This window comes from Chaetodon trifascialis, chromosome 4, assembly GCF_039877785.1.
Source record: "Chaetodon trifascialis isolate fChaTrf1 chromosome 4, fChaTrf1.hap1, whole genome shotgun sequence".
NCBI classification, from domain to species: domain Eukaryota; kingdom Metazoa; phylum Chordata; class Actinopteri; order Chaetodontiformes; family Chaetodontidae; genus Chaetodon; species Chaetodon trifascialis.
This window is the reverse complement of record NC_092059.1, coordinates 17,083,672-17,155,142: the sequence shown is the minus strand read 5'-3', so window position 1 is coordinate 17,155,142 and position 71,471 is coordinate 17,083,672. Positions and strand designations below refer to the sequence as shown.

Below are 71,471 nucleotides of genomic sequence, written 5' to 3'. Positions count from 1 at the left end.
GGTCGCTCCGGTAACGACTTCATTCACTAACCCGTCTGACAGCAGCAGCAGCAGCTCTTGCGTCATATTTCCGCGCCACATGCGATGCAGCCGTGGAGGACATCGAGCATGGGACACCTTGGCGGTTTCTTTCTGCTGGTCTTCCCTCTAACCTGCCGTCTTATCTGGGGTAACGTGCTTCAATTCCTTGTGCATGTGTGTGACATTAAAGAGCGATTTGTTTGTTAGTTAGTTAGTTTGTTTGTGTTTTAATGGCGGGACGAAGTGAGTGTCAGTCGGGCAGACCGCCTGTCGCTTTGAATGAGGTCTATTTACAATCAAGTCGATGCAGAAATGTTTTTTTGTGTTAGTAAGAGACCGCCAAGTTGTTTACAGTCTGAACCCCTGACAAGATCATTTTCAGATTTGGACAAAAATGTATTTAACGTTTGTTTCATTTTTAGTTTTTTTTTTTTTTCCGGTTTCGTAATCTAAAATGTGGTGGAGCACGAGTGATGAGCGCAAAACTGCAGAGAAAATGTTTATTTTGTCCATTTATGGAATAACTTCAGACTTAACCCAATAGACTTTATGCCACCACGTGACACATAAGGGTGTAGTTCTCAAAATAAGACTGAAAATATCAAAAAAATCTCATTATTTTGATGCTAATTTGTTTCTGTTGTTTAGCACATGCCCCCTTTTTAGGTTGTTTATTGACATTATTTGTTGTAAAGTACAAGCTGTGGTGATCTTTGCCTCAGATATGTAATTACTTTGTTGTCCTTTGCTTCAGGTGCTGCAGGTCACTCTCTGCCCGCCTGCCACGAGCAGCTGCAGTTCAGGTGCAGCGATGGCTCGTGCATCCCGAGACTGAGTGTGTGTGATGGACACACAGACTGTGAGGACAGATCAGATGAGCAGCGTTGTGGTGAGTGTATATTCAACAACGTGATGCCATCCCAAACCATGAACACACACAGGGACACCGGTTTGATGTTCTTGACAAGGAAAGGGAAGATTATTTAGGTAGCACATCAACAATAAGGCAAAGTGCTTTACATAAATACATTAAAAGGCAGGCAGGAGTGTATAGATAGGATTTAAAAGGAGTAAAATAAAACAGAAGCACTTTCCTCTTTAGTTAAGAGGTAGATGATAAACCGATGGTTGGATTGTTTTGACAATAATAAAGGTAAATGTTCTACTGACACCATTCATTCGTCATATACAGGTGAAGCTAGAACCAAGATGTCTGATAATATGGTGCAGTAACATGAGTACTAAACTCTCCAGAACACGCTCACGGCTAAGTTCACACTGGCTGCAGACTGGAGGTCAAAGGTGGTTATCTGGGATTTAGCAGTTAGTTTCTGCTTTATCGGTGGCATCACCAGCACAAATGGTATCAAGTCTAATAAAGTCTAACAGGTTCAGTCTAATTGTTGTGCTGTGCCCTTTTACCTGCACTTACCTGGAGTCTTAGCTGATAAGAAATTACTTTAAAGCAGGGTTATGTTTAGTCCTGCTGACTGTTTCAAAGCAGAACTTGACATATTTTGCCATAAACTCACAAAGCCTTGATTGTACACTAATGTCAATAAATCTTGATACACAGTAATGCAAATTTTTATCTTAACTCATTGACCTTGGGCATACAGCATGTTGATCTACTTTCTTTCATTTCTGTGTTGCAAAGATATCTAATTTTCTTGCACTGTGTGGGGAAAATACCGCTGCAGATTTCATTTTATAATCCCGTTTAAATCATTAGAGACGTTGATATTGTATAATCCCAATTCCTGTGGGATTGGTGTTGGATTTGGTGTTCAGTATGAACCTCATGCTCAACAGTGTTTGCAAAGAAAAACTCTGCAGGAGAAAGGCCTCAATGTGGCCGGCGGTGTTAAACACAAACATTGCTGTTGTGAGGAATGCCAGTAGGCATGAATAATGGCAGTGTTGCCTCGAGGTAGAGAGGCTTAGGCCTGAAAGTCAGTGGTTTGAATGCCGGCCAGGAAAATGTCGAACACAAGCAATGCCTCCTTTCTCCAACTCAGAAGAAAGACATACCAAAGCAATGTCAGTCATATTTATCTGTGTAGTCACACCATGTCTTACACAGGCGTGTCCCCCTGATGGAGTGGACACATTGGTGGCGTTGTAGACCTGAGGAAGCTGTGGGCAGCCAGTATGGTGATGTGTACTGTGATGCTGTAAATTTATCAGCCATGTCATGATACTGTGGCAGCTTTGGCTTCAGTAATTATGGGTTTAATAGGCAATTATGCAAAACAGTCCTGACAATATTGGATTTTTATATAATCTTGATTTTATCCATACATTTATCCATTGAGCTTCTAGAGCAGGGGTGGGCAAACTGTTCCACAAAGGGCCGCTGTGGCTGCAGGTTTTCTTTCCAACCAATCAAGAGCTCACAGTTTGACCGATCAGCTGTCTGAAGAGTGAGATCAATTGATTGAATGAGTCAAGTCTGGTGTGCTGCTGCTTGGTTGGAAAGAAGACCTGCAGCCACAGCGGCCCTTTGTGGAACAGTTTGCCCACCCCTGTTCTAGAGAGTATACCATAATCATATATATTCTATATATTACATGTAGTTTTCTTCTTGTTCCAACCGTTGAATGTAAGTGGAGGGTTGTTCCCAGATTCATTGCTGAATGTGTAAAGTTTCTCTGTGCTGATTTTAAGAGGTGGGCCTACAAGCACGATTTGTGACATCACAAATAGTTTGTAAGCCAATCCTGGTCCAGTATTCAACTTAGGCAAGTGTGATGTGGAGACCTGTTAATTTTAGTGGTGTGAAAAAACATGTCACCAACACCTGAAACACTCCTGTAGGAGCCATTCTTCATTAATGTTTTGTGCAAATACCTTATTTAACCACAAGGGTGTAGCATATTTCTGTTTCTGTTTAATTGGTAACTGCCCAGAAGCAGGTGAATGAAAGAAGGTATAAATCAGTAAAAGTTAGATGGTGGGAGGGAAGCACAACAGTTCCTACCAGCATCCAGAGGACAGCCAGTGTTTTTTAGCTTCAGTTCACATCAGCTTTCATGGTATTGTTCTGTTTTTGTGGTGTTTGTCTTTTTTTTGTTGCAATAAATGGGAACCAAAGGAGAACAGCTTTGCAAAGTACTTTGTTTTACCTGGAATCGAGTTAAGTTCAGTCCTCAACCCACCATTATAAGACTAATTAAGTTGATTTTTTTGGATAGTCACCATAGCTCTGTTTGTTCAAGCCATTCAGATCCAAAGTGAAGCATTTAGAGACTCTTAAAGGCTGCACACATTGTTTAACTGTGACTCTCACTCTTCACAGGCCACCTGTGGTGTAAGAAAGATGAATTTGCCTGCCGCAGCAGACGCTGCATATCTCGTCATTTCCTTTGCGATGGCGTGGACAACTGTGGAGACGGGAGTGACGAGGCTGCCTGCCAGAACTGCACCACCTTCTCCTGCGGGCCGCCTGACACCTGCCTGCCCGCGAAAAAGCTGTGCGATGGCCGAACTGACTGCGAAGACGGGCGGGACGAGTCGCGGGAGCTGTGCGGTTTGTCTCGGCCACATCCTCAGACTTCTCCCACGTGTACGGCGTCTGAGTTTCAGTGTGGAGACGGGCGATGCATCCGCCAGACCTGGAGGTGTGACAACTCAACAGACTGCTCTGATGGCAGCGACGAGGACAACTGTGGTGAGTGATAATGTCTTCAGAAGCAGAAGAGGATCAGCTGTGTAAGGATCGTACAAAAGCAGACGTCCCTGTCCACATACCTCTGTGTTAGTTCCATTCTGGGAAATATTACAGACATTTTAGATGACACTGTGCTTTCAACCATGTGGCAACAGTTCGGGGAATGCTTGCATTTAGTTTCATTTTGACAATGCTGCCGTGCACAAAACCAAGTCCATAATTACTTGGTTTTCTCATTTTTTTCCTATTCATATGGGCAACAATATACACAACAGTGTAATGACTTGACAATATGACCACACAATGAGAAAACAAGAAAAAAAAAAATTCAGAGTAATGTATAAGCGTTGCACTCGGTTGTACACATGAAAGTGAGTAGCTGTGCGACGAATGAGAAGAAGCTTTCGTACTGTCTCACCTCTGCAAACGCTGTGTGAAGTGGGTGTGAATGTCAGATTGTTGGTTCTGAAAAGTGTGAAAAATCATTAAGACACTGCCTCCGTAGCCCCTTTGTGATGTCTGTCAACGCATCCTGACACCTTCAGTGATGCCGAGGCTGACTGAGAACAAATACCTGCAGACAGGTTCTCAAATCCACTGAAGTTATAGCAGCGAAATAATGCCTGTTGTATGAAACAGCCACTGTTTTAGGGGTGCCCACATTTTGGACTTTGTTGCTGATGTTCTACCAGCCAGCCAGCAGAGGGCAGTATAGGACTGCTCCATACTGCAGGACTCTGCGTCCTCTCCTAGTGGCCTGCAGGAAATGCATCAATAACAGCAGTAAATGATGATGAACTGGTCATTGGTTGGAAGAAAATATTGCTCTGAAACACAGTCTGACTTAAAACTGAGCTCTGACAGCCAAAAGTCTCCACTGGTGACAAGTCATTCTTCATTGAGTCCAGAATTACTCATTCAAAGACAACTGTAGTTTGAGCATCGTTAGTGAAGATCGCCACAGACAGATTAGATGTGAGGATTTTTCTTAATAGTGACAAGGTAGCACAGCAGTCTTACAGCAGAATAATGAATAACGAAGAAAAATGCAGCTCTTGTTGCAGCTTCTAGGAGGTGATGATTTGCTGTTTTTTTTTTCTCTGTTTTACACCATTATAGATTATTTTTGTGTTAAACAAGAGATTTGCTGATGTCACCATTGACTCCATAACAGCCATCAGACTAATCAATAATGAAAATCAGTGCACAAGTGTCATATAGCTTTGCTTTGCTTTTCACTGTTTCTGTATGTCACCGTATGACATCCTTGTGAACAATCTGTACCGTGGTAATTCAGGGCTGGGAGGCCGATCGAAGCCCTGTGCCCTTTCACTGTGTCACCTGGCTCGGATGTCGTCCAGCATTAGTCTAATTTGTTACTCATCCTTATCAACAAAAGGAACTCAGTGTGTAAAAAGCATTAACAAACCACACACATATCCTTATTCAAAGTATGAATTAGCTTGTGGTGAAGCTCAACATTTTCAGTTTGTTTGGAAGCTGTGTTTTGAGTGTATCACATTTCCACAAGTGTTTTTATCCTGATTATTCACACATCTGATACTGAAAGGATGTCCTCATTTTATGGTATCGATGCTTTCTTAAATTTGAAATGTACTGTAGGTTGTTCTTTGGTTCCTTTCAGAAGTCTGCTGGTTAAACTAAATGTTCATGGTGGCTGAGCCCAAAACAGGACACTCTTAAACAAAACGTGACATTTTGACATTTCCCTGCTGGATGGATTGGCACAAAATTTGGTTCACACATTCACCTATCATGCATACTTAATGGGCTTATTTTCTTTTTAGCAAATTGAGTCTTTTCTTCTCCCTTGTGTTTGGCCATTGTTCTTTTGGCTGCAGTGGTCTAGAGCAAGGCATGTGAGTTGAAAGGGACAGCATTCAGCATCAATGATCAGTTCCCCAGAGAAATGAAACGCTGCACCCTGTTTTCCCCTTTCTAATTATGCCCATGGGGGTCCATCCCAAAGGACTGCTCAGGCAGCACTCATAGCGCAATTATTAAATTAAAATTAAACTGAGACTCCGGTCATCGGCTCACAAAAGTACCACACTGCTTAATCGTCTCAGCTTTAGCCTTCTGACATGTTAAATTCAGAGCTGAATGGATAAACCACATATTTTCTGCATTTTCATATAACTAAAGTGTTGCTATACTACTAAAAAAAATGTTCCAAAACAAACATACGGTCATAGATCCAGGTGGTTAATGTGTTGTTAATGGACTCGTAAAACCATAGCCAACCTTTATGGGCCCAGTGATGACGATCCACGTTTCTTTCACACGTGGAGCACGTACTGTATGCGTGATGGAGTTCTCTGACTCAACTCAAGTGGTTGTTCTGCACAGGTCACCAAACAAAGCAACTTGACATTTGTCATTCAAGCAAACAGCCGCGTACTTCCTTTTATGAAACTACTGATGATACAATGTTTGTTTTTTGCAGATCAGGACGAGTGTAAGGTCAATAATGGAGGCTGTTCTCACCGATGTGTGGACCAGCCGATGGGTTTTGTCTGCGCCTGCCCCGACAACATGAGGCTGGTCAGGGACAGCCAGTGTGAGGGTGAGCGGCTCCCTGACGGAGCAGCTTGGTTCCTGCTGACTGCTGCTCGGTTATTTGTGTCACCAGCTGTAAAGAATTGTCCTGTTGCATCGCTCAACATGGCCTTATTATATCTCATAGAGGATTGTAGGGTTAGTTTTGAAAGGGATAGTTCATTTTTGGGGGGAGAAAATGCTAAAACTTACACCATTTTTGCTATTGAGTAACATGAGTTGCGCTTTTTTTTTAACACGTGCCTGTGCTGTTTCCTTGAAACTCCTTTTCAAGTAGCTGTTCTTTCATCTAGAGGTGGACACGTGTCTGGAGAGAGACGTGTGCGATCAGTTGTGTGTCGACATGAATGGCAGCCTCAGCTGCGACTGCCACGAGGACTACCAGATGAATCCAACAACCAGAGAATGCACGGCCAAAGGTGAGGGATGATGATCAGTGCTCCTCCTAACCAGCCACTGACGACATAAAAGATCAAGATGGTTTTGTGCTCCACAACAATCCTGGGCTTTCCCATTCATATCATATCATTTCAGCCATATTGTCAATTTGGCCACAGACACAAATGAAATAAATAATGCTTAAGCTGCCCAAACACCAACCTCACATTAGCTTGACAGTCCAACTCCAATTTCTGCAAACTGCAAATTCTACTGGGTAAAACACCTGTCCAGCTAATGATTAACAAGCAAGCTAAATTTGGTCTGCAGTCAAACCATCAAAGTAGCTGTGAGTTTCTCATCATTAATCACCACCTAACTGTGACTGAATGAGTTAGTATTTCTCCCACCGAGCTCAGTCAGACAGATCCTGACATATCACATGTCATTATCAGTGTCGTTACTGCAGTCGATGACCACCACTCATTGACCTTTGTTTTGTGATGAGGTGCCTTGGTTTGTTTTCCCTGAAGCTTTTATTTAATAATAGTGTAATAATTTCCTTTCCCGCTGAAAGAAACCTTGCAAACTAGTGCCGTAACACAATGCTGTTTAGACCTAAAAATAATGGCATATTTTAACCATGTGTCTACATTCATCTAGTAATAAAATATGTCTGAACCCCACCATCAAAACGAAATAAGTACATGAAAAAGTAAGCCTAAACTGAGCTTAAATAAGAGCCGTTAGTGGTCCCAGTGGAACCTGAAGGTGGAAATGGAATGCATGAGGTTAGTGGAAAATATAAGTCAGAATTGCATTGAGCCGTATGACGTGTTTTTTTTTGAGAGTCTAGACGTTGTGTGTATAATGAGAGGAGGCCCAAATAAATTTAAAGTTGGTCTGAAGTGTGAAAAATGAGAAAGCTCACGGGGACACTTTTATGTTGCTCTGCTGTCAAAACTCTAATGAAGTCTGAATCTTCTCCAGAATGCACTGAACAGGAGGCGGAGTACAGCCTGGACAGGTCTCTTCTACCATTTACCTGTCCCAGACAGGTTTTTCAGGACAAGCATCCTTGAATTGGCACAGAATCTGTCCCCGCGCTCGCCAGGACGTGTCTACTTTGAGCTGTTCTGAGATCTTGACCGTGTTGCGAGCTGGCTCAGATGCAACAGTTACAACAGTTTTCAAACATATTTGATTCTGTTGGAACCAAAAACCAGATGACACACACAGTTATTGTTATTGTGTGTTTTTATTAGATATATGAGTATCAGTCCAGTCATGGATCTCTCACAATGGAGACGAACAAATAAAAAAAAATTGCATAAGAACTCACTAGAATGCATGCCTGCTAATGATATTTGTTCGGCAGTAGTGGCATGTGGCAATTTTTTTATACTTAGTCATGAAGTGCAGACTGGTCCCACCTTAATAAACTTTGACTTATTTGCACTGTGAAAGAGTGTGACTGTACAAGCAAATTAGCACAAGTTATTACAGTATGACGACCTTTGCATTGTATTAGTGAATATTTACAGCCGGGTTGGGTTGGGTTGTTTTTTTTTTTCTTTTGGATTCAGTGCTGATATGATGCCTGAGATTGGTGCAGATGCCAAAACATGGACCTTATCACAGCTTTAATTGAGTGTGATGCTGTATATTCACGTCCGTTGAAGTGTTAAAATAAACAGTGGTGATGACAGCTGCTTTTAGTTTCCAGTTGACAATGGTGTACCTTATTGCCACTCAGCATAGATGATGTTCCTCTTCTTGTAGAGAAAGAGCACAAAGTAAACAACTTTTAATTTCATTGGTGTGTCTGTGTATTTTCAGGGGAGGAGGCTAGGCTGGTTTTCACCTCTTCAAAAGGAATGAGGTGGATAAGCACCACTGGCACTGAATACAGGGAGCCAGCTCCACATTTACCAGGACCGGGGCCAGTGGCGGCCTTGGCCTCTAACCGAACACTGTACTGGGCCCGGCAAGGACGAGGCTCCATATACAGGTAACAGAGTGGAGCTGGAGCTGCTTCGACCACCACACACTGCTCTGTATTAGCTTCCAAAGCTGAGGCTGAGACAACTCCTGTCAAAAGCACAACCTGTGATCCATATTTAAGCAAATGGATAACCCCATCCATCCATTTCCTACATTTATCTGGCTCTGTGACAGCAGGGATAAGCAAAATAACCCAGACATCCCCTTCCCTGCTTTCACACAGCTTTTTATCACGTACAATACCTGACACCAAAATTACCCACAATGCAACCTGACTACCATCAGTTCAGTTGGAGAGTCGGGTTCATTGTGCTAATAGAGTGCTAACAGTGGAGTGGCCTGCAGAGGTCTCTCACTCAGGTCTTCAGATGACTTGATTTCATGCTGCTCCATCTGGAGCGGCAAAAGATCTTCTGTGACTTTTTCCACATATGCAGTCAAACTCCCCAAGACCCGTAAACAGACTTATGTGCAAAATTGGTGGAGTTCCCCAATGAGGGTGAGCGCAGCCACTGTGAAAAACTCAAAGAGTGACTGTAAGAAGTTTGCAGTTTTCGTAGTGCAGCATGGTGGCTGTGGTCAGTTTGTATGCGTGCTACTTACGGTGGGTTCCAGTAGCGTGATGTTTGTCATGCATCAAAATAATCATAGAAACGTCTTGAACCACACGCGCTTCTTACCTGTTCATCTGTAAGCTCAGTATGTTGCAAGTCCCTTTCATTTTGACAGCTTTTGTTTCAGTCATTACGAATAACCCAGTTGAGCTCATTAGCAGTGTGTCACTTTGTACACATTAAGCAATGTTCTATCATTATTACAATTATTTATACGGCTACAAATTCAAGACTTAGAATTTCCCGTTGTTTTAAATTTCACTTCAAACTAAACAGTAGAAGATCAAACATTTCACTCCTCCCTCTTTTATTCCTGGCAATGTTCTCAGTGTATAAAAAGCTTTCAGAAAGTGTATCTATCTGATCTTTTAATCTGTTTGAGCCCGTACACACAAAGAAACGGAAACTTCTTGTTCTTTGTACCTTATTGTACCACTTATGTGTAGCTGCTAATTGTTCAACAATAAGAATTTATATGGTGGATGGTGATATTTAATCCTGTACGTGAAACCCCATCCTCACTGAATCTGCACACAATGTTTCTTGTGAACATGAAGGCTTTTAACACTTTAACCAACAAGTTCATCTTACAAAAGTACCCGACAGGAAGTTGAGGTTGAGCTTGTACACATCAAGATGAGAAAAGAAGGCTGTTGTTTGCCTGTCGTGAGAAGCGAAGTGAACGTCATACTGTAGATGAATGCAAAGCAACAGAAGATGAATCACTGACAGCAGTGTCATGTCGGGATCTCGTTTGTCCTGATTTTGAATTTGTGACATTTTACAAACTAAAAAAAAGCCCCACACTGTTCTACCAAAGACAAAAACAGAGGCTCATTCATGCAAGTGTTGGACAAGTTTGAATTTTGACCTGATCATGCTGCAGGATGAAAAGTCAGAGGATTACCCAAATTACTACAATTCATGCTTAGAGACTCATGAATGTATGAAGCAAATTTCATGGCAATCCATCTAACAGTTGAGATATTTCACTCAAATCCCAAAATGTGAAAGTCAAGGTGACACTAGAGGAAAAATCTGAGGATTACCAAAGTCTTTGGGCTTCATCCTCTGTGGACCATGAATATCTTTACATAATATGTCAGACCGATCCAGCAAGTAAGTGCTGAGTCATTTCAGTCTGGACCGAAGTGGTGGACTGACCACGTGCCACGAACATGGCTAATAACAAACATGGAGGACTGTAGTTTATTGGGTCGCTTTCTGCTTGAGTCTACAGTCACAATTAGAGGCGATGAATGAACCCACTGAAGGACGTGGTTGTGCCTGTCACGGTGAGGATGTGGATGGATTGGGTAGAACAGAACTTTGAATAAATGCCATATTTGTTTCATTTATTATGTATGTTCTTTTCGCCCCTGGATGTTTATCAGGGTCTCCATGGATGGAAAGCAGCAGGGTTCAGTGTTGCTGCTGAAAGTTCAAGGTTCAGTGTCAGGCCTGGCTGTGGACTGGATCCACCAGCTCCTCTACTGGACCAGTATGGAGAGTGGTTCTATCAATATTGGCCTGCTGGACGGTTCGGCTCAGCGTCCGCTTATCACAGGACTGGACAGACCTTCTGCAGTGGCTGTGGATCCTCTCCAAGGGTAGGAGGGCCGCAGCATTTACTATTCATTTAAGTTAATACTTAAAAGCATGAAGGATGTTTACTGTACTCAAGTCAGAAGAATTATTAAAAGCTTTATCTGTGATGACATGTTCTTCAAATTCCAGATGATGTTTGTCTGCAGGTTCTTTTGAACTAACACAACATCACTTACGGTGCAGTGAGAGGTGGTTAAACACAAGATTTTAATCATGTATTTACCCAGGGATGGGAAATGTAGCACATAGCAATTCATTCGTACATTAACAGATGGCAGATAAACGATAAAGGGAGCTGTGTTGGGTTCCTTCATATATATTGCTTGATAAAAATGTGTCCAGTGACGTGGGTTTAGGTTAGCTTAGGCGCACCTTACTCTTTATATGCCTGTTTTTTCAGTCTTAAAACAGTATTTGTTTGCCAACTCGGAGGGAAAAGCAGTCTGAATAACTTTTCCCTTAGATTTTTAAAGCATAGAGCCTCTGCCAGCCAATAAAAATGATAAGGTATATGTAGTGCGTTTTGTAGAAACAGGTGCAATACGGTCTGCTTCACAAAAACGAAAAATAGACACAAAAAGACATTCAAGAAATCTGAACTTTAAAAAAAACCTTTAGATAGATTTTTCATGAGCTTCTTCTTTTTTCTCAGGCTGCTCTTCTGGGCTCAGTGTGGCAGCACCGCAAACATTGAGAGAGCTAGCTTGGACGGTGAGGACAGGATGAAACTGGTCACGCACTTAATACGCCACCCCGTCGCCCTCTCTCTGGGTATGCTCTGAAATTTTACTGAAACTTTTATTTGTTCACTGAGTTTTGGGTTGGGATTGGGATTTTCATAGTCAAATCTATGTAAATTGCATAGAGAAGTTCAAAGAAGGGTAAAGCCCCACAGCTTCCCCATCAGCACAGGAGCAATATATGTGTGTGTTTCTATATGCACTTCCAGGGCTGATTGCCACCGCAGTTCAGTTGAATATGTCTACAAGTTCCTCAGTGCTGCAGGTCATGGTGCGAGTCTTGTTTTTCTAGATATGCCTCGCCAGCTGCTGTACTGGGTTGACCAGGGAATGAAAAGCATCTCCAGAGTAACTCTAGAGGGACGTCACCGTAAAACCGTGGTGGAGTCTAACGGTTATCTGGACCGGCCCTTTGGACTGGCTGTGTTTGAGGTAAAACAAGCATATTACAGACCCATGATGGCTTTCGCCCAGTGCATCTTGGGACAGGCTGGAGAATTAACGTAACTGCATGTGTGGTCCATGCAAGTGTTAAAGCACAAAAAGAGGATGCTGAAACATTTAAAGATGGGATGAATCTCACCTGCCGCAAGCCAGGCCTGCAAGTGATGGTGAATGAAACTACTGTTTACCTTAAAGATTATCTTCTTATATTAAATGAAAGGGGACGATATGACATCCCTTGTGGTGGTAAAATCTGTCTGATGAAGATCCTTGTAACAAAGCGTCATTAATACATTTTCTTGATTCTAAGTGGAAAGCAGAGTGTTCTGTTGTGGTGACCCGTGGTCTTCATCTATGCACCTGTCCATCAACAGGGGTGCAAAAGTGGTGCTCCTTTTAAAATATAGAATATAAAAACTGGTTTCCACACAGCACCTTTTACTCAGCCTTCAACTGATAATAAACATAATTAAACAGTTCTGCTAAGTCTGTCCTTTCTGTTTCAGGGTTTTGTATATTGGAGTGAAGAAGTGACACACTCCATCTGCCGAGCCAACAAACACAACGGCAGGAACCTCCAGGTGCTGCTGTCAAACGCCACCTCGGTGGGTGGCGTGGCCATCATTCAGCCTGTTCTTCAGCCAAACGGTATGACCGGTCAGAGGAATTAAACATATACTGTATGTCTCAGATTTTATGGTGATTTTGCTAAAGGGTGAAAAGTTCTGTTTTTGTACAACCCTGATTCCAAGCAAGCTTGGACGCCATGTTAAAAAATAAAAAACAGAACTGTGTTTACTGACAATAGTTTTACAAAGTGTCCCTGAGCTCATGTCGTAATATCCTTTATACAGTCATGTGTTCACAAAGCGGTGAACCTCGCTCCATCCTTGCTTGTGAACGACTGAGTCTTTCCAGGATGCCCCTTTCATACCCAATCATGATACTCTCACGTGTTACCATTGAACCTGTTTACCTGTTGAATGTTCCAAACAGGTGTTTCTGGACCATTCCACATCTTTCCCAGCCTTTAGCTGCTCCTGTCCCAACTTGCTTGAAATGTGTTGCATTAAGTTCAGTATAAGCAGATATTTAGAAAAATCGATGAAGCTCAGGTAAAACATCAAATATATTGTCTTGATACTGTATATGGCAAGAAAAGTTTAGCAAATGATCAGATTCTGTTTTATTGATGCTTTACACAGCATCCCAACTTTTTTTGGAATCAGGGTTGTTGAGTCTATATCCTTTGACTCACAGTAATGTCACCTCATGCTCATGCTGATTCCTTTCAAATGATGGTACATCTGCCTGGTTCTTAGGGCCATCTGTGTGCGGACATTCCAGGACGGTGTGCCAGCACGAGTGCGTTGTTGACCTGCTGTCTGCGAGTCCAGAGTTTAGCTGTGCTCCTGCAGAAACAGGACAAAACAAATCTCAAGAAATTCCGACCATATCTCGCACAGTCCCTGCATCAAATTTATCTGATCCTACATTTGCTGGAATCCTCTCTCTCATCAGTAAGAATCTCCTCTTCTTTTTCTTTTTTAACATTTAGTCAAAACAAATCCTCACCACATTAGTGAAAAACCTCCTGTGCTCATCGGTTTTTAGTGTTCTCACCAGAACGCACCACCGATCAAAATAGCCACTCTCCTGTCACACAGGGTGGGTCGACACAAGTCTGGCAATAAAGTTCAGTTCACACTTTGGCAACTGAGAATTTGGCAGCGGTGCAGATTTGCTGTAAAGATTACTCCTCATCACATATTGACAGTAAAAGATAAATATTGATGTGAGTTTGTCCTTCAAACTCCCTTCACTTACAGTTAGAGCCGTTTCCCAACACGAGCTTGAAATGATCTACTGCAAGATTGAGGATATAAATGTGATCTCACTGTACTCTGAGGTCGTCATGCTCACTCCCTGCGTAGTCATAAACATGCCACAGGCAGCATCTGTCACTGCATTTACACTGGTACAGAGCTTTGGAGCTATTGGTTCCTCATGCAGATTTATAAAGAATTCAGGCTCGTACAGACTCCTAAAAAAAAAAAAAAAAAAAATAGAAGAAGAGACGCAGTGTGAAGAAGTGCTTTTTGTGTTGCTAATTTTAACAGTTCACTAAATAAGACATGCAGTGAAATGTTGATATTTTCATTTCTATATATATATATATATATATATAATATAAATAATATACATGTTTTCTTCTTGGTTTTGCAAGTTTATTCAGTCACAACAGCCACCTGTTTGTTTGCCCACTCAGAGGAGGTGAGGGGTGGAACAAAGTTGATGTCAACTTCTTAACCTCCGTCATGTCTGCAGAGGCTCCAGAAAATGATTCAGTGTGTGTGTGTGTGTGTGTGTGTGTGTGTGTGTGTGTGTGTGTGTGTGTGTGTGTGTGTGTGTGTGTGTGTGTGTGTGTGTGTGTGTGTGTGTGTGTGTGTGTGTGTGTGTGTGTGTGTGTGTGTGTGTGTGTGTGTGTGTGTGTGTGTGTTTTCCAGTGTTTCTCAGTATACTGCTGGTGGGAATGGCTCTGTGGTGGTGGAGAGAGGAGTTCAGGCCGGCCACGTCTCTCACAGAGCAGAGCTTCTCCCTCAAAGAGTCCCAGGACCCGCTCATCATCCAGGGGCCACGCATGGATTCAAACACATGTACCGTCAAGGCAAGAGAAGTCTGTGCACACATACACACAGTTCCCTTCACTCACCCTCAGAGAGGAAATATCATTCGTTCATGCATGTGTGTACACTTGAGATATAACTGTTTAAAAAGGTGTTGATTTTCCACTTCATGGTTATTTTAGAGGCTGTGCTGATGATGTGGCAAACGCTTACACGGAAAAAGCGTGACAGAAACGTTTAAAGTTGAAACAAGAAGACTTTTAAAAGTGTCTCTAAAAACACATTTTTCCCTCCATCCTCCTGAATCCTTCTGTGATCTTTGGAATTTGTGTTGGTGCAGTCATTGTTTGTGCCCCAGCGCTGAAGAACAGCTGCTGCTCATGAAGTTACAGGATCCACAGGTGTTTCCTTTTCAGGAAGTCTTGCTTTCCCCAAATTTAGGGTTAAAGGCTGCTTCATTGTGACTGTGCTGAGAGTAAGACACCAGTCCCAAAAATTTAGTTTACCAGCTTGTTTATGAAGAAATGTTTTATGGTAAAATTTATGTTTACTGCTTGCCACCACCCGTGTCACTCACTCGAACCACAAAACCTACATTTCAGGGTTGATGTGATGCCTGTGGTTCAGCAAGCAAATGCCACAGCTGCAGATTGTGAAAGCCTGAGAAATTTGATCATCAGACTATAAAACAGCTCAGGCTGTGGCTTCTCAATGAAGTAATCATTTACAAACTCTCCACCAAAACACGGCAGAAATTAAATGAAACAGCAGACAACGTCTAAAAATTCTCTGAATATTTCAGTAAAAACATGCTGCAGTCAGGACGAGGAATCAGCAAACAGTTCAGAAGTTTTATTCTGGACCAAAGTGGTAGGTCACATTTTTCTTCTTCTTTCAGAACATCTGAAGTTACACTAAATATCAGATCATTTAAAAATCGCTGTTCTGACTTTTCTCACTGAAGCTCAGATGCCACGATGGCGGCCACATTTGTAGATGCAAATGAAATCAAGAACACTGTAGAAATAATCCAAACAAAAGTTTCTATGGTGATACACAAACTTAGCACAAAGTGTAAAGGAAACAAAGGTGTCCCACAAACCCAGAAACTGCTGAGCGAGATAAGTTTTTATCAACACGTTCTTTGTAATGCTGATTCCCAGGAACCTGAGACTGCTCACACGTCACAGCCGACACCCAGGACAGAGCAGTGCACATATTTGGACACATGTCCATGAGAAAACACTTGGTTAAACGGTTAGCATCGTCGCCTCACAGCAGAATTTCTGGGGTTGAAATTCACAACTGTTAGGGGTGTTGGTTCACTTATTTTGCGCTGAAGTGAGGCGGTTGATAGTTTTCTCCCTGTGTCTGCACTGGCTTCCTCTTAGTGCTCTAGTTTCCTCCCTCAGTCCTAACACATGCAGGTTAAGTTGATTTAAGACTTACCCAGACACTGCTGTGACCCGCTGTGAGCTGCTACACATCTCTGCAAGTCTGCACAGGATAAGCAGGCACTCTGTAGATAACGGATGGACACATGATTGCAAGACCATCTCCACAATGACCATCCAGCTACGTCCTCACAATTTCAAATTTCCTCTACCTTTTAACACCAGCAGCTCCATGTAATGTGCAGTGCATGAATGGTAAAATTGGCTCAGAGGCTTGGGCAGGCTCAGGTCATGTCAGTTCTCATGCATTGCTGGCATCTTTTGGTGATCCAGTCGTAACTGACCCCTACCTGCATTAACTGCTACATAACCAATCGAACTTCTAATGACTGAATATTTCAAAGGGCATCACATGTCGTTCACAGGTCATTAAAACATGACTGATTCATCAGCCAAGCCAATATTATCCACTGATTTTACGTTATTGCAGATATCAGTACAGGTGTATTTGTCAGCTGATAAGTAACAAGAACTTGCAGTACAGAAGTGCCCCAAAAGTGCTGGTATATGAAAGATAAACTGATAATAATAATAAATATTTGTATAGCACCTTTAATACAGGAATTGCAGCTCAAAGTGCATCACAAGAAACAAATCACTTGCACCAATTGGGTGCTGTACATAGACAAGACAGAATGGACATAAAAATCAATGTAAAATAAGATTCAAATAAGGATGAAAATGGAAATAAAGACGATGCATAAAACCGCACAATAAAATATTCAAATCTAGATAAAAATAGAGTTGAATCAGGACAAGAAGTCAAGTCTTCGTCTGGTGCCTCTCTGCTTTCTGTGGTTGTCAGACACACCAGAATCTTTTTCCTTCTCTACAGATACTGATTCACCACAGGTCTTGATTACACCGAAGCAGCTGCCTCAGAAAGTCTTCTCATGGGTGTAATCTCACTGTGGGTCTTATCTGCCTGTGGGGCTCAACCCAGTGTATAACAGGATGGACATGAAAACAGCTAAAAAGTGAATGTAAATTAAGATGGTATAAAGACAATGCATAAAGCCAAACAAAGGTAAAGTTAGAGTGGAATAAGGCGAATCACGCATAAAATTAAAAGAAATGCAGCAGCGTGTAAACACGAGGCAAAGCACAAATGTTTCAGGCCTGTATCAGGAAGTCATAGCTAGTGAAAGGCAAAAGTGAAGAGATCAGTTTTTAGCTTTCTTTTGAAAATATTCAGCAAGCTGCTTCCCTGTTATCTATAGGTAGAGTGTTCCAGAGTTTTGGGCCGTAATGGACAAAGGCTGCATTCCCAGTTTTCTTTCGGCTGTTGCCAGAAACCTCCAACTAATGAATAAAATATTATTACGTAGAGCTGAAGAGATAAGCAAATAATCAATTAGTCGATCAGCAGTTTCTGAACTGGGAATAACAACCTGATCACCTTTTTTACCAGGCAAATATTGGACGATTTATCTGATGTTTTAACACACAAATATAAATGTTGTACCGTCCTCAAAAATCCAGCATCAGCTGGACTGAACACAGCTTGAGCGGCTCTCTTCAGGTTAAAGACTTATGTGCAGTATGTGGACTAAGCCGGGTGTCTCTCCACTGCCAGGAAACTCTGCTTAAGCTGGACTTGGATGGTGAATGAAGAAGGAGGGACACATAAGGCCAGGTTTCACCTAGTGGCACCTCAACCCCCACATGGCCCCAGGGCCGACAGGACGACAGGACAACTAACCAGCTGATCATCCTGTGGTGTCCCAGGTTAAAATCCCTCAAGAAAAGACTCGGTGGTAAATATCAGAGTTCAGATGGGGAAAAGGCTTAAACAGCGATTTCAGTTTTGATGACGTAGCACTTTCAGCCCTGACGTCTCCAAAATTCTCCTTGGTTATTGATGAGGATGTTTGTTTGTACTCACTCTGAACGCTGAGAGCAGCAGTGAATGTCAGCATCTGATATTTCTGTTATCAGTCATTAAGTTAATCAGACTATTTCACTATTTTCTGAGATTTCAAAGACCAACCAGTCATTTGATTGAAAATCATAAGTTAGCTGCAGTCCTAATGTAGATTTTTGCAGTACCCATAACTCTACTTTTGTTGTATTATGGATGATTTTTGAACATTCAGAGATACCATGAATAATTTGACTGCATTTTTTTCTTAAGAAATGAAGTGGCCTTCCACTGGTTTGTTCTTGGCCTTTGGGATTTTCACACTCTTAATTTGTCAGTCAGGCAAATGTATTATGGCCTTGTGAATGTATGCTGCAGTTTCCTCAATGAACCGTCTGATCGGATTATGTATTGAAAGAAAAATAGTGTCCATGCACTGGATTATATGAATAGTTCATCTTGGTGAATACGCTTGAGACTTAGATGAGAAGATTGATGCCGTATCTCACATCTGTAGGGTAAATATGAAGCTGTAAGTCTCAACCTTATGGTGACACCCAGGAGGTCACTGCTTCTGCTCAAGAGAGGAGACATATGAAATAAGACTACAAAATGTTAAATTGAAGTAACAGCCAGCAGCCAGTTAGCTTAGGACAAAGGCTGGAAAAGGGGACAAAATCCACCTCCCAGCACCTCTAAAGCTCACTCACTAACATGTTATAACTGGTTTGTCTGTTGTATTTCATGGCTGGGAGTAACTTTATCAGACGAGTGACAGTGCTGGTTGCCTGACAAGATTCCAGGAAGTCATTATTACCACAAGCTGTCATTGTCACACTTGTCTTTTTTTTACAGATGAAACAAAGGAGGTGCTGTGTGTTTAGAGATGCTGGTAGAAGGGTTTTGAACAGAGCCAGGCTAGCCGTTTTCCCCATTTCCGGTATTTATGCAAAGCTAAGCTAACTCTGCTGGCTCATGTTGTCTAACTGCAAGAAAGCATATTTCCCCGGACATTGAACTATGCCTTTAAGCAAAGATCTGCTACTGCTGCTTGGAAAAAGAAAACTGAAATACAGCCCAGCTTGGCCAGAGGCAGTAATACTGTAATGCAGTTTGGTGAAGTCAGTGCCAGTAAAGAGGATTTGTTGAGCAGCAGGTTTGGTGCTCTGGTGTCTCCTGAACACTGGTGCTACGCTGGGATCAAATATGTGTTTTGTTGAGTCAAGTGTCTTTGGTTTGCTTTTGCTGTTGAGCACAGAGCCTGGTTAGTGTTGGAGTGGATGTTGGTTGATGGACCTGCCTTGTTTGAATTAATTGTTTTTGCGTTAATTCTCATTATTAACATATGCCTTTTGTACCGTTCATAATCCATCGGCCAAGTGAGAGATGATTCTGTAAGAGTGCTCGAACTGCTGAGTTGTGTATTTGGTATTTATTTTCAAGAATGGGTTTTATTTATTTTTGGGCAGAATTACAGACATTGTGTGCTGTATTTGCACCCTGGATAAAACTGTCAGATGCTGTAAATGAATCAAATAAAGTATTTTATGTTTTTCCTCCATAGTTGTGTCCATATCCTCTCTTTTCTGCCTCTGAGACTATAAAATCTCAGTGTGTCACATTGACAGAAGTCTGTGCTTCATAAACCGCTGTGTAAACGTGATTACCTGAGTAATGGTGTGTGTGTGTGTGTGTGTGTGTGTGTGTGTGTGTGTGTGTGTGTGTGTGTGTGTGTGTGTGTGTGTGTGTGTGTGTGTGTGTGTGTGTGTGTGTGTGTGTGTGTGTGTGTGTGTGTGTGTGTGTGTGTGTGTGTGTGTAAAGAGTGTAAGTAAACAGCCTGGGCCTTAATCACTTTATTGTCTAAAACTTAATGATACAGAGGATTGTCTTTGACCCATCACTGTAAGCATTTTAACAGGTGAAACATCAGGAAAGATCCTAACAAAAAGAATAAATCATCCTCTGTTTTCTGTTCTTTTCCAAAGAGCACAGTCAGTGTACCCTGTGTTGGTACATTAACCACCTGTTGACCAACCTCCATTAAGTAAACTTTGTCCTGTTTCATAAGTGACTGCTTCAACTACTCCTCAACTGATTGCCCAAACACTTAGTCTAAAATATTCTCCCTGTTGAGCATTTATGAGCAGCACATAAACATTTAAATGGTTTATACACTGATGTAGTTGTAAGAAGATAAACATGTATATAAATGTTTTTGTCAACAACCACATGTGGACATCCAGGACTGCAGGCTGGTTTATGAACAGATGTATGACAATATAAGGAAACAGTGGTAATAATATAAAATAAGTTGTTGGAAAAGTTCTAATTGTTAATAACTACTGTACAATGATAAACATTTTAAAATGTCCTTGGATCTGCTTACAGCTACATTATAGTCAGTTATCAACTATTAGATGTTTGCATACCTTTGCTATGCTAAATAGGTGAACTTAATGCAAGGTGTTAGTTAAATGGTAGGTTATAAAACGAGACGATAACATCTGAAGTAAATTCTTTCACCGCACATTTCTCCCTGGGACTGACTGCAGCAGATCAGTTATAAGCCAGCGGTTCAAGGCCGTTCAAAATGAAATAATAAGAGTGACTAATGGGGAGGATTTGTGCAAAATGGATTCTTCCTGTTAAAAGCCTTGCAGTAGTGTTTTGTATTAGCTGAAGTCAGCAGATATTTTGACTGCTGTGAATAGAATAAGACCAAGAGTCTATAGGCATGCTCGTGCCGCTGTGAAGCCAAGCTTTGCCACATTTGAGCCAAATGCTAACACCTCTTACTTTACTCTGTAGGTATGCTAACATTACAATTCACTCTGTATTAAATTCTATGGCAATACATCCAGCTGATATTGAGGTATTTCACAGAATAAGTACAAATTTTGGTGGCACTACAGGAAGTCACAAAGTCACCAGAGTCATTAGTATTCATCCTCTGGGCACCATGAATATCTGTACAAAATGTCATCTTAATCCATCTAGTAGCATCGTGATTATACTGTAAGATTGGTTTGTAAATACATATAGAACGTTTTTACTGAATCGGATGGTACTGCCAAAGAACCAAACCGTTATTTATCTAGCCCATGTAGTAATATCCTTTGTTTGACCACGTTGGTTTTTAATGCAGTGCTGCCTGAGGGATTGAAGGTCACAGGCAGTCATGGTTGGCGTCAGCCTCGCTCTTTTCTCCAGACTAAATAAATTAGAATAATGCTTAAACACCCTAAATAAATAAATAAACAAACCTTACAGGCCTGTAAAACTACACTGGCCATAAATTGAGCAATGCTAGAAAAAAGTGGCTTGAACCTGCATAACTGCCCATGCCTGCTTTATGTTAATGCACAGATATGTGATATTATGGATTTAAAACCAAATGACAACCGACAGCGAAACATCGCAAAGCTTATAAGAAGTGATTTATTTTTACATGATTCTGCATCTGTGACCACTCCATGCTTCCCCTTTAAGACTAAAATTAGTTTTCTCGGTAGTGATGAAAGAAGATATAATCAAGTCATTTAAAAAAGGAGCAAGAAGAAAACAGCCAACTCAACATAAGGACTGGCCCCTTTTCTCGTCACTTCAAAATCCTTAAATCAACTTTGTTTCCTAATCCCACCTCCCTCCTATATTTACAACTGCTTAAGGAAACCTGGAAAGGCACCAATGAGATTAAATGGATGACATCCCTGCTGCTTGCCCTTGATCTCCTCCTCTGATGAATCAAATGCCGATGTGTTGTCTTCATAATAACAGTCAGAGAGGGGAATCTCTTCCTCTCCCTGTGACTCTGTAGACAAAAATCTCAGCCACAAGTGAGCCAGAAAAACAGGAAGAGCTGCTATTCGCTGGGATATCAGTTCCTGCAGGACCAGACACATGCTTTCTGATGGCTCAGCAGGATAGTGTGTGTTGCTAGAATCATTTTCCTGGAGTGTTTCCTGTTATGCTTTTTTTCCTTTTTCTTCTGTTTAATCGGCTTCCCGCCTTGAACAGCAGTTGCTATGGCGTCAGAGAATATCCAGCTGCAGAGATGTTTGCAAAACCGCCGCTCCACTGTCAACTGTCTGCCAAAGGGTGTAGAGGACAACAAAACTTTCCCATTTTCTCAGGAGAAAACAGTCAAAGCATGGAGATCTCTGGAGAATCTGGACAGTCCTGGTGGCAAAACAGAGTGCCCCAAAGCAGAGGACAGGCCAGAAGGACAACACAGCATCAACGTTAATGTAGGGGGCAAAGTGTTTCATATCCCCAAACAGTGTGTCGTTAAATATCCTCAAACCCGGATCGGCTCATTGGCCCTGTGCAGAGACCGAGCAAAACTCCTCAAGCTGTGCGACGACTACTCTGTGCGGAAGAACGAGTTCTTCTTTGACCGTGACCCTGCCTTCTTCCACCACATCTTCCATTTCTACACAAGCGGGGTGCTGTGGATCGTGCGGGAAATGTGCCCCATCAACTTTGAGGAGGAGGTCGCATACTGGGGTCTGAGCCTAAAGGACACCCAGCTCTGCTGCTGGATGGTGTTCGAGGAGAAGGTCGATGAGGTGAAGGACAACCTGAAGGTGGACAGGGAGCTGATGGCTGAGATCGAGGTGAAGTATGACGACGAGTGTTTCAAGGACATGGCTTTTGGGGACATTCGGAAGACTTTGTGGAACCTTGTGGAGAATCCATACTCTTCAACTCTGGCGAAGGCTTTCAGTGTGCTCTCCAACCTGTTAGTGCTCTTCTCCATTCTCGCAATGACTCTGAACACTGTGGAGGAACTCCAAAAGTATAAGATTAAAGACAAAACACACATGGAGTGGGTGGAGGTCATCACCATTGTCTTCTTCACCTTTGAATATTTAATTCGCCTTGTCACCACTCCTAACATCATAATGTTTTTAAAGAGTGGACTCAATTTTGTGGACATGATAGCAGTCATGCCTTATTTTATCCAGATCGTCTTTCAGTTCTTTGCTGATGCTGAGGACATGAATGCACAGGAGGACCTCAGGGCCATTGCACAGGTCAGCAAGCTCAGCCACGTTCTCAAAGTCATCAAGCTGCTGCGGATCTTTCGGATTTTGAAGCTGGCTCGACACTCCACTGGCATGAGAGCGTTTGGATTCACTTTACGGCAGTGTTACCAACAGGCCTCTTGCATTTTCCTCTTCATTGCGATGGGGATCTTCACTTTCTCTGCTCTTCTTCATTCAGCCGAGAGGGAAACTGAGGGATCTCCTATCAGCAGTATCCCATATGCCTGGTGGTGGGCTGCAGTGAGTATCAGTGGTCAAATCCCCAAGCTAACTCACAAACATCTGCCCCTCACCTGTCTTCTTCCTTTGTATAAACCTGCTTTAGAAGACAAAGATCACAGCAATACTACTGCAAAGAAAAGGAAACTAATGAGAAAGTAATGTTCTGTTTTTTTTTCCAACCTGACACCAGAGCAGCCTGTTTGACTGGTTCCATTGTCTGCTTTCAGCTGCAGAAGTTAGTTGGTTGAGAGGAAAACCAGCTAGGGTGGCACGGTGGCGCAGCAGGTAGTGCGCGTGCCTCACAGCAAGAAGCTCGCCGTTTCGATTCCCGGGTCAGGCGGGGCCTTTCTGTGTAAAGTTTGCATGTTCTTCCCGTGCATGCGTGGGTTCTCTCCGGACACTCCGGCTTCCTCCCACAGACCAAAAACATGCTCATTAGGTTGATTGGTGACTCTAAAATTGTCCTTAGGTGTGAGTGTGAGCATGAATGGTTGTCTGTGTGTATATGTTGCCCTGCAATCAGCTGGTGAAAGGTCCAGGGTGTACCCCGCCTCTCGCCCATTGACAGCTGGGATAGGCTCCAGCCCCCCCGCAACCCCGAAAAGGGACAGTTGGGTATAGACAATGGATGGATGGAAAACCAGCTAAAGTGATTACTTAATGAAAATTTAATCCACCTGCTTTGATAAATCATCGGGTGCAAAAGTCTGAGACTTTATTTATCTGTCTGGATGAACTACAGTAGAAATAGTCTTTGCCTTGCTCAAGAGCACTTCAAGATGAATCTAACACCTAAAACACACAATTTATGTAACTGGTTATGCTATCAGTGCTTTAAATAGTGCCCTACAGCAATGACAAAAACTGTGTATTTCTCAGTACAACTCCTTGTAATGGTCAGTGTTCCTGAGTGGGAAGCCAGTGAGGGATCTGGACCCTGTTTCACTGAATTTGCTATGTACAAGCTGCCATTTGCAACATGAAATCAAATCTTGCTGCGTTCATTCTGACAAACTTGCACATGTAAATTATATCTTCCTGTTCTAATTTCTTTTTCATTGCATGATGACAAATAGATCTCTGCACTTTAGTAGTACAATCTGTAACCAGGGCAAATTAGACAAATTTAGACTATATCAGGAGCATGGAAATGTAATCATTGACCTAACCCAAGACTGTGTCTCTATCCTCCCTTCTCTTGCTGTCTAGTCAAGATTTATTGGAGTGGAGATTCATTTATCACAATAACTTTAAATTACCCAAGCCAGTTTGCATGTTTGTCATTACAGGAGGCTGTTTGTTAGTAAATCCTGCTGTTCCTTGTGAAAAGCAGCTAAAAATCAGCTATGTGAAGCTGCTTGAATCACTTGCTTGGATTTTAACCTCCAGCATTGAAATGACAGCAAAACATTAGCTCATTTGAAACTTGCAGCTGGCTTCTTTCCATGCTGTGTGAGGCACTGGCAGGCATGTTGTGAGCACCAGCTGGAGGCAGAGAGGCTATGTTAAGACCTGAGAACAGACATGTCTTCTTCTGTCACTCTCTGATTCGGTGGGTTCAGATGAGAGTTGCGATCTGGTTGTTTGGAGTGCAGTCTCAGAAAGCTCTGGACTTGATTTGCTTCCTGCACTAAACAATTGATAAGATCCAGCATTTCAACTAGAAAGTGTCAGCTTGTACTCATCATGAAGAATCATTGTAGTGAAGAAAATGTTAATGAACACCGAATAATAAGGAACTGTTCACCTTTCTCTCTTAGGTCAGTATCTCCACTGTGGGCTATGGGGATGTGGTTCCTGTAACTACCGTGGGCCGCCTTGTGGCTTTTGGCTGCATCTCATTTGGAATCATCCTCAACGGCATGCCGATCTCTTTCCTCTTTAACAAGTTCTCTGATTACTATGCCAAGCTAAAAGCCCAAGAGTACAACACTACCTTGGTGCAGCGGCGCTTTCAGCTAAAGAAGCGCCTCCGACGCAAAATGGACATGTGTTTTCATCCCGCACAGGACGACAATGCAACAGACAACCACTGTGAATCTTAAAATGATTATGGGTCGTCAGTGTGAGGGTGTTGCTTGGTAAACTTGAAACTGAGTCTTCATGCATGACAGTGTGTAAGATACAAAGTAGGAATATCAGACACTCATTAATTGCTAACTAACTGGTTAATTTTGAGTGGAAGAGCATGCTGGACTGCATCTGCCAGTCAGCACTGATGCAGGCACAACCTCGTTTACCAAAAAAGTTGGGACAAAAATGTAAAAAGAATAGCACAAAAACAACACATCAAATGGTAAAACTGAGAAATTTCATTGCTTTTGAAAATTCTATCCTCATTCAGAATTTTAATACCAGCAACACATTTCAAAAAAGTTGGGACAGCAGCAACAAAAGCCTGGAAAGGTTGTGAAATGCTGAAAACAAACAGCTGGTGAAACCTCTCACAGTTAATTAGGTTAACTGGCAACAGGTGAGTCACATGGTTGGCTATAAAAAGAGCCTCTCAGAGAGGCTGAGCCTGTCTGAAGTGAAGATGGGGAGGGGTTCACCACTCTGTGACAGACTGTGATGGGAAACTGAATTTGGGGATTTCATTGTCTGCAGTACATAATGTCATTAAAAGATTCAGAGATCTCTGTCCATCAGGGACAAGGGTGAAAAACAACACTGAATGGACGTGATGTTTGGGCCCTCAGATGGCGCTGCACTGAAAACAGACAAAAGCTGGAATCATTCCACATTCAAATTGGCAGCAGGTGGTCTCCTCGGTTCTCAAACGCTTATAGTGTTGTTAAAAGGAGAGGTGATGCAACAGAAATGCGACCAGATATGTCGCCTTGGTGTTATTTTCAATTAAATATGGGGTTTCAGTGTTTTGCAAATCATGACATTCTATTTCTTTTGACACGTGCCCCAACATTTTTGGAAACAGGGATGTAATTGAGCTGTCCAGCAGTCGGTGGTCACAGCGAGCTCCTCTTTAAGAGTTTTTCTGTGCGTATAGTCACAGTGGCTCTCGGTGGCATCGGGTTTGAGGTACTGAATCAGCTCTTTGAATCCCTCACCCTCCACCACACTGAGCGACCGTCTCAATAATTCGGCCTCCTCGGACATTAAAGTGATGCTACCACTAAACTGAAGAGCAGCATCACATATTTTACATTTGTCTATTTTGCCTTTCTGGAGGAAATGTTCCCACACCGAGCTTCATTTAGCGCGCTTCATTTTTTAGCTGAAAGGTTTTTCACACTGCACTTAGCCTCGGGTTTGGAAAAGCCATTACTGGAGTGTGTGTGTGTATATACTAAGACACATGTGTAGCTAGTCAAAAAAATATTGTCAGTAATTAACAGTTGACGTCCCTTGTACTGAGAAAACAGCCTGACATGAAATAAAAGTAAGTAACAAAGAGGATGTGGCTGAGAAAGAATGCAGGAAGAGGAAGTGGATGGTTTCTTTGCACAGATGCAGTGTCACCATCAACTCTTTTGCATTGGCAACCAGTATGACCCACTTTAATTTTCCATCAAACATACAGTTGAGAAGCACAGGAGAAAGCTTTGGAAGAACTGATGTTAATTTTCAGCCATTTCATTCACGTATTCTATTCAAATGAAGTTATGCTACTGCTAAAAAGAGGACAAGTGTCAGGAACACAGCCCTAAGTCTGTATGCACCTTCAAGTTGTGCATAAATTGCATCCACTGACTCTTAACTTGAATTACTTAAAACTTGTCACCTGTAAACAATGAGTCCCCATAAATGAATAATGCTCCACCTGAGTGAATGTTTCAACATCTGAACTTACACTCATTCGTCCTATCAGTGCTGTGTAAGTGCATGATTAATTTCTGATGTATTGATGATGTAAGCACACTTGTCAATATGTGAAGACTCCTCATGATTACACTGACAAACCAGCAACACATATACCAACCCACAAAAGATCTGCTTCAAAACTAAAGTCACCATTTGGGACATTGAAGAGACATTTTAGTTCAAAGTGTAAACTGAGTTGGTCACATGACATTCTATCGGTTATATATGGATTTTTTTTAACATTCTGTTTTCCATTTGGCTTGAATTGTTTATATAATTTATTGGAGTTAGCTTGCCTCAGCTGTCCAGTTAATATTACTTTGTTTGAATATTTTGTCATGTTTCTACATTAAGATAAATTAAACCTGAACACTGACCAGCATCCACTGACATCTGATGCCTGATTTGTCAAACTGTGGTGGGAACACCCTGCTTGAGGTTTCCTCTGTTAACTGTCAAACATGCAAAAGTCATTTGTTGTGATCTGACAGCTGTGCACAGCCAAAGTCTGTCTGCTCACTGCATGTAAACAGCTGTGCATTAAAGTGCCTGAAATGTAAGATTGGATTGATGAAATCTGGAGATGCAACATTCTGTGCAGATTTCTATTCATTCTAAAACATTTTAATACTATAAATGTGTAAAATACAGCAGCTAAAGCTTAAACAAGGTTCGACATTTTGGGAAATGTTTACTTCCTCTCTCATATCCTTGTGTTGAGTATGAAGGTACAACCAGTTAGCTTAGCCAAGTAGCTTCTTCCTGTATCCAGTCTTTGTGCTAAGCTAACCAGCTGCTGGCTGCAGCCTTTACCGTAGTGGTATGAGAGTGGGATGTTTTCATCTAACTCTCTGCCACCAAAGTGAAAACGTGCTTTTCCCAAAATGTCATTGCAACTATAATATATAAGGTAACTAAACCTGGAATAATTTCTTTTTTGGCCACTTGGGGAGAATCTCAGTGAGCTTTAACACGTAACCTCCAGCAGACACAGAGCAACATTAGGATTCATGTGCGGTTGAGCTTCTGGACACCTGAAAGTTCAATATTCACTTATTTTAGTGGAAAGATAAATTAGCCAGGTGGCTAAATTAGCAAGTCAGCAACTTTGTCTTTCTGCCATTTAGAGCTGAGCACATTTTTTCTTTTTTCAGAGAATACTTGTGTCTGAAAATGATCCTAATGAGAGTGGTGAGATTATTACAACCGAGATGATGAGCTGAAAGACACGATACAGCTCTGTATAACTCAGGACCGGTGATAATTCTCTGTGCCTTTGTTCACTTGATCTATTGTTAATAGATTAATATTGATCATAGCAGTTTGAAGGAACCTATTAATTTGCTCACATATTACAGAAGATTAGATTTTTGTCACCTGTCCTCTGTTGAACAGTTTGGTTTCTGAATGCTGAGCTGAATAAAGCAGAGTAAGCAGCATCTGAGACCGGTGGACCAGGACACACCTTAATGTATTAAGATAAAGCCTGACTTTGTTGCATCCTTCTTACACAGAGGATCTCTTGTTCTATTTATGTGAGGTCAAAGATCTTTGAGCAAATATTGAGTTAGGATGCCATTATCAGTATTAGTTAATTTTTTTTCTGGTTAATGTTACAGATAAACTGCTAAAGTGTTCAGCTTTGTTTGTCCTCCTTGGTTGTTTCACTGAGTTGAGTTTACCTGCGTGATATTGTCTGGTGTATCAATTTTGTTTCTGGATCAGTCCATATTGCATGTGATCAGATATATGACACAAATTTTACATGAATCAACAGTGTGAGTATCTGAGACACCCATGGACCACTGTCTACTGTCTGCTGTATCATGAACAATCAGGGTGTGGGCAGAATTAGACTGTGGCAACATTTTGTCTCAGGCACCTCCTCTGATCTTTAACAACCTTGACGTTTAGCCCAGCCAGCACTCAGACTAAGTGTATTAATTCATTGTTGTAATTGCCTTTATAGAGCTATGTAAAGGAGCTCAACTTTTAAGCCAACATGAACAAGAAGTCCTTAAATGAGTACTCTGCATTTAAGCATTGTACATCTAACATTGTTGGACTCATGATGGACAATCAGAGAAACTGTTTTTTTTCCCTCACACATTCTTCTTCCTCGTCAAAACCTGGTGCCTACATTACCCACAGTGCAACTCATCAGTTCAGTCACATAAAGGACTACACAATGAAATGGAGCTGGAGCCCACCCGTGCTATTTTAGAGAAACTCTTGATAAGGTGCTGAAACACTAGTCTCGCTACTCTAAGTCTCAGAAACGGGAGGGATTAAACTGCATTCTTCCAGAATATTCTCTGTCCTTTGGTGTTTTGATGATGCTGGTAGAGAGCGCTGTCTAATGCATAGTTCCAGAATCTCACATTGGTGGTCAGTTGGGTTGAGAACAGGCGCCTGTAACACCCAGAGTCACTGAAATCAGCTAATCTAATGAAGATTAGCTGATTTCAGTGACTCTGGGTGTATATTCTCCCATAAAATTCCCAGTCCCAACACATCAATTGCTCCAGACCCAGATTAAGCTCATAGGAAGCCAGATCTCAGTCCGTTTGTCAGAACCTGGCACTTAGCCTTGTCACCACCCTGCTCAGCTCCCGCCCAGCTGTCCCAGAGTGACGCAAGTGCATTTGGAGCTGAAGTCATTGCATGTCATTCTGGGCAATTACATTTTTGCTGTTTATACCACATTAAATCTTAAGCTTGCTGAGTTTTATCTGTACTTCATTACAGAGAAGTGTATCGCTCTCATGTGCACTGTGCACCTCTCCCTTTTCTCCCTTTTTTCAGATTTAAGTTTGCTGAACCGGCAATGCTTATGCCTTCATTTAGTGAGGTGATAGAAGAAAAGTGAGATCGCACAACAACATATGCTATTTTTGAACAAGCAGCCCCAAATGTGTTTCTGCCATCAGGGTGTAAAACAAGATTACACACACACATACATGAAAGCATCCACTTCCTTCTATTACAGATTATGTTTTACAGTTTAAATGCACCATTTTTTCAACATGCACTGTGCTTAGCTGTAATGTTTATTCCTACCCGAAATGATGGACTCTTATTATAAAACTCTTCTTATTCACCACCTAACTCTTTCACTCTTACCTTATTTTGTGGCTGCTTTAACTCCTCCCAAAGTAATTCTTATCATAAACTGGCTTTTGGGCTGTTTTACCAACAGAAAATGATCATCCTCATACATTTTCAGAGCTACGTCTAGATCAGCTTTAAAACCATCATTGGTTTTTGGCCGGTATTTTAGGCAACACTCTTTAACATTCACAGAGTGTTATCCTCTGTTCTGTAGCTTTCCTTTCACTAGTTTAAACTCACTGCATTGTTTTTCATTCAGTCTGTGTGCTTTTGAAAACTCAAGGGGAAGCTGGTATCATACTTCAGTTGTATTGTCATAGTGGTATTTGAATTATCTCAGAATCCATCAGTATTACACAAGAAAACAGTTTGCCACATTCAGCAGGGTAAGGAGGACCGTTGTCAGTTGTGTAATATGAAGACAAATGGGTGTGTGTAGCAACTTGTGTTCAGTGAAACTGTCCTGTGTGTGGCATACTTTTTGTTACGTCCTTCATATTGAGACCCACAACCTGGATGTGGGAGACCCAAACAGCAAAGTACTAGTACAGTGTTACTTAATAATCAGTTACTGGATAAATTAAAACCCATGCATGTATGGAGAATCAGGAAAGTCTAAAAAAAAATTCATATGCATATTTCTGTTTTTTTGTGTATACAGAGTTTAGTCAATGATGACCTTTGAGCTGACAGTCTGTCAAAGCTGTGGCAGAAAAAAGTATTCAGATCCTTTAATTAAGTAAAAGTACCCATAGCACAGTGTGAAAATACTGCATTCCAAAAAAAATCCACATTCAAAATTGTACTAGTAAAAGAACGTGTGTGTGTGTGTGTGTGTGTGTGTATATATATATATATATATATCCCATATGGCGTGGCATGGTGATGACCCGGAATGCAGTACATTATCCAACAACAGCTTAATGTAACTGCCACAGGGGAAGCATGATGTATCATGAATTGAGCAATTCCACTTTGTATCGTTCTCTCATGCTGCTCAGACATTTCAGTCCTCTGCTGAATGTTGCTTCCGGTTGCACCATAAAGACTCTGACAAACTACAGTTTGCCTGGTACTCATTCCCATGAACTATCTATTGGACAGCCTCTTCCTTTTTACAGAGGAAGCAGAGATGAAGGAAAGAAATGTTTCCTTTATGGGAACACGTCACATGACCCTAATGGCCAAAAATACAGAAATTGGGGCAAAGAAGGCCACGTTCGGAGAGTACATGACACAGACAAAGGACAAAAATTAAAGAGAAAGAGGAAACTGTGAGATGAAATACAACACTGTCCAGAAAATGACAGAAATGACTCTGAGAAACTGTCACGAATACTTACTGACTTTGGAGAAGTGTTCATGACAAGAACAGGAGCACTTCAGGGCATGGAGGCAAAGATTGAGAAGATGTATGCTGAAAAAAGCAATCTGTCCCAAAATAGAAGCATATCAGGAAAATCTGGAGCAGACCAAGGTCCTGTCAACGATGGACTGGAGTGAATGGGCCACACCAGAAAACCTCCAGCACAAAACCAGAAAGACCAAGCAAGCTGCTCATATGTGGAGATTTTTGAGTGACTGTTAACCTTGTTCTCCCAGTACAGTATCCTCTACCTCGTATTGAGGACATCTTTTCTTCCCTCCTGAAAGAGAACTTTTCACAAAAATCAATTTGGCCAAGGCTTATCTCCAAATTGATGATGCATCCAAGAAATATTTGACAATGAATACACACAAAGGACTTCACCAGTACAACGGGTTTGTAAAGGGCAATGGACCAGGTCCTGCAGGGGATTCCAAGGGCTCAGTGTTACCTGGATGGCATCACTGTCACTGGAAAAGAAGCTGACAAACATCTTTCTGACCTTGAACAAATGCTCATGAGGTTACGAATATATGGGCTCAAAGCTAACTGACAGCAATGTAAGTTTTTGAAAAAAGAAATCTCATACTGTGGAAATGTTATCAACAAGGATGCCTTACACATCTCCAGAAAAAGCTAGATGCAGCGCTCAGAGTACCATCACCTGAAAGTGTGTCTCAGCTAAGAGCATGTCTCAGACTGGTGGTCTATTACTCCCTAACCCTATCCCTAACTCCCTAACTAAGTTCTTGCCTAACCTCTCCACAGTCCTGTAAATGTGCTGTTACAGACACAATGGGTTGGAAACGTATAGCTCAGAAAGCCTTGTGTCGAGAAATCCAAAGTTTGTGACTGAAAATGAAACACTGAACTGAAACACTTTACATATGACGCATACTTTCCTTGGCTTGGCAGAAAGATTTGTGCAGACATTCAGCAATAGAGAAAATCAACCACGCCAACACAAGACAGACAACTCCCCCATTGAGGACATGCAAACACTGGTCAGACTGCAGCAATGATGATACTGAACCGGAACCTAAGTCCCTCATGGGGCTTGTCAGTTCAGATGTTTGGCATAATGCTGACAACAGACTGTTCAAACACTTGCTAAGTCAACATGGAGCTACAGTGTGGGATAGATTACACGACTGAAAGGTGGCAGGCAGGTACAATTTCCACCATACATGGGCCACTGATGTATACATTGGAGCTGATAATAGTATTATCTATCTATCTATCTATCTATCTATCTATCTATCTATCTATCTATCTATCTATCTATCTATCTATCTATCTATCTATCTATCTATCTATCTATCTATCTATCTATCTATGAATTAGGATTCATCATATGGTGGATACCTCATCAACTGGACCCCAATATATATAATATATATCAGAATGACTAAATGACTGAATCATTAAGATATTAGTAGCATGTAATGTTATCTGAATGTTGTCTGATTGAGGCGGAGTTGTGAATTTATTGTAAAGTTTATTTTATAACTCATGTGCTTATTTTAGGATTTTAAAATCTTATTCAGCAAAATAGATAGATAGATAGATAGATAGATAGATAGATAGATAGATAGATAGATAGATAGATAGATAGATAGATAGATAGATAGATAGATAGATAGATAGATAGATAGATAGATAGATAGATAGATAGATAGATAGATAGATGGCTCTCTGTGGGACCCCTGACGCAGCAGTCGACACCGCCCAGCACGCTGCCCAGCAGAGCGGACCACAGTCATGCTGCTGCACACTGGACTAATTAACAATCTGTGTCGCTGCAGAGAGAGACGACAGGATCGATCTCCTTTAATCGGTGAGAACACTTTGGTTATCGTCAGTTATACGAACAAACCTCATATAATGCTGTTCATCCACGACGCGACTCACTTTTGAGTTTCCGTGTTCGAGTAACGGGAAATATTTCGGAGAGCAGTCGAGGCTTAATCGATGCGTTATCCCATCCAATTGGGACACTTGACTGAATAACATACACATACGGCGCATCAACGATGGGGGTCATAAACGGGAGAAATATTTCAAATGTGTCTTGTCTGTATAACATTAATTTCCTTTATTTTTTAGAGTCTATATTCTCTAATGTTGTCACCTTCATCGTGATGTATAATTCCTAATGGCAGTGAATATAATTGTCACTTGATTCTTTATGGCGACTTCCTTGACCGCAAGTGTTACGGGTGTATAGCCGGTGGTTCCGGTATTATAATTGTTTCATTATATATTTTCTTGGTTCTTGTAAGGAAAACTTTGATGCCATATAGGAAATGGTTTATGGAATCACACGATGGTGTGACAACAGTTACTCTTTTGTCTAATTATTATTTAATAGTGCTGGAATAAGTAATTATTTATTTAAAATACTCAGTTACAAGTAAAAGTCATGCATTGAAATCCTACTCTTGGAAAAGTACACGATTTTAGGATAAATTATCTTCAAGTAAAAGTAAAAGTACTTGTTTTGCAGTAAAACGCAACTCTATATCTATATGTATATATTTATATGCACACACACACACACACACACACACACACACACACACACACACACACACACACACACACACACACACACACACACACACACACACATGAGACTGGGAGAGCTTTCTTTCTTTCTTTTCTTTCCACTCTCTTGGTTGATGCAGGTTGTGATTAAAATAGGCTACTATAAAGCCCACGAGGATTACAGCAGGACCATAATACAGATACAGAAACTGAAAGTCTTAACATGTTTTTGCTGGACAAAAAAAATGTGCCCAGGTACCTTAGACACCCTAAACATGGCTCTCTAAAAATACTTTTGTATGATACTGAAGATTAAGAGCTTTTTGGAAAGACAGATCTTTAGACTTGTTCAGTTACAGTTCCCAAGCAGATTACTTAGAACTGAAAGTAAAACAAAATAAGAACAGTCCACTGTCTCACGGGAATTCAAAATTGAGGTGAACTTTCCATTAGTGTGTGATCTGTTGGGGGTTTGTCTTTTGCAGCGTTTGGTTAATATTTGTATGCAACTTTTGAATGAAGGGGGACAAATATGAAGGGACTGTTTCTCTCTCTGCGGCCACTGATGCTTAGATTAGGCAGAGACTGTAGATAGATAACTGTAGAGGAGTGAAAAGTACACTATCTACATCAGAAATATAGTGGAGTACAAGTATAAAGCAGCAGAAAAACACAATTATAAATATGTGCACTTAAGTACTGAGTTAATGTCTCTAGTTACATTCCACCACTACATATCCGTAAGTAATATTTATATCCTGATAGGTGTCGTACAGTCAGTGTCATTGAGGGTCTGGTGGTAACCTTTTTCCCTGTAACACTGCTTATAGGAAGATTTGTTAAAGTTTATGACATTACGCAAAACACAATAAACAAGCATAGTATTTTGTAGTCTACGATAGTACTACCATACTATATGCATAATATATGATCTGCTATTGATTTGCTGAAGAAAACACTTTATTAACTGAATTGCATTGGCATGTAGAGACAAAAAATGCACTTAAAGCTTTTATGTAGGCCTGAATGTGGTAGATTTTAAAGGTCTCATGCAATTAGTCAGTTGTGTGTTGTGCTGCATGATTTCCTCATGCTGAGCAGGGCTAGTGTTAAGTGCAGGCGTGCCATTTGTCTGCCATTTTTACAGTAAATGTTAATGTTGGGTTGGGAGTTTCCTTTTTTTCACATTTCACTAAATGAATAGTTTGTTCAAATGACTAAATCTCTGACATCACCTATTCCACCCATTTGGAAGAGACTTGACAGCTTTTGATTTGTTGCCACCCCACACCCAAAGAGTACAGCATGAGGATTCTGCAGGCAGATGCCAGGCCACCTCATGTCTGCTCTCTCCTGTTGGCTTGGTGTTCAAAGCAGTGAGGTGGAAATGTGACAGGTTTAATCTTTGGGCTTTGTACTCTGTGACTAAGCCTAAACAGCCATCAGTTAAGAAGGATGTCTTTTCTGTTATTCTGTGTTTTTCTTTAATGCATTATTTTCCAGAAAGGCCAGCTGAATATAATCTGTTGATGCTGAAAGCCTGTGAAGCCTGCAAATTTAGTTGCAAATTTGAGCTTGTATTTCAGGGGCAATTTCATATTGTAGATATAAAATGAAGTATAACTCCAGGATCTATATTTCTCTGTTTTGTTTTGGTTTTTTTTGGATCATTTTATAACCACATCCAGACTAGCTGTTGTACCTCCAGTAATTCACTTATTGTTGAAAGGATGCTGCATTATACCCTGCAGTCATTGAAGAGCAGAGATGCATTTTGACTAGTGGTAAACCAATTAATCTTTTGACTAATTAATTGCAGCTGTATCTGGCATTTTGAGATAATTGATATTGGTTGATGTTGCTCTCTGGAGGCCAGTTAAACAAAAACTCTCTCAGAAACAATGCAATGTTGTTTTTTGCTGATAAACACTGGTGTTAAGTGCACTAAAGCCCTGCTCTCTATATATCGGTATCAGTATCGGCCATTGACAAACACATATCGCTCACCCACCAGTTTTGACTTCAAGCAGACCTAAACCAAAGTACTGTACTCTGCTGTGTGCTAACTTTAACGTCAGTGTTTAAACTGGAACTGACCGTGACGCTTTCTAAAGTTAACTATGGAGCTGGATATCTGATAGCAAGTGTCAGGAGGCACCACTGGATTTGTTATTCTGCTAACATACTTGAGTTGGAGGGAATGGATCGGGTATGCTAAAAGTGGCACAGCACCAGCAGCTTTGCTCTCAAAACCAACAACACTGCAAATTAAAGGAGCACTGTCTCATTAGGTTTTCCAGGATTATCCCCATTACAACAATTTTTATGCCTATGCGCTTTGCATTAGATGTGTTTTCTTCTGTGATCGGTCCAAGGAACATATTGTGTTCACAATAACTGCAGTTCAGTTTGTTAACACGATCACAATGTAGTCATACAACGCTTACAGACACATGATCATAGGGAACCAAGCAACAAGAGCCTACTATCATGTTAATAACCAAACGCTGATACCACAAGAGCTTTACAGTGTTTCAGTTCTGATAATTCATAAAGACTCACACAAAGACTTTCTCACACACACACACACACACACACACACACACACACACACACACACACACACACACACACACACACACACACACACACACATACAGGCTGTAATGTTAATATGATGACACATGATGTTTTCAGCCTGAATTTGAAAGTATCTACAGTACGGCCTCCCAAATGTGCAGTGGTTCATTGTTCCACAGAAGTGGGGCTTGGTGGGCGATGGTGCTAACAAATTATGAAATTGATGAATAGCTAACAAACCAGCATTGAGACAGTGTAAAGGACGTGATGGAGTATATGGGAAATTATTTAGAGCCTCAAGAAGGAGCATTTTGAAATGCTTTTGTTGATGTCTTAGGTAGGCCGGAGAAAAGCACATTACAGTCTATTACAGTAGTCTATTCTCGACTAGATAATTAGATTATTCTAGAGTTTAATAGGATTTCAACCTCTGATTTTGATCAGCTGGAGAATATTTGTGATGTTTAATGAAGGTAGAAGAAATCGGTTCATGTTATATACTTGATGTGTGGCTCAAATGTAAGTGAGGGATTGAATACTATTTCCAGACTCTTAACTTTGTAGGTCAGACAAACTGACCATCCATCCATGCAGCCATCAAGGTTCATGGAACAGTCTGTAAAAAGCAATGTGAAGCACATCTCTACTTAAACAGCTGTGAAGAATCCTTATCCGCCATTGGAAGATAGATTTGTGAGTCATTACCGTAGCAGTGACACATTATGTTGTGTTTTTTGAAGATGTGACCCAAAGGCAGCAAGTAAACACAAATGTGGCCGGAGTACTGATGCCTGTGGAGCACGGTATTTGACCTTAGAGCAGGAAGACATTATTATTATTGTATGCAATGCTTTTTGTCAAATTACTTGCCAGCCCCCTGAGACCTATAAGGTTCCCAAGACATGGTAGGAGGGTGTCATCTTCCAGAGTGTCAGAGGCGGCTCTTAAATGTACAGTAGTAGGAGGGTCATTACTGGATAGTTGGGCTTGGGTGGGTTAGGACATGAAGGAGAGCTTTCAGATCGGTCTATAAATGTTAAAAGTGTGTGGGTCAAGGTTAGGTCTTTTTGTTAAGGGTGTAACTACTGCTGTTTTAAAAGCAGTGGGATCGATACTAGAATTGAGGGATTTACTGATATAACGAGAAGAGCGTTTCCTTCTCTGTGGGGTTTTCTCATTTCTCCCCTTGTTAAACTTTTACAGAACATTTTAAAACGGTAAGTAAAAAAAACGTTCCTGATCATTCATGGCTCAAAGAGTCAAATTTTCTAGTTTTGCTTTAAAGGCTACACAACAGGCACTGACTCTTGTAAAGAAACATTCTAACAATTTACCATCAAAGACAATTTTCTCTTTGCTTAAAATGTGTTAGCCAATTCTGTTCCCTTAATTTCACGAAAGACAAAGTTGTGTGTATAATATCCTTTTTTCCCTTCAGGTTAGTAATGATAGATTCATAATGTGAGCGATGAATAAAATCAGTGCTCAGAGGAAACTTTTATGGGCCAGTGTTTCCCTTTCCAGACATTTACCCGAGAGCTTCAAAATGAAATCCCCTGGCTTTGTCTGACCTGTTCATTTAAATGTGTTTTAAGCCACTTCATATTATATAAGATTAACAACACAACATAGGTGTTGTTAATCTTAATCCAGGTTTCAAGTTGCACTTGAACTGCTCCAAAACAAACACTAACAACCCTTGAAACCACATCACCTTATCAAGTTCTGACAAATGTGTGTGCAATTTGCCTACTTACACATCAAGCAGGAACAGAGCAACACATGTATCTTGGTGTAATCAGTCTCTCAAATGTCAGCCCAGCATTCAGTTGTCTTTTCATTTTTTTTTTTTTTGGTCCACCAACTCCTGAGAAAAAGAATATCTGTGTCTGTTTAGCATAGTATACCTGCTGCTCATTTACTTTGTACTGGGCTCGTAGAATACAAACCTATGAGACTGTGACTCCCCCCATTTCCTCCTGTTAAACTGGTGTGGTGTGACAGTGGATGGAGTGCGTCCAGGAATGAGGAATCATACCTATTTATTAATTTTATTAATTTATCTCAGTCATGTCGTAATGAAATGTTTTGTTTTGTCACTGCAGAGTTTCAAGGATGAAAAACATCAGAGCAAAAACTTTATTGCTGGCTGTAGCCCTTGGTGTGTTGGTGCTTCATCTCTGTAAAGATTTTATTGACCACAAAACCATCCCACTTCATGAAGATGTTAGAGTGGCTGACCATCAAATAAGACAACGCACTAAAAACAGCTCTTATGTGTACTCCTGGACGAGATGTCAGCAAAATAAGGCTGCTGCCAACATCTCAGGCTTCAGCTCGCTTCCTGGTAACATTAAAGACTTTCTCTACTATCGACACTGTCGCCATTTCCCCATGCTGTTGGACCCTACTGACAAATGTGGAGGAGCTGATGAATCAGCAGAAGTCTTCCTTCTACTGGTCATTAAAAGCTCTCCTGGAAACTACGACCGCAGAGAGGTGCTGCGTAAAACCTGGGCCAAAGAGAGGCGACACAATGATGTGTGGATCCGAAGGATCTTCATCTCAGGAACAACAGCTTCTGGTTTTGAGAAACACAGACTGAACAAACTTCTGGAGCTGGAGCAACAAGAGTACGGTGACATCCTCCAGTGGGACTTCAGTGACACCTTCTACAACCTCACCTTGAAGCAGATACTCTTCCTGGAGTGGATGGAAAGAAACTGCCCAAACGCTCGCTTCCTGCTAAATGGTGATGATGACGTCTTTGCCAACACAGACAACATGGTGGAGTATCTTCAAGGCCTCAAGGACAATGATGGAAGCAAGCACCTCTTTGTTGGTCATCTCATCCAGAATGTCGGGCCCATTAGATGGTCAGGGAGCAAGTATTTTATCCCAGTTCAGGTACAGGAGTCAAACTCATATCCCCCTTATTGTGGTGGTGGGGGCTTCCTTTTGTCTGGCTATACAGCTTTGGTCATATACAATATGTCCCAGTCCATTACCATTCTTCCCATCGATGATGTTTACATGGGGATGTGTTTGGCCAAAGCAGGACTTGGTCCTGCTTCCCATATGGGTGTGAAGACAGCAGGACTGTACATTCCCTCCACCACACTAGATGGATATGACCCTTGCTATTATAAAGAAGTTCTATTGGTACACAGATTCCTCTCAGCCAACATGTATCTTATGTGGCACAGAATACATGATCCTAATCTGATATGTGGTCCCTCCCAGAAAAGGCTTTAGCAACACCCAGCTGTGACTTACAGATGGTGACAGAGCTTGATGGCACTTTACTTCCTGCTCCTGCTTCAGATTGTGAGTGCAAGTATGACTGTCTTCATTCTATCATCAGAAAAGGTTTGGACTGTTTTTGCACCTCTGTCCAATGGAAGCTTTTTCACTGTGGGCGAGCAGTCAGGCAGTTGCTCGTTTCCTGCTGTAACCTCACAATAACTGACCACAGGTGTTTTTAGTTGTTCTGGCTGTTTTGACCTCTGCTCAGGTTGTCGTTGGACAAAACAGTATGTGAATACTACTAAGCATGCAAAGTGTAAATTGTCACTCATTGGTGTGCAGGGCCTTTAAATTACTGCTTTTCTGTAGACTCACAGTCTAGTCATACCTATGGCAAAGTGCCTGACACATCACAGATCGTGTCAGTGTATCTGTGGGTGGAATTTCCCTTTAATGATGATTGTATTGGTTAGTGTGCTTTATATATTATATATTTATATCATTGCTGTCAGCTTGGGATTGTGATTGTGTTGGGAGTAGGGCTGGGTATTGATTTAAAATACATCCTGACTGCTGACTCAGATCCATTGCACATAGATGTCTCAAAAACAGTGAAATTTCAAACACTTGCACCAAATGCTTCGGAGTTGTGTTTACTTATTGATCAATAAGACATTTCATATTTTAATTATATGGAAAACCGTTTGGCCCTGCGATCGACTGGCGACCGGTCCAGGGTGTACCCCGCCTCTCGCCCGTTGACAGCTGGGATAGGCTCCAGCCCCCCCGCAATCCCGAAAGGGATAGGATGGATATGGATGGATGGAAAACCGTTTGAACAATACCCAGCTTTAGGTGTGAATGGTGCAGGACTATGAAATAAAATGTGGTGTCCCTGTTCTAAAAAAAAAAAAAAATCCTCAGGGTTTCTTATATTACTTCATCTTCTGCTTAAGTTAAGTTCGGAGTTTCCCTTTATTTTGCCTTATTTTTTTTGTATAGCCTGTATATTTGTTTTAGAACAACATTTTCAAAAATAGATTTGTGTATGTTGTTGTGCCTTATATCAGTGCTTCTCAACCAGATACCACTTTAGAATTGCAAAACAATGTTTTGGAGGACTGGAAGCATTTATGTACTGTCAGATAGTCATTACAAGGGGTCTCCTGTCAGAATTTTCATGTATGATTACTGTATGCTTTAAGGACTCTGGAAGCTGAAAAAAGGTGATTGCCATGTCTTTTTTTTTAATGTTATACATACTGTACAGATACCCAAAATGTTCAAGTATATTTTATTTTCATGCTGCTAAGAAGAGGTTATATATTGTTATTTTGTGATTACTGGCTTTGAAATGAAATTGTGTCTTGCATATATAAACATGTATTTAATATAAACCGAAGACTAAGCATTGTTGTCCTCATTGTGCCCTTAGACCATTAGAGCACACCTGTTGGGAAAATTGTGGCAGGTGTACTTGTATGTCTATACAGTATGCATACATATGTATTGACACATATATGTGATAGCCCTATTCAACTCAATTTAATTCAGTTTTATTTGTATAGCACCAAATCACAACAAAAGTTGTCTCAGGACACCTTCCATTTAGAGCTGGTGCAGGCTGAGCTATTTTATCACCTATGCACAGCTGTATACATTCCAACAGCAGTCAGTTAATTTTTACAAGTGACCTCAAATTAAAGGCAATGAATAGATTAAAGACAGATTTCCCATAATGCTGTCAACCTGACAGAACAGTTCAATTATCAGCCAGGGAACATGAAAACAGAGTCACTGACTTCTCTTTGTAACTGTTTTTCCTCATCAGACCTGAATGCAGCTGCATCTGTCAACTCACTGATTGCGTAGAAAGGAATACTAAACTGTGGTTCCATCTTGCATCCAAGAACTACATTGAGGCAGTATGTGCTTAAGTTTATCTCAACCCGAACTTTTGATGCTGGAGTAGTTTTCAGATCTGGTACAATAACTCATAATAGTAAATTATACTAACCGGTTTTTCTGCTCAAAACCAGCGGCAGCTGATGAAACATTTTTGCAGTGGGGCTTTACAACATTCAAAACAGTTGGGTTATCATTTTCTGATCCTGAATCTGTAGGTAGCGCTCTCTGTTGGCCTGCAGGCCCTGGTTGTGAGTGATTTAACACTTCACCTTTAATATTCTCTGTTCACTGATGCGATCAATCTTTCTGCCCATTCTTGCAGTTCTTGCTTAGTCATTCCTGGTAAGTTTGTATAGATTTTCAACACATTCCTCATGAGGTGTTGCATGAAATGTCTGCCACTTGTATAAATCCTATAGGCAATATTAAGAATGTAAGACAGTCAATGGATTTATTATTGACATGAACCTTTTATACTGAAGGTCCAGAGTGTGAAACTTGTAGAAATACAAAAACTCACATCAGCAAATCATCATCATCAGCTACTTCCATTATCTCTGTGTCAACAATTGACTGTCTTTACATTTCAAAAGGAAATTACTTTTGATGTTGGGTAATCATTTTAATAGATAGTAATGTTCATTAGATAATGATAGAGCGCTGATAACTTCTTATATCCTTCTTCACTGTTTGAGGCCTCTCCATGGAGCTGCACAAGGCCTGTAAATCCTTCCAAATATCATATTGGCACAGCAGCATACATTTTTTTTTGTCAGGAGAGCCAAAGCACTCACTCTAATACGCCTGTCAAGACTTGGATTTGAAAATAGGAAATATCAAACATGGTCAAAGAGGTGGAGCGTGGGTGGAGCTGAGATGAGCCAGATGTAGTCTGGTTGCTGAAATCTAGTAGTTAGCTGTCACTCAAAATGGCCATGCCCATAATTGTGCATACCTTTAAAGCCAATGTAATTTTAACGAATGATTTATTTAAAAAAATTGTGTTAAAGCCAGAATGTCCACTAATTTGTTTGTACCAGAGAGGACAGAAGTGGACCAAAGCAGGCAATTTCATCTTTATGAAATCATTTAAGCCATGTAAATCCCATATTTTATTTTACATGCTAGCCTACTTAACAATGGAACAAAGGGACAAAGAAATAAGAATATGTCCAGTAATTAACCCTCGTGCTCAGCAGCCAATGGGAACTTGAGACGCTCCCCGTTCAATTGGAGAAGCGGCCAAAAGGCTCAAAATGTGTGACACTGATGTCCGACATCGCATATATTAACGTGCCGGCAACGTGTTGTTACCTTGTGAAGAATCATTTATTTTTAATTTCTTATCTCACAGCTCGGGAGTGGCAGCTCTGATTGCATATCGCACATAGCTATAACATACTATAATAATCACAGCACTCTTCCCCGGCCAGGTGAGTTAACCAAATATCTGTGATTGGGTGGTGATACGTTTTTATGTACTGTCTGTGAGTTCACAGAAATCCCCCCGGCCCCATGTCCTGCTCTCTTTATCTGAAATTCCGGCTCTGCTGTCCACAGGTGTTGCTCAGCTTGTCGTACAGGAAACGAAACACAACACTGCAACTTTTAGTGGTTTGATCTGCTGTCATCACCGCCCACATTGTCTGCTCAGGCAGCTTTGACCTTTAACTGTGGACCACCGTTCAGCAAAGTCAAGTAATCATTTGCGCACAACTGTGCTGATCTTTACCTTACACCACCTCTAACCCCACTCATCACACTGATCATTTGTTTTCTGTAGCTATTAGAGAGCATGCTGTGCCTTACCCTGAGGGCTGCCTGACTGGTCTGATTCAGGGCCAACTTTCCCTTCAGTATTATACGTCACATTTACCTCATAAACCTGCACAGACTGTCAGACGACCATACAAGGAATATTCAAGCAGCGCGCACACTGATCTACAAATATGCTCAGGTATTTATTGCTGAATTCAGGTTTCTGCGAAATTCTTTTAAAAATAAATCCCTGTTCTGCAAGATATATTATATGATTTTAAAGTTAATTTGAAAACGAGCTGAGGTGTTACTGGAAGATGTCTGGTTTGGCTTCATTTGTAAAACTTAAATTCTGGAGTCATTCATTTACTCTCAGAGAACACCACAGCAGCCTGCATGCCACAGGTTGTCCATATGTATGGAAGACTGTGTGGCGTTTGCTTGTGTGAATGGTCGCTTTTGTGTCGGTATATTTTGCCCTCACTGCGTCCCCATCCCATCGCAGCTCCGCAGATAATCAAATCAACTCTCCGTTAAAAACACGCAAAAGTGCGGGTGGACTGAAACAGATAACGCATTCTGATTATTAGCGTCGAGATGAATGTTTCCATTAATGATGTAGTCTCTAAATGTCTCTGGATGAGGAATGTGTGGAATTACCACAGAATAAGACTTCAGACAAGTCAATGAAACACACACACACACACACACACACACACACACACACACACACACACACACACACACACACACATATTAAATTTTGTATTTTTTTTATGTTTTACCTCATCAACTTCAGTGATTTTTGTAAATATCTGCTTATTCTGAATTTGATGCAGCAATACATTTCAAACAAGTTGGGTCAGGAGCAGCTAAAGGCTGGGAAAGATGTGGAATGCTCCAGAAACACCTGTTTGGAACATTCCACAGGTAAACAGGTTCATTGATAACAGGTGATAGTATCATGGTTGGGTATGATAGGGGCATCCTGGAAAGGCTCAGTCGTTCACAAGCGAGGATGGAGTAAAGTTTACCACTACCACTTTTGGAAAACTGCTGTAGGTAAACACAGTTAGCAAATGATTGTATTCTGTGTTTATTTACATTTTACACAGAGACCCAACTTTTTGGCAATTGGGCCTGTGTGTTCTCTGGGTTTCTATGTTGGCTTGAAAAAGTGAACATTTTAGTCTTTACATTGTGATTATATAATGCTATAATGTTAATGAAATAAACTTACAAATAAAAAAAAAATACTGACAGATATACTGGAATTTTGGGGCTTATGCCGATACGGATATAGGGAATAACTTCAATAACTTCCAATATCTTAGCATATTTATCCATCTATGTCTGTATTGACCAATATCTATACGTCTATATCTAGCAGCATAGCAGCATACACCAGGGTAACCACTAACTGCTGCTCATTATATTTTTTGACTGCTACTAGCTGCCATTAGCTTGTTTGCTCAGTTAGCTGTGCAGCTAATGGTCCTATCAGTGCACTTAGCTATATGTTTGGACTATTACCTCTTGAGGTACAAAGCGGTATTATAAGACAGGGGGGCTGAGGCTAGCTGGTTAGCATGCTAAATTCAGTAGACATCTCTGCAGCACACACAACTCAACATCAAAACTGTTATTTCTTGACATTCTGTTGATAATTTTAGTTAATTTTGGAGCATTTTAAACTAAAATTCTTATGTCTTCCCTGATTCGTACATGAATCTCAGAGTTAGCGTGACCTATAGAGTCACAATAGCCACCAAACCCTTTGTACATTAGGAACTAAACAGTCCTCGATATATTAACTTATTTCTGACCAAGATCATGTGTTGATGAGGAAACTGTTTTATTTTTTCATTGCAGAGTTTTAATGGCACGAGGTATCAGAATGGGAGCTTTCCTGTTGCTGTTGGGAACAGCTCTCTTGGTTGTTTATCTCCGTGAAGACATCCATGAAGGCATTCCTAGCGTCCAAGAAGTGACAGATGATAGTCAAATGAAGCCACCCACTAAAAAAAACTCTTATGTGTACTCTTTTCCGAGATGTCAACAAAATATGGCTGCTGCCAACATCTCAGGCTTCAGCTCGCTTCCTGGTAACATAAAAGACTTTCTCTACTATCGACACTGTCGCCATTTCCCCATGCTGTTGGACCTTCCTGACAAATGTGGTGGAGTTAATAAATCAGCAGAAGTCTTCCTTCTGCTGGTCATTAAAAGCTCTCCTGGAAACTACGACCGCAGAGAGGTGCTGCGTAGAACCTGGGCCAAAGAGAGGCGACACAATGGTGTGTGGATCCGAAGGATCTTCATCTCAGGAACAACAGCTTCTGGTTTTGAGAAAAAGAGGCTGAACAAACTTCTGGAGCTGGAGCAACAAGAGTACGGTGACATCCTCCAGTGGGACTTCAGTGACACCTTCTACAACCTCACCTTGAAGCAGATAGTCTTCCTGGAGTGGATGGAGAGAAACTGCCCAAACGCTCGCTTCCTGCTAAACGGTGATGATGATGTCTTTGCCAACACAGACAACATGGTGGAGTATCTTCAAGGCCTCAAGGACAATGATGGAAACAAGCACCTCTTTGTTGGTCATCTCATCATATATGCGGGTCCCATTAGATGGTCAGGGAGTAAATATTTTGTCCCAGTTGAAGTGCACACACCAAACTCATATCCCCCTTATTGTGGTGGCGGGGGATTCCTTTTGTCTAGATATACAGCTTTGGTCATATACAATATGTCCCAGTCCATTCCTATTCTTCCCATTGATGATGTTTACATGGGGATGTGCCTGGCCAAAGCAGGACTTGGTCCTGCTTCCCATATGGGTGTGAAGACACTGGGATTTTACATACCCTCCAGCACACAGGATGTATATGATCCTTGCTATTTCAGAGAACTGCTACTAGTACACAAATTCCTTCCAGCTCAAATGTATTTTATGTGGCACAGAATACATGATCCTAATTTGAAATGTGGCTTGAATAAAGCACTAAAGAAAAGCTTAAAGGTAGGGACAGGGCATGTTAACACTAAAATCTCCTCAGTGACCACTTCAGTACCGTAGGTACAGTCAACGCAGTGCAATAAAACAACAATAGCTCTGCTTCAACGTTTCCAGTGTAGCAGTGTAAAATGCTCTGTTTTTGTTGACACTGTCACAGCGAATGTTGTTAATGCATCCTTATTTTCATTATTGAGGTCATAGGTGTTGGACTTGACTACATTATACTGTAAAGTGTTTAGAATATTCTGGCCACAGGATATGCAAACAGAAAAATTAAAGCAGTTCCTACATTTCCCATACTCCCCACATTTTGAATGTAATGACTAAGTAAAGTGTTGGGTAAGCGAGCCGTAAAATGTGGCATTATTCAATATTTACACTGTAATCTAAAGCGTTCCTGAAACTAACCATCTGTCATCTTCTCGATAGCAGATATAAATACTGTTTCCTTTTTTCAAAATGCAAATATTATCGGTGGTGGCAAGGTATAACATGATATTACTTCCTGGTTGTTCAGCTTTTTTTTTTTTTCTTTCCTTGTTTGATGAATGTGATAACCTCTTAACATAGATTTCTATTTCAGTCAGTGAGGTAAAATTCAAGGAAAAATCCAGTGACAACTTGTTGGGGATATATTGTATTTACATGTCGATGATCGATGGATTACAAATATATTTCAAAGAGTAAATCATGACTTAATCTAAAAGACAAGAGGTCCCATTAGATGAATGCTGCCTTCATTGTTAAATTCAGTGATCATTTTCATACTGGTTGCTGGTGGCGAAGTCATTTTCCACATGAGGTCTGGAGTGAAAAGAAACGCTTTTCTCTATTCGTTAGTGTGCTGTCTTACATGCTTTTATTTCTTATTCTTCTTGACTGATGTATGTCTCATTATTTTGAAACAAGTCAGTCATCTCTGTCTCACCTGCAGCTCATTTAAAAAGTAAAAGTGAGGCTCCTCATCGGTGAGAGATGAGACCATGTGCTCTGGTGCTGGTTATTAGTGAAATACAGAATTAATTTTAAGATTTTACACAAGGATTTTCTGTTTGGGGTTTTTCCATCAGGACAATTGTGAATTTGTGTTTTTGTCTGAGCTCTACTCACTGATTTGAAGTGGGTGTGGCGCACTTTGTAAAAGGTCACATATTACACATCAGAGATCAGAAATATGTGAATCACAATGTGATTTTAACTTTGATTGATTCTTATTTAATCATGAATGTTGAGTGTTTTCATGGCCAAGTTTTCAGGGGCTTTTAGGGCTCATTTATTTATTTATTTATTTATTTATTTTGTTGTGTTTTCTGTAAGGTACTCAGGTGACATTTTTGTTTGTTAATGATCTACTGTAAAAACACACTTGACTTAAACGAATTAAAGTGATTACTGAAGATGTCTTTTTCATATAGCAGCACTGTACAGACACTGTGACTTGTTCATTATCATGATCAATAAGAAAGAAGAATAATGAACTCATTAGACATCCTGAAAACCATTTTTCCCATCCTGTTTCTCACTGGTGTCACATCATGACTCAAGGTTCAAGAAGGAGAGGAGTCAACACATCATTTTTACCCTAACTAAAAGAGAAAATGAACTAAAAGCAAAGCAAACAATAAACATACTTAAGTAAAAGAAAAAAAAAAAAAAAACTTCAATAGTCTGATGGCATGTTGCCTTTTTTCTAAGGAAATGCTGTAGATCCAATCCAACCCAGACATTTTGGATTTCCAGATTGTTGAGCTAAGTACGGATGTTTTTCATCAAACATTCACTGTATTTTTTTTAGTACTGTACTTGCCCACAAATATTTGATGTTAAAGAAAAAGATCTGAAGCATATTTTAATCAACAGTGATTAACTGAGGGTTAAAGTGAAGGTGAAAATGGCCCAAAGGCCAGCCGGCACCTTCAGTTATACCTTTGTCGATCATGTGGCCCTCGGCAACATTGCACTCCCTCATTGGCACTCCCTAAAAATTCCCCCATGCCATTAATGCAGAACGTATGAGGAAGACAAGTATTAGATCTCACACTCATGTAATGTGGCAAAACTGGCTTTCTGCTTTTGTGGTATGGAAACAGCATTTCACGAGACAATAAAACCACAGTGTGATTGCCAGGTGAGTAAGTGCAGTGCCCACAGAACAATGAGTCCTTTTCAGTGAACGGATTCTACATGCTTTAGTGACATATGATGCCCCCCGCGCCCCCGTCCCCCTTCTTTATTTCTCTTTTCTCTCTCAGACCCCGTTTACACTTAGGGAAAACACATACGTTTTCATGTGGTTTGGCCTCTCGTTTACACGCAAACAGAAAACGATCATTTTTAAAAACTCCGGCCAAAGTGGAGATTTCTGAAAATGCTGGTTATTTGTCGGCGTGCAAACTGGGTTAAACAGCGGTTTAGGTTCCGAAACGTCACAACATGCGACTGAATATTTAACGTCATGTGAGCGATTACACTCGCGCCCATAGGCTTAATAGTTATGATGCGCTCGACAGCGTTTTTATCCGGATTCATGTAAAAAGCAACATTTTTGAAAACGATGTTGTGTGCACAATGTTATTTTTGAAAACGGAGGGGCCAAAATATGCGTTTTCCAAAATACCCTGCTACGTGTAAACATAGGCTGAGTCTCTGCATTTCTGGCAGTCCACAGACACAGTAAAACAGTTTAGGCGATCTTGGTCTTAGTGATAGTTGGCAATTTCGGCATCCAGCAACAAGAGAATGCTATTCTCACCGGTCCACCACTCATGTTCATGCATTGACTTCGTTCTCACCAGCAACTCAATTATATCTAACATATCAGACTCAAATATCCAGTCCGTCATTAAAAGCAATCACATGCCCATAATGCTTGCATGGAATTCAAAAAGCCCAACACCAGATGGCGCTTTAACACTTCTCTAGGACCCTGAGTCTCACTAAAAAGGAGTGGACATCTTTCCTAGAAACAAATGATTCCCCAAAGCAGCTGTTTCTCAATTCCGGTCCTCAGGCACCACTGTCCTGCATTTTTTAGATTTTTCCTGCTCCACCACACCTGATTCAAATGATCAGCTCGTCATCAAGCTCTGCAGTGGCCTGATAACGAGCCACTCGTTTGAATCAGGTGTGTTGGAGCAGGAAACATCTAAATCATGCAGGGCAGGGGGGCCCGAGGACCGGAATTGAGAAACAGTTATCACCAGCTCTTCCAATTTTATGAGATATAATAATTTAATTCTCTGTTTCAAAAAAAAAAGGTAAAAAGTAAGAAAAAGAAGAAGCTGAACAGTCAATTAACACTTCTCATACCTCATTGTTTCACTGATTCTCATCAAGCAGAAAACATCGCCTCTCTGCTGCTTGATGGCTAAGAAACACTGTTTTGTTGAAATGTCAACTGTCTCTGACATTCACAAGCAGGTGAAAGAAGGCCTAGTGTACCTAAACCAGCACAATGACAACTGCACAACCTCAAACCAGGTGACTGGATGGTGGTCAAAGACCTCAGGTGAAAGAACTGGTGCTCCAAACGGTGGACGGATCTGTTCCAGGTGCTCCTCAGAAGATAGACAGCTCTTTAAGTTGCAGAGCCAACTGGTTCTATGCAAGTCACTGTAAATGAGTTCAGCAACTACATGATGATTTTAGTCCAAGACAAAATTAATGTCACGTCAATGCGCTGAGGAATCGACTGGGGTGTAGGAGGATCACCGCCCCAAAGGGGGCTAATGGATGACTAGCTGCACTGGCTAATCAAAGCCTGTGCAACCACCAATCATCATGAGTCCTAAAAACCGACCTTGGCATCCCTTCTGAATACTCGGCTGCAGTCTGAGATACGGCCTCTGCTGCCTCTTGTTCATTGCTCTCATTATAGTCATTCCTATAATCCCCATCCATGAACACTGACAAACATTCCCAAACACTACACATCGTCACAATCACAGCTGAAATAAAAGACATGTATCTCTGCCATGGAAAGTGAACAAATAACTCCAGCCTGTGGCAAACAAATTGGCTAAAACACAATCTTTGGGCACTACTCACTGACACACCTGACAAGATTCCTCCTTCTTCAGGACCCACAGACTCTGAGGACCTTAAATCCTCCATGTATAAAAACTTTGGACCACATTTTTAGCTTGCTTTGCAGAGGAAGTTCTATTTCCACAAAGACCTGCTTTTCACTTTCCCTTCTGTTTGTGATGAATACAGTTAAACTTATTGATATGATAAAAAGGGATACATGTAAGAGAGAGGCCTTATAGGATGATCTTGTATAACCCTCACATAATCCCAGATGTGTGTAACACAATGGAAAACTACTCAACTTCTGTTTTGTATTCTTTCACTCCTTATGCGGTCTTGTTGACCACTGTTTCCCATTGTGTATTAGGAAGTTATTATGTATTGGACTGGGTGGTTCCCTGAAATCATGGCTCACCTACACCTGGTCTCCATGCCCATCAGCCATCACAGCTGAAGCTAATCCATAATTACCAGCCACAGGATAAAAACTGGATCTCTTCACCAGTCTATGCCAGATTATTGTGTCCACATACCTGGTGACACGTCTCAGCCTCATATTTGTCTTTGTACTTTGTTCTGTGCTGTAGTTTGTTTGCTTGCCTGTTCCATGTTGCTACAGTAGGTTTGTTCTCCTTGTTTCTCAGGATCATCTCCTTGTGTCTACACCTGCCAAGTTTGCCAGCTCCAGTCCACCACTTGAAATTGTACTGACAATATTTCCCAGTGATCATAACCCTCTTTATAACATTTAATCTTTATTATTATTTCAGCCATTATCATGCTCACTTCCTCCAGCTCAGACTGGTTTTGTGACCTTTGAACTAAACTATAAAGACACTGATATTCTCTGTATTCTCATTCTTTCACCAACTTTAGTCTTATCTATATGTCTGAAGATTTTACAAGGCCATAATAAAACTCTCAGGAGCAAGCCTGCTTCTGCGATCTTTGTCCTGATATCTTCTTCCAACTACAGTGTAGTGTCTTATGAACTATTTATTAAACGTTAACTTAAAGTTGGTGATTTTAAATTTGAACTGTGGTTTTGGCACATCTTGCTGTTTATACAGTATGCTGTCCAACAAAATTATAAAGGGTAAAGACCTGTGTTTTTGTTGGGTGAATTCATGATTGAAGAATATTATTTAAAAAACAATGAAAGTTCTTGTTAGTGGAAAGCTGGAGCCCTATTGGACTTTTAATTCAACCTTTGCATTTGCTTTGCACTCTAGTGAAGTTGTGTTAAATATTAAATAACATGCATAGCCACATAGAAAAACAAAAAACATTAAAAAAAAAATAGCATTTAACACTTAAATCCACAGTATCTGTTTATTTCCTCCGTTGAGTATCACACAAGAAAACCTGTTCACTGTTATTGTTTAACTTGTGGGAGGATCAGTCGAGGAAACCTCAATACCAGCAATCACCTTGCAGCACTTAGCTTGCAGTACGCCTCAGGAACCCACTCTCCAAAAGCCAACCTGCTCCATGTGTACTGGGAAATACCTGTTTGGATCCATTTTTGATTACCAGCAAACACTTGACATCGTATCAGAGCTCACCATATTTAAGGTTTGTACAGCAGAAATGATTAAATAAAGTCTTAACATAAATATTCACAAAAGGGATATGAACTTTTTGTGATTCAAAGGAATGAGGAGAGAATATATTTGCCTTTACAAATTATTTAAGAAGGTAGTGAGCATATAGTTTCAAGGACAGATCAACTAATCCTTAGTGATCATTATCAGCTCATAGCTGATGATTCACGGTATTTTACAGTCTGTGCTCAGGTAATTTATGAGCATCTGCTTGTCTTTGGCCAATATTTATTGCGGCTCTCCATGCTAACTATTCATTATTACCTGCATCTTGTGTACAGGTACCTATAATGTTCATAAAAGTAATCACCTTTATTTCTTAAATGTATCATTTTGTCATAATTTCTTTTCTGCTGTCAGACTGTCAAACTTTTTTGAATTTTGCAGTGTGAAGGATGAAAACTATCAGGAAAAAGAAAAGTCTCCTAATATCTGGACTTCTTGGCCTTTTGCTTTTCCATCTCTGTAAAGACATTTTTATTTTGCCCGTGAAAAAGGACGGCAGTCAAAACAGGTCATTCGCCAAAAAGACGTCCTTTGTTCATTCATTTGTTCATTCAAGATGTCAGCAAAATAAGACCGCTGCCAACATCACAGGCTTCAGCTCGCTTCCTGATCGTATGAAAGACTTTCTCTACTATCAACACTGTCGCCATTTTCCCATGCTGCTGGACCTTCCTGACAAATGTGGAGGAGCTGATGAATCAGCAGAAGTCTTCCTTCTGCTGGTCATTAAAAGCTCTCCTGGAAACTACGACCGCAGAGAGGTGTTGCGTAAAACCTGGGCCAAAGAGAGGCGACACAATGGTGTGTGGATCCGAAGGATCTTCATCTCGGGAACAACAGCTTCTGGTTTTGAGAAAAACAGACTGAATAAACAAGTCGAGCTGGAGCAACAAGAGTACGGTGACATCCTCCAGTGGGACTTCAGTGAATCATTCTACAACCTCACCTTGAAGCAGATACTCTTCCTGGAGTGGATGGAGAGAAATTGCCCAAACGCTCGCTTCCTGCTAAATGGTGATGATGATGTCTTTGCCAACACAGACAACATGGTGGAGTATCTTCAAGGCCTCAAGGACAATGATGGAAGCAAGCACCTCTTTGTTGGTCATCTGATGCCAAATATGGAGCCCATTAGAATACCGGAGAGCAAGTACTTTGTCCCAGTTCAGGTACAGGAGTCAAACTCATATCCCCTCTATTGTAGTGGTGGGGGCTACCTTTTGTCTGGCTATACAGCTTTGGTCATATTCAGTATGTCCCAGTCCATTCCTATTCTTCCCATTGATGACGCTTACATGGGAATGTGCCTGACTAAAGCAGGACTTCATCCTGCTTCCCATATGGGCTTCAGGCCACTGGGACTGTACATCCCCTCAAAGAAAGTAGATCTATATGACCCTTGTCATTATAAAGATCTTTTATTGGTACACAGATTCCTACCAGCTAAAATATATTTTATGTGGCATAAAATAAATGATCCTAATCTGAAATGTGGCATTAAAAATAATAAAATTAAGTAATATTGAAATTAAAATGAATAATGCAATCTAAAGATTCCTTATGTAAAAATATAAATTGTGTGATTGCTGGAGTGTCAGCTTTAACAGTGACTTCACTGAATGTCGTTTGGGGAACATGGATGTCAGTAACAATTTCCAGAAAATGAATCAATAACCCAATCAGCAGAATAACACTGTCATCGACACTGTGATAAGACTGATAATCATCAGTGATATCAAAGGCAGCTGCATGAGTACAACCACATATGACAGTATTAAGATTTTATGTGGACTTATGTCCTATAGCTTTACTATCTGGCATAGTGTTACTGAACTGTCCAGTTGCCTTATATTTAAGAATTCTGTTTCCAGTTTTTTTGTACTTTGTAAACTCCCCATAGAGACATTTTGAATGTGAACAATATATTTATTCATTTTTTTCTGTTTTAGACACATCAATACTTAAGAGAAGAACTTATTTCAGTTGTCAGACAGTTACAGTCTAAAGGTTGTTGCCACAAAACATATACATAAACAATACAGCAAAAGACAACAAATTCATCACTACAGCACGATATTACTACAGTATAAATGCAGAAAGGAGAATATTAGATGCAAAATATTTCTCAAAACATTTTTAGAAAAGAACCCCTCAGAAAACTTTAAATCTCCAGTTTTTGTAATTCTTCTATGCCTTTATACAGATATGAAAAAGTCATATATGTTGTCTGTACCTGCTTTCAGTGCCCAGTACAATGTGCCTTTTGTTACAGTAATAAGTTATTAGTTGTAGTTAAATGTCTTTCACCTGTTGTTGGCCAAAATAATAATGTCATATTTTTGGAAATGTGAGCCTTGAGCATTTACACAGTACAAAGTTTTTCTGCTTGTTGAACATGAACTGTTGATTATGAGCAATGTACCACACTAAGATTGCAAACATTGTGTATCTGTCTATTGGGTGAGCAGGAAATCTTGAAGTATGGTTACTTGCTGTATGATTACTGGTTATGGTTAATAAATGTTCTGTTTCATATGTGCCAAGCTCTCTAATGGTTCACATGTTTACTCATAGAACTGAAGTTACATGCAGGTAACTTCTATTTTTCACCTGCCTTAATGAAATTTTGCTATTTTTTGTTGCGGGGCAGGGTTTTACACAATATCTGCTAGTTTGAAAATCGTACTGGTCACCAAAAACATCTTTTGAATAAAAACGAACCAAAAAAAAAATAACGTGAACTTTAACTGTGTGATAAGGGAAGAGCCAACACCCAGAAATTCTATTATCAGTCTGTCAATGTTTACATGATTGAGTGAGTGTCTGCTGCTGAGAGCGTGAGCATTTTGTAAAATGAATTTCAACAAGAAGAGCAAATGAAATTGTATCATTTCAAACTGTTGCTCTCAAGAGTTCAACTGTGAGGTGCAAAGAGGCTCCTTGTCAGCCTTTCGGGTTCTCTCTCTCGTCCTGCAGGATGCTTTCAATTTGGTTTCCCAGGCTGGTGAAACAAGGCCGCTCCGTGAAGTCGTATGCCCAGCATTCCTTCATCAAACCGTACACCTGGTGTCACAGTGAGAAAAACATAATCATCTGATTTGCTGGGAGATACAGAGCGAAGAACTGTTGATATTTGCATGGCATAGTATGAGAGCTGAAGTGACCAGTTTGGCGAACTGAAGGACAAAAGAATATGCTTAATATATATCATGACCATGGTGGAGATGATTGCCAGTCTCTTTCTCAATTAGCAGGAGATGGGGGAATAAAGACGCTCTCACATTGTCACTGATATAAGACAGAGGCCACATGCATCTTACTGGTGGGCTCATTGATTTACAGTGCGATTCTCAAAGCATCACAACATTTGTGAGGGATGTGTGAATGTAGAAAAGTGGCAGATAAAAGACCTTTAATTTAATCAGAATCAAGAGGAGAAATTTCCATAATGGCTACTGTTTTTCAGCAACTGATCCATATACAGTGAACATACCTTGGGTGGGCAGTTTGGAGGAGCTGGTAGCCTCCAGTTATTCTTTAGAATATTTGCCAGATGCACTGAAATGGATGGGCTCTGCACATTGTGTCCAATCTCCTGCATACATAGCTAAAAAAACGGCATTAGTGAAAGATTTGCTAATTGAAAAGACATAATATAGATAAGACTTTATTGATCCCACACTGGGGAAATTCAGTCGTTACAGCCAGCAAGTATTACAAAGAGCAAACACAGTGGCATAAAGGGAAATATTGTCCATACGGGTACTTATGGACAGTAAGCCTTCTTACTCTTTTTGGGTTGGAGTTCATGTCACAGTAAGAGAAGAGCTCATGAAGAACGACTCCAAAACTCCAGACATCTGACTTGTGGGAGAATCTGGACTCACTGATGGACTCTGGGGCGTACCTGCATTAGATGAGCAGTGTGTGGTCAGGTAGATCTCCAGGAACTGAACACTAGATATCCTTTGTTTGAAGGATGGCTACTTATCAAAGCAAAACTACACAGTAATCTTCTTTAATGCCTGATCTGGCAGGCCTCCTTCAGTCTGTAATTCTTAGAATATGACACCATCTCAAACAGGAGGCTGACTTTTATGAGAATGACTCATTCAAACAAACAAACAGGAGGCTTCCACACTGCAGAAGGCTACGGATTTCTGCTTTAACACTTTGGATTAAAAAGTATTTGAGTTTTCAGACATGCGGTACGCTACCAGAAAATGGGGCTCTCTCCGGGCTGTGTGACTCGGTAGTATTCCTTGTCCAAAGGAATAATCTTGGTCAGCCCAAAATCAGCAATTTTCACTAGCGATTCACTGGCCACAAGGATATTTCTGGCTGCGAGATCTCTGTGCACATAACGCAGGGTCTGCAGGTACTCCATCCCCTGGGAAAATTTAAAACACTATATGTATATGTATACACACACACACACACACACACACACACACACACACACACACACACACATATACACACACACACACACACACACACATATACACACATATACACACACACATATACATACATATATACAATACAATATAATATATATTATATATATATGTATATACACACACACGCACATATACACACACACATATACACACACACACACACACACACACACACACACATATACATACATAAATACAATATACAATACAATTAAAAATATATTACATAATATATCACACACACACACACACACACACACACACACACACACACACACACACACATATATACATATATATATACATACACAGACAAGATAAGCTGTTGTATATCATGCAACAATAAAATGATCTAATCTACAATAACAACAATAAAACTCATTCCTTCAACACAGTGGCTTTGACTCTTGAAATCTTTACTATTGGTTGAAATAAAATGTTTGGAAAGCATGGGAGGTGGTTCACATTACTCTTAAGGATGGTGCCATGCAGGGAGAATAACCTTTATATTCTCCTGGAGGATTTTTTGATGACTGAGACACCCACGCTTTCTGGCAAAAGTCACATTATAGTGAATACGTTTAGGAAACGACACAACGTCAGAGAACTGACAATCAATGTTGAACTTGTAAGACTTTTGCCAACCAGTTATGATGATGATGACAGCCATCTGCATGCATTTAGCTCATATATCTGACTCTTACCTTACAGATCTGAGAAGCAAAAAGCAGCATTCGCCTGGTGTTAACATTATGTCGTTTATTCTCCAAGTAGCCAATGAGGCTGCCGTAGGGCAGGTACTCCATCACCAAGCTCATGCTGAGGCGACCTGTGAACAGGTTAACATTAAACTCATTCAGGAGATGAATACCTTCGATACTGAGAAGACTCCAGATCATTGTGTCCTTTCTTGAATCAGTCAATCAACTCTGATTTTAAAGGTAATCCAGGATTATGAAGGGGATGCACTAATATCACGAGTGCACTGTTTTTTTTACTGACGCTGATTATTTGGGTATATCATGTGCTATGTTTGCAGCAAGTTTTTTTTTATACCCATGCTGTAGCAGACTCCTCTGTATTTGACGATGTAGTCACACTCAAGAACACTGAGTGTTTTGATCTCCTTCTTGAAGTCCTCCAGGGTCGACTGCTTGTTGGGCTGCAGCTTCTTTACAGCGACCAGCTCACCCGTGTTATCACCCAGCGGGTCATAACGGCAAAGTTCAACGCTGCCAAAGTTGCCCTGGTAAAAATGTTTTGAGTCAGTCAGGGCACAAATAAAAAGGTGAAAATGTTGTTGGGCAAGAAAAATGGGGTCATAAAATTCCTTTTCATATCATGTAAAGCACGACAGCAGCTTTAGTAAGAATCCTGTCGTGTCCGCCTTCATCAGTTTGTCCATTAAACACAATGTCAGGGGAACCAAAAAAAGGGCCATGTTATTGTAATTGTCTATACATCATTGGCATACAGACAATGACCTGGATAAGACCTCTCAAACAGATGAGTCATGATCATTAAAGTGGACTGTTTGGTCCAAAGGGCTCTGCTTTATGAACATCAACAAGCTGTCATCTTGCTTGCACACTCACTTTTCCCAGAAGGGAGATGTAGCGCAGGTGTCTCTCCTCAAGCAATGTCTGGGTGTGTTGAACAGGGCTGAGGGCTGTGCACACAGGGCTCTGTGTGACCAGCTCAGTGGCGTGTAGTATCACATAGTCTGCCATGAAACAGGAGAAATTCTCAGTAATGGCTTTTGGTTTTCTGATATAACTGAACAGCACGGTTCCACCACCAACACCCACTCTGACAAAGGCTTACAGGAGCAAGCCGAGGGACAAAAACCCTTTCAACTTGTTAAAATCCTAAATAAATTTGTCGGTGCTCATTCACACACAGACTTTTCTTTATTTCACAACGATCCCTTGAAGAATTCTATTGACATTTACACATGAAACTGGGCAAATATAATATACTGAAGAAGAAAGAGGAAGAACATAAATTAATATGCCAACCATGTCACTATAAACTGACATGCTTTGTTTCTCACTTTTGACCTTGAATGTCTCTCCTTGGTATATTTAATATATTTTGTATAATGGTATCATTTTCATAAATGCACTACTATTTCAAAGGACAAAACTGAAGAGAAAAGCTTAATCTGGATCAATTTAAAAACTCACTTTTTTATTGATCTGAAATTAAAAAAGTGAAGCTGACATATTTTGTGTAGATGTGTGGTTTATACTGTCTGTGTGTATCAGCTGAATAATGATCTACATCGTTACCTGAAGTGATCAGACTGTTGAGCTGACGAATAATACTGCGGCAGGAAGGTCTGAAAGCTGCCTGGTAGTCCATACACTGACTGATCAGATCAGCCAGCTCAGTCCACTGTGAAGGAGGCAGCTGCTGGAAGGTCTCATAAAACTGCCGCTTCTAAAGAAAACACATCAGTAGCTGACATCATCAGAGCTTTATTCTAACCTTTATTTAACACTCAGTCGCTTGTCATTTATATATTTTGTTGCTTATGTGCCTTCTTTCCTTTATAGGATTTTTTTTTTTATTTTTGTCGTTTGATGAAATCTTTTTGGTCATTGCTAAACTTCAAAAATGTATCATCAAGTACAGTGTGATACCAGAGGACTTATTCTGTTAATTTTGATGTTGAAACAGTGTGTAAAATGAATCATTTCTTCTGTCTCGAATCAGGTGTTCTAATGTCAGTTCTCCCTGCTAGGACGGAGCTGGGCAAAAAAAACCCTTTAAATTAAGTGTACAGAAGGATGTCTGAAAACTCTTAAAGGATGTTGACAATAGCACTCTAATAAACTCTCTCTCTCTCTAAGATCTCTCTTGAAAAAGAGACAGTAAACAGGATCTACATAAGACAACAAACCATGACGATCAATCTGAAGCTATGGTCTCACAGAGCCCCAAACCAACCCGAATTAGCTTTGCTGAATGATTCTGAATATCATCAGATTTATCCCCTAAAAAGCCAGATATTTGCAGTTCTATCTCCAGGTAGCTGTCATCAAACGGCTATCAAAGTGTAATCACCAATGCTAAAGATAAGTGGAAAACAATGTACCATGCAAATTTCAAATGCAGTATTGCCATACAGTATACTGGAGCGTTGTTGTACCTCTTACACCCACTAAGTAGCAACATATCCAGGCTGCTAATAGCAGTAGTAGCCGGTTTTCATCATCTTCAACCTATATTTTCGTTGCTCCAGTTTATTGCTGCGATGAATCAGTAGATAGCAGAGGGTGAAAAGCACACAGCACACCACCTGCCTTTTTCAAATTTATGAGTTAACAATAATGAATGCCACACAAAACAACTGATGGGAACACAATGACTTGTGGGACAATGAGGGCTGTTAAAGTAAAATATTACACCAAATGTGTCATAAATTACAGCTCTTGACTGTACTCTGACTGCCTGTTAGATCAGCATTTAGTGCAGAGTTTTCTGAACAGAAGAGGGCATACCTGGTGTAGTTCCCAGCCCTGAAGTGGATTGTTCCCACTGTTGAAGATTTCCCACACAGTGGCACCAAAGCTCCATTTATCACATTCTAGAGTCAGGTTGTCCGGGGCATCCAGAACCTCAGGGGCCACCCAGGGGATCCTGTCCAGGATCACTAAACAAACACACACAGATATTATATATCGGTGTGAATTACTTAAACATTCATGAAGGATGCTAAGAACATCTGTGAAGATTCTTAGTCATCGAGGTCATGGTTATCCCAGAAGGGTTGAGCCCAGGGCAGCTGGACTTGGCTGTAAAAATTTGAAAATATTTCACCTCTCATCCACCATCCACTCATCAAAGGAGGTTCTTCAGTTCTTGCACCGAGTGGTTTCAACAACTGTGATAACAACCCCACAGGCTAAGTACCTAGGTCTCCCCACCAGCCAGCTAGAGCTGAAGAAGCAGCTTGGACGAGAGGTAAAAAAAATGTTTTCAAGTTTCTACAACCAGGTCCAGTTGCCCTGGATTCAACCCTCCTTGGATAATGCTAAGATTAGGTATCATATTTTAAATGTGTTACACTTTCTTGGGTGATACAAATTAAATTCAGTTTATGTTGTAAAGACAATTTTATTTATGTATTTATTTTTAGATTTTATCTCTATACTTGGCTACCTATTCCAACTATTCTGTTCCTCTCCTGTGAGAAACCAAGTCAAAACTGACTTATTTTAAACTTACGTAAGTTAATGTATCTACTTTACCCCAAACACAATCTTTCCCACACTTGACCAAACAATGACTGTTTCATGTTAACCACTGCTACCATGACAACAAAGGTCACCTGACTATTACAATGAATGATAAAGGTCACCTGATTTTGTCCCCTTCTGCACGTTCCTGCACTAAATGACACACAAAAAGCTTAACCTGAGTAGATGTACGAAATGTCTTTGCTCCGTTTGTCTCCTGACTATTATATACAGTATATGCACTATAAAGTGATCTGACAGTGTCAGACATGGAAGACCCTCCTTGATTTACCATCCTTGCCCAGCATGACTACACTGATGCCCGGGTCGCTCAGCTTGATGAAAGGAGAGCTGCCCTTTGACAGGTCACCTTCTCTGGCCAGTAGCAGATTCTTTGCGCAGATATTTCCATGAACAATGTTTTTTTCTTCCTGCAAGACAGTTACATGCTAATGTTGACTCATTATAGTGTCATCATGAGTACTGATCAGCTGTTATTACACTGTTATTTTGGCACTCGTGATCTTCAAACATGGAAATAAAAATTGGAAATGTGTTGATGTTTTTTGGTTTTAAATCATACACACTTAGGTACACACACAGGGAACAAAATTTCCTTTAACATGAATAAAGTTTAACCAGCCAGTCCTGCTGTAGATTGGGTTTTCATCATTACTTTTGGAAGATCAGCAAGTTTGTCTTACCAGAAAGTTTAGGACAGACGCCAGCTGTTTGGCTACGTCAAGTTTCCAGCTCACTGACACAGATCTCCCTCTCTTCAAGTAAAGGTCGAGGGCCCCGTACTCGACAAACTCCTGCACCATGATGTCTGTAAGGCACAGCAAGGATTGTTTCTACAGCTGAACTTCAAACCAAGCACCGACATTCAAATGCTCACCCACAGACAAGGGAGTCAAGGTCACATGAGGATTTAATGTGAAGATAGTTATTTTGCTCGATTATGATGGGAATGATTAAGTGTTTCTATTCATTCATTCACTGATTCATTCACTCAGTTCATTTTGTTTTTGCTGTTTGCAGATGCAGACATATAGATTTTTATCAGAGCAGAGCTTGTAAATGCTTTTAGACTGAGCCAAAGTGAACCAAACGTGATCTGATTTCAGTGTCCCTTTGTATAGAATAATCTTAGAATAATCACAAATATTTATATTTGCACAACTGATATTATTCACAGAGAAGTATTACGTATAGAAAACATATTTGCATCTTGAAGCAAATAAAGACTTAGTATCAAAAAACAGCTGCAGTTTGGTTTGAACTTACTTTTCACTGCATGAACACTAACACCATATACAAGGAGGAGGTGTTTGTGAGAAATCTGACTCATCAAGCTGGCAGCTTCGAAGAATGACTGAGAGAGGGCAAAGACAAGGAAATAACATGTACAAAATGTTAAAAGGGTTGTGTTAGATGACAGAAAAATTCAACATATAAGTGTATTTCAATCTGGAGAAACCCACCTCCCAGCAGTTTTTGTGATCGGTATCAAGCTCTTTCAGGAAAACGTCTGTCACGTGTTTCTCCCCATCACGAAAATCAGTTTTGTAGCCTTTGAAAATTCGAGTGAAGGATCCCTGTCCAAGGCTTTCACCCTTATAGAGAAAATACATACGGAAGTTTTACTACTACTACTAACTACTAAGTTTTTGTCTATCATAAAAAAACATTTAACCTTTGAAGGACCTTTCATATTTGTTTCACTACAGTACAGTATCAGTGTATTTGCAGTATTTGCAGCATTTGTCGTCTAGTTGTAGACAGAACTGTGAAAGGATCAGTTGAGCAACAATGGTAATAGTGTTGTAGAACTGGAAAGAGAGTAGCATAAATAATGTTGACACCAAAATGTGAAAGACGAGCATTAATATTCACATTAGTGGCAGTATTTTAACAGGCCTGGTACTGGAAGTCTACACAGGTAGACTCAAACCCAAGGACCCAAGACCAGACTCAGGACTGGTAAGGGTTCAGATCCACATTTCATGTAGTCATTTGGGTTTGAGTTTGAGTTTGAGTCAGCAATGCTAACATTACCATCCATGGCAATAAATCAGCAATTGTGCTTCTAGTTCAAAAAGGCAAACAGTCCAACTTATCTTTAGTATGCTCGATGCAACAGATCTACAAAGCTGATTCTTCGATTTTTAGATTTGATTCTTAGATTTGTTATCCATTGCCAAGTGGACTTTTATGGTGAAATAAGGAGTGGCCAGTAAGCCATGCTGTTTCAATCAGCAAGAGGGGACAACAGAAAACCTGCATGTATTTTACAAACTTTTTTAATGAGGAGGATAGATTTTGTGTCATGGCCAGTGGAGAAGGCAAATCACATTAGATTCAGTAAGACACAATCGCTTGTTTTTGCAATTTAACATTAAAGTGTAATAGCACTTAATTGTGAATTCAGTGCTGATCCGGTCTGTGCCTCCCTGCTGGGTTCAGGTAGGACATTTCTCAGTTCTGCATGGGTCTGGGTGCCAGCTTTGAAATCATACACAGGTCTGGTTCAGTTCCATGCAGTGCATTTTCATGTCTTTTCAGGTTCAGACACAAATTTTTGGACCTGTGAAGAATTCTACATTAGTGTCTATGTACTCACCCACGTCAAGTCTTCATATTTGATCATGTGGAACTGGATATGACTGAATTTGTTCCTTTCAGCTGTGGGGGACCCTTGTTCTTCCACAGAACTGTTGTTGCGTATGATGATCAGATTTGTGAGCTCTGTAGGAAAAGCAAAAAATGACAGCACATATCTCAGTTCAAGCAGGAAATTGAGGTATTAAGTTGATACAGTAGTACTGGTGAGAGACAGTCAATTCATTTACATGTAAAGTCTTTCTTTCCCTTTGACATTAGGGAGTAATAATATTTCTTCAACATGTAGATTTTTGAGTTATTTATTATCTTTTTCTTTGCTGGTTTGTTTATTGAACTACTACATGGCTTGAAATAATCAGAAACCTGGATATGGTGTTCATAAGCAAATTACACTGTGCCCCTATCTTTCAAAATTTGGTTTGTCAAAACATTGACATGATACCTACATGAATTGAAATGTAAATATTATATTGTCCACACTGGTGCAGACATAAACATACATCAATCAATCAATTCCGCGCACACACACACTTGGGAAACACACCTTGGGGTCGGGGTGGACAGCAGCGGGCCAACTTCACAGGTACTTCAGCCAGTAACAGCTTGTTGTGTTGGTAATAGCTGGTTAGCTCTCTCAAGCTGGAAAATGACTTATGGACACCAGGAAGACTGTACTTCTCATTCTTAATAATGAGACAGTCTTTATAATCAAGTCCAAGTGGAGTCTGCAGAAATATAATAGTTACATTAAACTTCAACAGCACTTCAGAAAACAATTTTAGACACTTTAATTTGTGTAGAAATTATGAGTGCACAAATTTGACTTTTGCACACTTTTCAATATGTTGATGCTTCTTTCATACATTTGTTTCTGTTCAGAAACTATTTTTTTTTTTGGAAAAACAAGCGTATTATCTGCATAGAGTTAAACTTCTACTCTCTTGAGCCTTGTGATTTCCAGAAATGGTGCTTGCAGTCACAATTAAAAGATATCCATCCATCCATCCATTTTCTATGCAGGGGGGCCTGGAGCCTATCCCAGCTGTCAACGGGTGGGTACACCCTGGACCGGTCGCCAGTCGATTGCAGGGCAACACGTGAATGGACAGACAACCATTCACGCTCACACTCACACCTAAGGAGAGTCACCAATTAACCTAATGAACATGTTTTTGGTCTGTGGGGGGAATGCCCGGAGAGAACCCACGCATGCACGGGAAGAACATGCAAACTTCACACAGAAAGGCTCCGCCTGACCTGGGAATCGAACCAGCGACCTTCTTGCTGTGAGGCACACGCACTACCTGCTGCACCACCGTGCTGCCCATTAAAGGATATCATAATATTTTTTTCTCGTCAGGTCTGTGAAGTAAATAAAAATGTCCACAGACATAACTAGTAAATTACTCTTCAGAGAAAAATTAAAACAGTCTGTTATGCTGCTTCAATGGGAAACTTTACCTGAACACAAACAGTGAGGAAGAAGTTGTCATAGTTCTTAGGACTCTGCCGCAGAAGGAACGTACCACCTTTAAATCCCGACTTTTTCAGCTTGTTGACTGCAAACTCTGATCTGATCAAACAAGATACAAAGGAAATATATAAAACAAGTGCATATGAATGGTAGTATTGGTTTTTGTATGTGTCAAAATGACTCACGTGATTGGACCGTGACAATGGTTTTTGATCCCCTCCAGAATACTTGGAGGAGCAATGTCTTGACAGAAGTAGTGGCTCGAATCTGTGGTCAGTCTGAAGTAGCCATCAACAAGTGACACAAATGAAAGTGCTTCCTTGAGACTCTGGAACTTTGCTTCCTGTAGAGCAAAAAACAGTAAACTCTGAATAAAATAAACAATGTTGTCAATAAACAGTAACCAAGGATTGTGGAAGTGCTGAATGTAAGGTATGTCCCTTACTAAGCATCTGTCATCCTTGCGGGTTATTGTCACCATCCTGCTGTCTTGGGGAACCTGCTCATGGCATGCCCTTTTTATACTGATGTCGATGATGTCTTTGAAATCACAGAAGGTCTGCCACTGTAAAAAGACAAAAAAAAAAAAAGAAGAAGAAGAGGACGATTATTCTGCAAACATGGCACAACATGGCACTACTTTTTATCAAACAGATCTTCATCAGGACAGTCTTCATATGCACAACAGGTAAGTGGGTCTGATGGAGGCTACTCTCATGCTCCAGCATGCTCCTCCTTGTTGACAGTATTTGACCAGAAGCAGACGGAGTGTTTTCATTATTTCCAACAGAATATCTGACTCCATGCATACAGCCCCAAAGTCTTCAACCAACCAACATCTCACATCTGCTGATGCGTTTGTACTTCTGAGACTCTGCTGAAGTAATGAGCTCTTGCTAGCGCACTGTCTTTTTCTTAGAGGGCATCTTTGACATGATTAAATGTGCATTTGAGGCACTAAAACAAGAAGTGTATGTTTTTCTGCTCAATCAGCTTAGGCATTGTGAAAAAAAGTTAAAGGATAAAGAAAATCCTGATTTTCTGCATCATGGAAATCATAGGGCCTTAGAACTTGTTCTTACCTGGGCATCATCAGTATAACTTCCACTGGTTTGAATTCCAGTTCTCCCAGTGACCCGAACAAGAGAGAAAGCTGACTCCGAATGGGAGGAAGAACGATTCACTTGGAAAGTTTCACTTCCCAAAGAAGGTTCGATGCCAGCCAGTTCCATCAGGTACTTGAGCTTCAAGCTGCACTCATCTACTGAGCAGTTGCCAAGCTTCTTTAAGAAATGCTTGAGGGTGTTTCGGATTCGATAACGATCCAGTCGGTTTCGTTTCTGGATGTCGTGTCGATGTGACGTAGGAAGGCATGACTTGTAGCTGAAAAAAGAGAACAGCACAGTATTCTAATGCAAACTATACCAAACATCACAAATCACTTGAAGAGAAATGTTCTAACATTAACTCGTGAAGTCCAATTTTGGCTAAATGAAACATTATCCAAATGTCAGTTTACCTAACAGTTTTGCAGAGCTCCTTTACACTCTGATGGCGCTCTTTAGCCAGTCTCCACAAGTCCAGCACTGCAAGGCCAAGGCATTCCTCCTGGGCACTCAAAGGTGGGGACACTCCTGCCTCACTAGCAATAAAGTCGCTCCGTGACTATGAACAATAAAAAATCATAGGCATAGTTTTTAATACATAGACAATGCATGCAGCTATTTCTGGCATTTAACCGTTTGACACCAAATTCAAAACAAGCGACACTTGTGGCATAGTAGTAGAACACAATGGGAGTGTTTACTGAAAGTATAACTAGGTGGGTGGTGTGAGTCAAAACTTAATTTACATGAAAAGAACATCAGACCTTTTGTACTTTCTCACTTAATGTGATCATTCTTTGTTCTGTGTTGAAGTTCAGATGTTTCACAATGTATTTTGGTGTGTCAGATTTAATATGATAAATATTCATCAAACCACCTTATGGATAGATGACAATTAATTTAAAAATTACACAGTACTCTGAGAATATTGTTGATGTGTATCCAACCAAATTACAAATACTGATATGATTATGCATTGTACTGAATTAAAATAAAGTGAAATGATGTATCTCAGTGAGTCATTAAATAACATGTAACACTTTACCTGAGCAAAGAGATAATCAATGACACTGCAGTCAAGAACTGGGCTGACTCTGTCTCGGGTCAGACTATAGCGGTATGATGCTCTCAGCCCTTGTCCGAACCAGTTTCCAAAGAAAAACCTTGAAACCAGAAATAAATGCATTATTCATCATAGCATCACACCATAACAAACGACAAAGTAAATAACTTTTTCTACATACATTGTGTGTGTGCCTCTGCACGCTTTAGACGTGATCATTTGGTAACAAAATTCCTCATTTATGTTCTTAGAAAAAGTGTTAAAATAATTCACCTATGACATGCAGTAAGTAGTATTTCTAAAACTGTTATCACCTCTGAACTAAAATGAGTATTGTGAGTGCAAATGTGTAATCTTAGCATTCTGTAAGATGACAGGAAAGGAATAAGAATATTTTTTTTGGTTTTGTTACAAGCTACCTGTTAGGATGCCTCTGCCTCCTCCTCCCCTACCTTATGTCATGAGTCTCTATCATGGTTTGCTGTGTCTGGCTGTTATTTTCATTTACAGATTAGCTTTACATCCCCTTCCAAAAAACATCTTAAAGTGTGATGTGCACCACTTCCTAAGGTAAATGAGTGAATGTATGATTCTTCAATACTTTGTCACCTACCTGACTCTAAAGTGTACTTGCAAGTTTTCCTCTGTGTTGAACATGTGCGATGGCGGATACCAGAATGAGAGATCGGCCGATGCCAAACCAAAAAGACTTTGGTACACTGGTAAGATTCCTAGAGAAAGAGATCACATCATCATCACATCATTACAGCATGACTGACCAAGGGATGCTATAATGACTCACCCTCCCCAGCAAGTAGCCTCTTACACACTTAAAAAAGGAATTCACAAGCAAAATGCTAATTATTTGAGCATAAAATACATAATACTCTGCAGTTTTCCACACACACACTGCTGATGCAGCCGCAAGGAGCCTTCAGTCAGACTCATGACTTGTCAGTGAAATCCTACCACATTTTTTGCCTGCTTGGATGCAGACATTTTCAGCAGAGATTTGGCCAGATGAAATCTGTAGTGTTGTTGCATCCTTTGTGGTTGGAAAGAAGTAGAGGTGTACTTGTAAGCTGGGACCAGTGCTAGAACTGGACCTCTGGCTGCCTCCCCGGTCTCTGATCACCAGAGGGGCAGACTCCTCCTCGCTGAGATCCATGGGTGCGTCTAAGGAAAGCAACAAATGTGTCATTATTTTCAGGCAGCTATAAGAGGAAACTGATACTTCAAGTGGGGTGACATCATTTCAGTGGTGTCAATGCAAATTAACATGTTGGGTGATATTGAAAAATTGTATAACCCTTTGTTTTTGCTTCATATTATTAGAAATATTCAAAAGTTCGGGAAAATAAACAAACATGTCCCTGGTAGTTTGTTGAACTTGCATCTGGAAAATTATCTCTGCCCACAGGAGGTGATAATGCTGCATAACTGCAACTACAAACAAGTACTCAAGGGTTCATACTTTCCTTGCCTGACACACATTATGTGCAGAGCCGCACACAGTGCTCTTTAATAAACATGAACATGCTGTGTGAGGTTTGCAGCTCTTCACTGTTTCACACCACTGTAGCTGGTTTTGGCTTCAAATTAAATACAGCAAAAATGTATATTTTCTAAAATGATAATAAGAAGTTTACAATATAATAATAAAAAATGACAATTGTATACATGCGGTAGAAAACTAGAAATTTATTTTTTTAACTATTCCTGATGAAAGACCTTTGCTCTACCAGCTCCTAATGTAGCCATGGTAAACATTAGCTAATTCAAACATTGCCAAATGTACACATTAATTTCAACTTATTTCCAGATATAAAGGTTTAATTAAGCAGCTTTGTAAAACTCACCGAGTGATTCATTCAGTCATTACCAGCCACAGCAGGTTTGTTGAACTGATACAAATTCAAATCATGTAGGTTTTGTTGTATGACTTGCTCACAGGCGCATCTGCAGTTACTGAGACAAGTGATTAAGGGCAATGTTGCCCACCAAAACGCTATGAATTTTGAAAAAACTCCCAGTCAACACAGCTACGACTCAAACTCAGATGTGTGAGATGTATTATAATGTTTCCAGTATATAAATGTCACGTCATCTACGTAGAAAACTTTGTATGTTTGTAAACTACAGTGTGTGTGTTATCACATGTGAGGAGAATTCCCACCGTGACTCTGAATGGCGTTTTAAAATGTCAAATGTAGATTTGTGGGGATTCCCATTATATCAGAGGAAACTGCTCATCATGTTCTGCTCTGGCTGAATCAGGAACACAGTATGTGAAATACATAATACTGTGTAAAAGTACATAACATTGTGTCATGTCCTTAATAGGTTTTAAAATACTTGCTTTGTTTACTTTTACAACACAGACCAGAGTACTTTCACTTTACAGGTGATTGTTAACATAAACAGAACTGAAATGAGGATTAGCACTATAATCTGTTATAATGTACAGCTAACCTGTCATGAAATGAACATACAGTCTTTGTCATGGCCAGCTGAATAGAAGTTGAAAAGTAGCTACAGACAAAGCTAGATCATAGAGTAAGCACATTCACCACATTGCACAGTGGGTTTAGACTATATAAAATGAAACTCTGACATTTCTTAACAAAGCACAACTGCATTATATTTATTTTAGAGCTAAAGATCAATGTTATGTCTTGTTAGAGGTATTTGTTACCTTTACATTTGTAGGGCAGAAGTCCTCATCTTGATCATTTGTTCCTCTGAAACAAACTTTCTTCTTTGACATCTGCGCTTATGCTGTGCGTGTGTGTTGACAGGAAGTTCAGTAGGATTTCCTGATTTAGACAAGCAGATGCGACACAATCGACAGTTCCTTGTCATCTCTGTCAAACTCTTTTCATCCCACTGACTGAACTGACACAGTTACAACATTAAACACTGAAATGTTTGACAAAGTCCTTCACCTTTCGCAATAAATGGATTTGAAATGACATGGTATACAGTATATTTCTGTTGAGTTTCCATACAAAATGGCCAACATATACTTTGAGAAAATGTGATTTTGAGCTATTAAGCATTTAACTGAAAATGTGATGTGGAAGATGTTAAAGTACTTTCTTTGCCTTGATAGCTGCGACTGTAAGGGCAGCTGTGCCTGTCCAACACTTCCATTGGAAGATACTGTGTGTCAAAAATAGCCAACCAGATCAATGGGAAATTCTCTCTGGATATTTACGGTCCCAAGTGTGTAAAAGGCAACTCACGCAAGTCCAGTTGACTTAAGCACTGAGAAGTACCATGACTCCTCATAGACCTGCTTCCATCAGTTTCAGTTCCTTTCCTCATGCACCATCATTTTGTTTTACTGTGATCCATGACAAGGTATCTTCTGTTTCTAATATTTTAGTGACTAACATTTACAATTCCAACACAGGGGCACTGTGTAAAATCTAAATAAAACACAATATGATAATAATAATATGATAATTTGACACATACTCAATTGAAACAACAACAAAGACAGTATTTTTAATGTTTCACCTCAATAAATTTGATGCCAGCAGCACTTTTCAAGCAAGTTGGGACAGGAGCAACAAAAAACTGGGAAAGTTGTAGAATGCTCCAGAAACACCTGTTTGGAACATTCCACAGGTAAACAGGTTCACTGGTAACAGGTGATAGTATCATGATTGGGTATGAAAGGGGCATCCTGGAAAGGCTCAGTCATTCACAAGCAAGGATTGAGCTAGGTTCACCGCTTTGTGAACACATGATTGTATAAAGGAGATTACTAAATTACAGTCAGCAGGCTCCTGTCAAAGGATCCTAAAATCAATTCTAAAACAAATGGCCAGTGTAAGGTCATTAACATTGGAGTGAGGTGTTCTGCCACATTTTGTACAATTTGGAGTCTGATCATTTCTGATTTACACCCTTTAAAAGACTGTTACAACAGTCCCACTGTAAGGAAATAAAGGCGTGAATGATAGCTGGAGTGTTGTTAAAGCTCAGTCTTGATCGTATTCTGGGAATATTTCTCAGATGGTAGTAACACTGTTTTTGTAATACTGCATTATTTATGTTTAACATTAGCTATGTTTAACTATATATATGTATATATGTGTGTGTGTGTGTGTGTGTGTGTGTGTGTGTGTGTGTGTGTGTGTGTGTGTGTGTGTGTGTATATATGTGTGTGTGTGTGTGTGTGTGTGTGTGTGTGTGTGTGTATATATAGGGGTTAGGGTAAG

At 40.4% G+C, this 71,471-nt stretch overlaps 5 protein-coding genes and 1 pseudogene across 6 annotated transcripts; 5 read left to right on the top strand and 1 right to left on the bottom strand.

The window, feature by feature from the left end:
• The first annotated feature begins 65 nt into the window (after positions 1-65).
• On the top strand, positions 66-19,563 carry LOC139330734 (low-density lipoprotein receptor-related protein 8-like). Its single transcript, XM_070961818.1, has 13 exons — positions 66-169; positions 776-910; positions 3,320-3,691; positions 6,159-6,278; positions 6,565-6,690; positions 8,489-8,660; positions 10,662-10,877; positions 11,528-11,646; positions 11,908-12,047; positions 12,566-12,707; positions 13,382-13,579; positions 14,567-14,727; positions 17,717-19,563. Exons 1-13 carry the CDS (start codon positions 85-87, stop codon positions 17,750-17,752), a joined length of 2,022 nt encoding a protein of 673 aa, XP_070817919.1. The 5' UTR covers positions 66-84; the 3' UTR covers positions 17,753-19,563.
• Positions 19,564-21,765: 2,202 nt separating this feature from the next.
• Positions 21,766-25,527, top strand: LOC139330332 (potassium voltage-gated channel subfamily V member 2-like). The gene is made up of 2 exons (XM_070961180.1): positions 21,766-23,289; positions 25,032-25,527. The coding sequence occupies exons 1-2, from the start codon at positions 22,027-22,029 to the stop codon at positions 25,314-25,316; spliced, it is 1,548 nt and encodes a 515-aa protein (XP_070817281.1). The 5' UTR covers positions 21,766-22,026; the 3' UTR covers positions 25,317-25,527.
• Positions 25,528-33,330: 7,803 nt separating this feature from the next.
• Positions 33,331-40,095, top strand: LOC139330382 (N-acetyllactosaminide beta-1,3-N-acetylglucosaminyltransferase 3-like). The gene is made up of 2 exons (XM_070961255.1): positions 33,331-33,407; positions 38,803-40,095. The coding sequence occupies exon 2, from the start codon at positions 38,813-38,815 to the stop codon at positions 39,950-39,952; it is 1,140 nt and encodes a 379-aa protein (XP_070817356.1). The 5' UTR covers positions 33,331-33,407; positions 38,803-38,812; the 3' UTR covers positions 39,953-40,095.
• A 3,620-nt stretch (positions 40,096-43,715) lies between these two features.
• Positions 43,716-47,674, top strand: LOC139330325 (N-acetyllactosaminide beta-1,3-N-acetylglucosaminyltransferase 3-like). Its single transcript, XM_070961168.1, has 2 exons — positions 43,716-43,808; positions 45,482-47,674. The coding sequence occupies exons 1-2, from the start codon at positions 43,801-43,803 to the stop codon at positions 46,686-46,688; spliced, it is 1,215 nt and encodes a 404-aa protein (XP_070817269.1). The 5' UTR covers positions 43,716-43,800; the 3' UTR covers positions 46,689-47,674.
• A 4,982-nt stretch (positions 47,675-52,656) lies between these two features.
• LOC139330095 (N-acetyllactosaminide beta-1,3-N-acetylglucosaminyltransferase 3 pseudogene) lies at positions 52,657-53,787 on the top strand (annotated as a pseudogene).
• Positions 53,788-55,039: 1,252 nt separating this feature from the next.
• Positions 55,040-70,020, bottom strand: jak3 (Janus kinase 3 (a protein tyrosine kinase, leukocyte)). 2 transcript variants are annotated; one of them, XM_070961486.1, is made up of 24 exons: positions 69,938-70,020; positions 68,212-68,418; positions 67,856-67,973; positions 67,225-67,342; positions 66,593-66,738; positions 66,156-66,456; positions 65,519-65,638; positions 65,259-65,416; positions 65,061-65,172; positions 64,144-64,324; positions 63,598-63,722; positions 62,459-62,590; positions 62,262-62,349; positions 61,679-61,803; positions 61,267-61,405; positions 60,237-60,388; positions 59,022-59,172; positions 58,326-58,453; positions 57,787-57,976; positions 57,435-57,559; positions 56,485-56,657; positions 56,057-56,174; positions 55,761-55,874; positions 55,040-55,330 (listed from the first exon to the last, which is right to left on the bottom strand). In XM_070961486.1, exons 2-24 carry the CDS (start codon positions 68,408-68,410, stop codon positions 55,211-55,213), a joined length of 3,333 nt encoding a protein of 1,110 aa, XP_070817587.1. In that variant the 5' UTR covers positions 68,411-68,418; positions 69,938-70,020; the 3' UTR covers positions 55,040-55,210. The 2 variants fall into 2 exon arrangements, with proteins under 2 accessions (XP_070817587.1, XP_070817588.1); XM_070961487.1 differs by lacking the exons at positions 55,040-55,330; positions 55,761-55,874 and having other exon boundaries at positions 56,166-56,217.
• Positions 70,021-71,471: the final 1,451 nt, after the last annotated feature.

Excerpts from the sequence above, each read along its gene's own strand:
- LOC139330382 (XM_070961255.1), top strand. The coding sequence starts at position 38,813 with ATGAAAAACATCAGAGCAAAAACTTTATTGCTGGCTGTAGCCCTTGGT.
- jak3 (XM_070961486.1), bottom strand. The coding sequence starts at position 68,410 with ATGGATCTCAGCGAGGAGGAGTCTGCCCCTCTGGTGATCAGAGACCGG. Across the intron at positions 67,974-68,211 it reads CCAAGCAGGCAAAAAATGTG|GAATCTTACCAGTGTACCAA; the intron begins GTAGGATTTCAC and ends CTCTTTCTCTAG. Across the intron at positions 60,389-61,266 it reads AGTCATGCTGGGCAAGGATG|TGATCCTGGACAGGATCCCC; the intron begins GTAAATCAAGGA and ends GTGTTTGTTTAG.
- LOC139330734 (XM_070961818.1), top strand. The coding sequence starts at position 85 with ATGCAGCCGTGGAGGACATCGAGCATGGGACACCTTGGCGGTTTCTTT. Across the intron at positions 170-775 it reads AACCTGCCGTCTTATCTGGG|GTGCTGCAGGTCACTCTCTG; the intron begins GTAACGTGCTTC and ends CCTTTGCTTCAG. Across the intron at positions 911-3,319 it reads ATCAGATGAGCAGCGTTGTG|GCCACCTGTGGTGTAAGAAA; the intron begins GTGAGTGTATAT and ends CACTCTTCACAG.
- LOC139330332 (XM_070961180.1), top strand. The coding sequence starts at position 22,027 with ATGGCGTCAGAGAATATCCAGCTGCAGAGATGTTTGCAAAACCGCCGC. Across the intron at positions 23,290-25,031 it reads ATGCCTGGTGGTGGGCTGCA|GTCAGTATCTCCACTGTGGG; the intron begins GTGAGTATCAGT and ends TTTCTCTCTTAG.